The sequence below is a fragment of the Dendronephthya gigantea genome, unplaced genomic scaffold (assembly GCF_004324835.1).
Source record: "Dendronephthya gigantea isolate DGI-Jeju-01 unplaced genomic scaffold, DenGig_1.0 000047F, whole genome shotgun sequence".
NCBI lineage: Eukaryota > Metazoa > Cnidaria > Anthozoa > Malacalcyonacea > Nephtheidae > Dendronephthya > Dendronephthya gigantea.
In genome coordinates this window covers 616007-688095 of record NW_021163057.1, presented here as the reverse complement: position 1 = coordinate 688095, position 72089 = coordinate 616007, and the positions used below count along the sequence as shown (strand labels likewise).

The 72089-nt window shown below is 36.6% G+C and overlaps 3 protein-coding genes and 1 long non-coding RNA gene across 4 annotated transcripts in view; 3 read left to right on the top strand and 1 right to left on the bottom strand.

The window, feature by feature from the left end:
* The window catches only part of LOC114527883, a 12498-nt gene extending 12343 nt beyond the window's left edge, over positions 1–155 (top strand). Inside the window, exon 2 of the mRNA XM_028549595.1 lies at positions 1–155. This exon is cut by the window's left edge and continues 460 nt beyond it. The gene's annotated coding sequence lies outside the window, so the exon portion shown is untranslated.
* A 12646-nt stretch (positions 156–12801) lies between these two features.
* Positions 12802–66052, top strand: LOC114527785. Its single transcript, XM_028549477.1, has 14 exons — positions 12802–13052; positions 41120–41192; positions 41737–41884; positions 41989–42110; positions 43103–43311; positions 46302–46491; positions 46904–46998; positions 48131–48203; positions 51879–52103; positions 52446–52484; positions 60075–60230; positions 61299–61356; positions 63310–63531; positions 65429–66052. Exons 1-14 carry the CDS (start codon positions 12991–12993, stop codon positions 65749–65751), a joined length of 1995 nt encoding a protein of 664 aa, XP_028405278.1. The 5' UTR covers positions 12802–12990; the 3' UTR covers positions 65752–66052.
* LOC114527786 lies at positions 17413–37177 on the bottom strand. The gene is made up of 4 exons (XR_003687445.1): positions 37084–37177; positions 32412–32465; positions 31615–31694; positions 17413–18137 (listed from the first exon to the last, which is right to left on the bottom strand). It is a non-coding gene; the product is annotated as an uncharacterized LOC114527786 (long non-coding RNA).
* A 2953-nt stretch (positions 66053–69005) lies between the features above and the next one.
* LOC114527802 overlaps positions 69006–72089 on the top strand; it is a 15791-nt gene continuing 12707 nt past the window's right edge. Inside the window, exons 1-4 of the mRNA XM_028549495.1 lie at positions 69006–69017; positions 69969–70023; positions 70692–70839; positions 71702–71823. The gene's annotated coding sequence lies outside the window, so the exon portion shown is untranslated. The remainder of the gene's footprint in view (positions 69018–69968; positions 70024–70691; positions 70840–71701; positions 71824–72089) is intronic.

The window sequence follows — 72089 nt, the reverse complement described above, 5'->3', positions numbered from 1 at the left end:
TGTTTGGCAGCGATATTGTTTTTATACACGCTCGTTTATGACTGTAAATACGCGAAAAGTATAAGCAGTATTTTGTTGAGATTTTCATAAAAGTAAAATGTAAAGTATATAACGTTGAAATATTGCATATTGTATAAATATATTCTTCACGATAACACGCACTATCTATAGCTAACAGGTTCCAGTGAAATTGTTTGGAAAAAAACTGACGCAGAAGTTCCCTAATAGCCTATTTTGTAGCGATATGCATTAGTCATTAGTGCGTGCAAAACATATTCTCTGCTGTTTGCAGATGTGAGCATTGATTTATTGATTATATTTGCTGAAAGACTCCAAATTATACTCACGTTTATTTCATTTTTGTACTTCGTTAATTCATCACCAACTTAACTGCGCAAGATCACGAAGTCAGTAATTTAAATTGTAAAATATGTTTAAAAAGTGGCTTAAAATTGCAATAACTGTGCTTGAACGTGCCAAAAAAGGAAATCTCAGCCAGCGGCAACGTTGTGATTTCTGCAGTGAAAACTGATATTTAGGAATGTATAGTTGTTATAATGTAACCTCTAGTAAAACGTTTACAGCTTCCTTTCTTTTAGAATGTTCTTTATACACATACCCTATAATAGTATCACAATTATAGTAATGACTTTTTAGAGGAGTTTTGAGGTTTACCTCAGTGGCGTATTGAAGGCGAAAATGAATTTCGTCTTTCCGCAAATCTGTTAAAACAATAAAGAAACATTTTCGTGCTTCGCTTGTGGGATGTTTTAGTCGGGGTGCTATTTACACAACTGCTATGGTCGCACACATTTTTTCTGGTATCAAACTATTAGACAATGTGCTAAATATATGTACTAGTACGTCTACTAAATGTGTATCAGGCGACAAACAGAGATACATCATTTGTTATATACATCAGTCGTCTCATTCCATGATTAGTCAAGATAATTATATGCTCTTGTGATGTAACTGGTGTCGCCTAGTTTACGCTGTTGGTATTTGCCTATTACACAAGCAAAAATATACCGGCCGCTAACAGCCTGGAAATATGCCTCGGGGAAATCGCAGTAGCAGTGATGTAGTAAAACGCGATAATGGGAGGGGGCACATATTCATATATTCATGTTAACGGATTGTAACAATCGATGTGAAAAGAAATTGATCACGCATGCACAACATAAATATGTGAATATGTGCCCTCCCCCCTAACTATCGTGCTTCCTACGCCACTGCGCAGATGCTGAAGTAAACAAAGCTTGTCCCCTTCTGTAGGAAGTGTTTTTCACTTCAATAGAAAATATTAAAAGCAGAGCGAAAAATGGGACTATGCGAGTAGAAGTATGTTAGAATCATGCTTGCGTTAAAGAATTAATAAAAAGCTGGCTGCATATAATGTTTAATACATCAAACGATAACAAGTAATTATAATCATCGCCCATTAAACTTGACATTGATTTTAAAGTTGAATCGGATTGGTTTGAACTTTTATACGTTTTCCACCAGCCACCGTTTACGTTCGTTACGAATAGATAAATATGAATATCAGCAAGGATGCAGATAGAAGCTGGGGGGGGGATATTCATATATTCGTCTTATGCCCGACTGATTTTTTTTGTACGTTATTGTTCCTACGGTCTATAAACATGAATATATGAATATACACGCCCCCCGATTAAGTGGTCCTGCTACGACCCTGTCAAAGGGCTACGGTCCTTGCCTTTCCTTTAAACACAGGAGGAGCTACCTTTAATACACACCTGACACGACGGGATAATGAACGTGATCTGTAGTTTGTAACCTATGAGTGCCTGTGTTTGTCAGGTTGGTCAGTGCCTTCGGGGTAAATACTTTCAACTAGTGAAGTGAAAGTTTTTTAGAATATATAATTTCATATTCTGCGTTAGTGGATCATATGCCTCAAACATTTCAATTATTTCAGGGAAAAATTTTAAAGTGGGGTTACAATAGTTTCTTGTGTATCGTTCTGCTCGTAACATTGAGAGACATTTTGGGAAACGCGGTGATTTATAAATTGCCAAAAATTTCAATTTCATTACCAGAAATTTGCGACATGATAATTTGCATATATACTAATTTGCATTTAACTTTCAGCATAATGGCCTTCAACTTTTACTATTAAATACATATAGTAAATACACAAAATCTAAAAATGCCGTTGACCTAGATCTTGCCCACTGTTTGCCGACCTCTGGATCAATAAAACAGCCGTTTCCCAACGTTTTAATGATCGAATTACTTACCTTAGGTATTTCTACGTTCGGCCAAATGATTGTGAACAAATGGGTATATAGCCTTCGTATTATTCAAGTTACAGATAAGACTGATAATATTTTTTAAAGTGATTGCAGTAAAAATCCGAGCCGTACAAGAAAGTTTATACAAAAATACGAAAGACAATATCTTCAACAATTTTTTTGGTACATTATACGTCAATTTATTAACTATCTGAATCGAAATATTCGAATCAATGTGAGCGATTTTAAAAGTTCGTGGACAGAACACGGACAAAACTTTGAGCAATATATCTTTAAATTTGGCCGAATGCAGGAATGCCCAAGCTAAAAAATTCTGTCACCAAAACGTTTCTAAACAGCTGCTCTACCGATCTAGAGGTCGGCAAAAAGTGGGCAAGGTCTAGGGCAACGGCATTTTTAAGTTTTGTATAATTACCTAATGTATTTTATAGTAAAAGTTGAAGGCCATTATGCTGAAAGTTAAATGCAAATTAGTATACATGCAAATTATCATGTCGCAAATTTCTGGTAATGCGGACGCCATTTTAAATTTCTTTGAACATAAATTCTGTCTTCACTCATTTTGAAATATAGTGAACAGAAATGGTGTTAAATATTCCGACAGGACAGGATATTTAGGGAAATATAACAGTTCAATATAAAGAATTTTTGTTTTCACTTCGTACTTTTTTAAATACATTGTTCATAATTTATCCACTTCAAAGAAATTTTCCTCCTGAATTACGTTACATAATTTTGTTTGGAAATATAAATCTTAATATAATTATTTAATAATATATTGTAATTCTAATTGTACATGTTTCGTTTCGGTATAAAACTGGAATATTGTTCTTGCCACTTGAACAAACAACAGAGCTTATCTTAGAATACATAACACAAAGAACGTTCTTAAAAAGTCCAGCATCTTTAGGAAATTTCTTTGAAATATGAGAGCTCGAGCGCTGAGGAATTACGACTTGCGCTTTAGACTAATTTCTTACCTCGGCGATAAAAAGGACATTTTCTGAAAGAGCTTACTAAGATTAGTAAAACTGCGAAGTTTGGCCGCGAATTGTTGTAAATTACGGAAAATATAGCCATGCGAAGTTGTCGATTCTTGTATACTTTTGTATTACGGCCGGAAGTGTGTAACTAATTTAGTTACAATTTAGTTACACATTTCCGCACGTAATACAAAAGTATACAAAATTTGCCAACTTCGCATTGCCATGCATATTTTCCGTATTTTACAACATTTCACAGCCAAACTTTGCATTTGCACTAATTTAAGTAAGATTTTTCTAGCTCTGATAATTTATTTTCTACTAGTTACTTCGCTCAAAAATTACTCTAAAGCGCAAGCCGTTCATTGTCTTTGTCTGTATTGTATAGTATCTGCGATTTTGAGCGGCTGATCAGAGGACTGTTCTTCTCCTTTTAAATTGGCACCCAAATTGCTACATATTATATGTTGTATAACATGAAACACGTATATGCACAAGTTACAAACGTGTTTGGTACAGCCGTATAACGTGCAAAGGGCTTGCCATTAGAACAACTATGACTGTCAAAATTCCAGACGTTTCACATACTGATAAAGGCAAATAAAATTTCTTACGAAAGCTTGTCAGGGGAGGTGTGAATTATGTAAACAGGAGAAAAATGCCGTTTGTCAGTGACCGCTGTAATAGCCTGCAGGGATACTGTAGTAGTGGTTGACAGTATAGCCACGTTTAATCACCAGCATATGCAATAGATCGATACGAGCCTGATTTTTGTATTTCAAAGTAAGACTAGAAAGTTTCTTGTGGAAAGATCTTGACAGACGTAAGGGCTAATGGAGGTGCAGGCCACTTGTCTCTGGAGGCTTCTGCGTTGAATGATGCGAACTGCGTGGGCAAAACGAATGTTCTGAGTAATCTGTAGATAATAAAAAAGCTTATGATGCAAGAATGTTCAAGACTAATCATGAAATTCGTGATAGTCTCCGCTGTAGGTCTTGCATGCTTAGCTTTCTCCAAGTGTTCTGGTTGTTCGCCCAATTAATGTTTCGTCAATCTCATGCACGCTGAAACTTTCCAATCAAAACAAATTTTCCGAATTTTTCCTTTGACGTAATTAACATGTAGAAAAACACGGAACAATAAATCATACGTAGACTTTTTTTTTTAAGACATGTTTCCTGTTTCCGATATCACTGTGTCATCATTGATGTACAGTGCCAATTGAATATGTTTTTGATTGATATGCTTTGCTGTGGGAATTGTGTTTAAAGGTGTAAATAACACCGTTTTTCCGAGTGTGTGAATTCCACGAAAGAATGGGGCAGGGGTGTTACCAGTGGCGTACGAGATACGATAATTGCATGGCCGGGGGGGAACATATTCATATATTCATGTTAACAGCCATGTAAAGACAATAGATTTGAAAAGAGATCAATCTTGTCCAACATGAATATATGAATATGTGCCCCCCCCCCAGTTATCGTACCCCAGCTACCACGACAAATGGTAGATAGAAAATAGTCTAAATTCGTTTTTCTTTTGCCTTGGCGTATGCAAATGATCGAACAACGGTCGCAAAGACACATTATAAGGGACATGCGTAACCCGATATTCGTGGGGACGAAAACTTGAAAGATGCCGTCGCAATTTTCCCTTTTCCAAACGGATGTTGCCATTTGAAACAGTTGTTGCTTTTTTTGGAACGCGCTATGCCTTTTAAAATGGTCGTTGCCACGTTTTAAAATGGATGAACGTTCGGATATTGTGTAACATGGCAACGACCATTTCAAAGAGAATCGACCGTCCTAGAAAATAGCAACGACCGTTCAAATGGCAATGACGCCGACATGAACAGTAAGTGGCTGTTCTTTATGGCGAAAAGGATATATGGCGCTCTTACACACGGCACTTGTGCTAGGACCTAATTGAGACTACTGTATCCACCAAATTGCCCAAAGACAAAATGATAAACTGAATTTCATTAATTCGTTGAGTGCATTATTTTTTCCGTTTTGAGCCTTCACGTGGTGAAAATTGGATTCGCACAATAGAACGATTAACCACAAAAAATGCTTATAAGTAATATAAGGGTAATCAGGTGTGATCTTTGGTTAAACCACCCGCTAGATGAAGGTTATTGAGTGAAAATCTTGACGGCTATGTGAATTTTACTTAATGACCATATTCAAGTGGGTGGTACAAAAGTGAGAACGACTTATTACCGTGATATTACTAATTATAACATCACGTCTTGGGAACTTTTCTAATTTGATATCCAATGACGTCAACCGAGTTGCATTAGTTCTAATGCTTCCTCAATTGTAGTGCCTGTATCCGAGATAAAATCAGCACGTGGGAACTGTAGGAAAACTCGTGATCGTGATGTCATATGCATAAAAAGCTTGGAGACAACTGTTGAATTTGTTTGCGTGTGGACAAAAACTAAACAGACTTCTAACAAATATTCATCATGGGCGATAAATGAAAGAGTTGTTTCTTTCAAATAAATTACGGGTCTATATGTTTGTAGAGGAGCGTAAACGCTTCCCGATCAATAGGCGATTCTATGATTTGGGGAAAATTATATACCAACCTTGTTACATTTTATATTATTCTACAGTGTATACACTGACTTGTATAGTCTCTCATTTATTACATAGACCAGGTAGTCAAGATATTGAATTTAGTACGGAAGGTTTAGCAGTTAGTCTTGATAGTTACTCCTGCTTGAGGAGGTAGTGCTAGCAGTGGAGGTTGACTAGGTTAAAATTTAATTCTAATGGTCGAGGTATACATGGTAATTAAGGATAGCATAGTTCATTGACGGTTGACATAATTGTGGAGATGGTTTTGGTAATTGATGGTTGTTTAGGATAGAAAAAGTTGCCTAAGTAGTGATGGTAGTCTAGGTAATGGAAGGCAGATTGGGTACGAGTGGCAGAGCCAGATTTTGTAGTGAATGAAGTCTTAGCTTGGTAAAGAGTAGGTGGTGAAGGCAGTCTTGGTAACAATTTGTAGTCTTGGTAACGGAATGTAGTCTTGGTAGTTGAGGCCGTCTTGAAGGTAATGAATGGTATTTTTTTTACCGTGTAGTGAAGGCGGTGAAGGTAATTAAAGGCAGTTTAGGTATGGGGCTCTTTTTTGTTTTCTCTTAATGCCGGATAGTCTATATAGGCAGCGAAGGCAGTTTTGACGGTAGTCTTGGCAAAGGATCTTGGATTTGATTGTATAGTCTTGGTAGTTTAGACAGTCTTGAAGGTATTCTTAGTGATGAGGATCACTGTTGGTGAAATATCGATGAAACATATTAATTTTGGTGGTGGAGGCAGTTTCGAAGGTAGGCTTGACATGAAAGGTTATCCTGGTAGTAAACGCCATTCTTGGAGTGAACGTAGTCTACGCATTTCAAAGTAGTGGAAGTCGTCTAAATGCATAGGAATGCACAACTTGTTTCGAGCCTTCAAACGAGTTTTTTTTACATGCTGCCCAGTGTCAACTATTTTCCGTTTGCTCTGTTCCTACCAAATTTAAAAAAAGGCTGTTAAGAACTTACACTAGTCGTCCACCAGTCACTAGAATATGGAATAGAGAGAGAAGGAAACTAGAAAGCTAAAAGAGAGAAAAGCAGAAAAATAACAAGGCACGGCAGGTTGAGAAGAAAGAAGATGAGAGAGAAGAGGGATTATATTGTATGATCCCTAAAAAATCCCGAAAATTCAAACAAGTCATACATTCAGTCAGTCAGTTAGTCAGTCATAGTGTAAACTTTCCGGGGGGTAGTTTGATTTATGCTTATAGTAATTTTTTTGGACATGATCAGTAATGTAACGTTTTTAATCCCATTACTGTAAATTACTTTTCCGTGTTGTGGGTTTTGTTTTGAAGGAATTTACCCCCGGAACACCCGATTTGTTACTATACGTCACAACTGCGCATGTGCCGTCGGGCTTGATAAATATTCACGATTTAAAGAAACGAGAAGCGAAGGGTGTTGCTTGAAACATTCCGGGCGCAAAAATCGATTAATTCTTTGTGAATCTATGCAATTCATAAACTTATGAGCATTCAATTAAGCTTGGACGGTATATTCCATAAATAGAGCTAAGAGCTTTGGAAGTAACTACGCTGTGTTGTTTACGTATTGATAGATCTCTTACGTGAATATGGTATATTATGACGATACCTGCATGAGATTCCGCATACAGTACATAAATGATACTATACAAAACGGACATTTTGTGCAGTAATCAGATCATTTTGGCGGTATCCGCATCATAGCCGGATAATTTGTTCCATCATATACATGTGGTCACAGTTGTTTGACGAACAGGAGAGACATGCATGGTGTTTTTTGTCGCACTTTCGATATATTAATATAGCTACATTGTTATTGTGGAGATATTAACGATTATCTAGGCATGTAATAAATACAGGTATATTTCCGTATATTTCTATCAAAATTTTATCTCACCGCGAACACGGGAAGCGTGGGTAAAAGAGCCTGGAGTTGCCAGGTTGGAAAAAATCAACATTTTGACTTTGAGTTCCTCCGAATTATAATCTTATATAATGCCTGCAGTTTGTGATGAAAACTTTGCACTATCCTTGGATCCCTAGTTTAAATTGAATTTCAGCACTTTAGGAAGCAACTAAAGTCATGCATTCAGCACCTCATGGATTTTTCCTATTTTCTTTGTAGGAAACTCTCTTGGGAATTCAACATTTTCTATCTAAAACTCAATTTTTAGAAATGCCCATGCATTTAAGTTTTCAAACTACCCATTTACTAATTAGAACTGGCGGCCATTTTGGAAAATGGGAGTCCTAAGGAAGTCCCAATAGGAATAGTTATTGTTCATACATCATAAGGTATTGGTTTGAAATGCTTTGTGTTAAAAAAGAGTTCCGTTAGGAAATTAAAGTATTTTTTTTATAAAACCTTCATGTCTTTACCCAAAGACGTATTTTGTTGGAATCGTGTTTAGTAAACATTAATTTAGTAAACAGAATTACAACGATTGTCAAACGCTGGATATTTTATACTTACATCAACACGTTTGTGTGGCAGTAACGTAAAGTCCCTTCAATCTGTGCTTAGTCGGAAGAATATCAAGAATATCTCAATCTCATTCCATCGCAGTAATCACAGACGGTCTTGCTTTGCAACTCCTATAAAATACGAACAGAAATAATAACTTAATCAATAAGGCTCTTCGAATTCTTCAATTCTCTATGTTTCTACTCGACCATTAATTTTTGCAAATCTTATTGGCAGTACAGTTGGCATTCGCGTATTACCATTTATTTATCTGTACCGTAAGGTAATTCATAGGGCGCTAAAGAGGCCTAGGGATTGGCACAAAGTGTCATCATACAGGAACATAAAAACGTCCTCACCATTGCCGTCCTGTTATGATGGCAATGTTATCTCAATATAGCCAAAATTTTACCTTTTAACTCATATGGCAAAGCTGGCAAAATGTTCTAAAAGATTCTTTAGACAACAGACATTGATAAACTACTTGAATTATTTAAACGTTTTTTTAATTTCTTATTCTTATTTAAATTTCTGTTAACCAGAAAAATGGCGAGAAAAATGCGTCGAAATTCGGCCATAGTTAAACATATTTGTCACCTTGGTAACACTCATGATGTAATTTTTCCTAATAGTTTTCGACTCTCAGATTGTTATTCAATACATGTGGCATAAAAAACGCATCCTTTATTATTTTCACCTTTAATTGGGTTTTTCTGTAGTAATGAGACGAAGTTTGAAAATTGAGAATCTTAGAATAATGTTCGAGTACACCTACACCTTTCCTAAACACACGCCCAATTTTCTAATCTACCCGCTATTTCTTTCGACTAACGTGAGAGAGTGGTGTTTCGCCTGTGAACATTTTTTTCGTGATTATGCAAGCAGTAAATGCCGAACGGATATGCAAGGGGATTAAATGCAGAATGAGTGAAGATAAAGCGTGGAACGGAAGGGGATAAACGCAGTGAACAGATATAGGGATAAACACGAAATGGATATGGGGATAAAACGCATAATTTCAAACTGTAACTGGGAATGGTTTTTGTCGCCTTTAATAATCCATCCTTGTCTTCACTCTTAATTGATTTACCATAATAATCCATTCTTGTCTTCACTCCGGCTTAATTATTTACAACATGTCATACTGTAACTATTTCAACAACGTCGACACAAAGGTTTAAATAAGACATGAGATGTAGAAAAATATAGGGTGTTTCAGAAACAAACACAGCGAATGATAAGTCATGATGTATCAGAAACAAACACAACCAATGATAAGTCATATAACATAGAGTGTATCAAAGACAAACACAGCCAAAGGTGAGTCGTAAAACATATGGTGTATCATAATAACTGTTATATTCTTGATGTTTCCCAAAATATGTAAAGATTTCCAGTATTCCCTTTTGTGGTATTGCATGGACATTCAGGTAGATTAAAAACAAGATTATTTCTAAAGCTGGTGGTCTATCCGTGTCTAATATTGCGGAAAAAAATAATGCTAAAAATGCTAAAATACTAATTGAAATCGATCAAGAGGATCCGGCAAAATAGGCTCAAATAGTAAAAAATCATAGTGGTGCTTAGGTGTGCGAATTCGCATGTATCTCAAACGAAAATTTTGACAGCATGCTGGAATAAGGTTTTTGTTGGTGCCAAGAACAACAAGGCAATCTTCAGACAAAAAATTAGGTTTAGAAATAGTTTCGTTCCTGCCGGATGTACAATTACCTAACTGACTACTAGGTGATGGCTGAACGGTTTCGCAAACCTCTAAGGGCTTGTTAAGAAATATTTCAAAATGTACACGTTTTACCTTTTACTTTTTATTTATTTGTTTTTCAAATAATATGCATTCAGTCTATATTGCGTAACAGATACGTTGAAATGCACCAAATGTAAACGACGCGGACGTGAGGAAATACTGCTGTTACCGTTCCACATGCAGTTTCACGGCAAAGTCAAGGCCGTATGTAAAACAGATTAAAGCTGGGTACTACAGGCTGTTTTCATGTCACGTTTACGTCGTAGAGAGCATTTGTCAAAAATACTAAAGATACAAGGCGATTGCCTAACAATTCACGTGGGTGCATGACACTACAAGGTGAGGTGTATTAGTTAATGGTTAGTGTGGAGTGTATGAAATAAGATAGTCCCACTTTTATTTTTTCGGTATTGAAATTAGAATGATCTGCATGCAAAATACCCTTTAGGAACCAATAAGATACAAGGAAAACCATACCCCGAAAAATGACCCAAGATATATGAGCTATAGACAACAAGCCAGAATTCTGGTTGTCATGTTTTGGAATATGTGTTTTATCAAATTGTCTGCTGGTAATGATTTTTGAACCAATATGGGATGGTTGGTTTTTATTTTGTCGTAATTGTGGTGAACAAGTAATTTTCACCAATCAATATGAACTAGTCCGAAATAGAAATGTAGAATTTGTCTTCATTCTCTGTATGTATAAATTATCATTGATTCATTGTTCGCTGCATTCTGATTCATCAACCAACTACGACAAAATGAAAACCTGCCTTCCTAATACGTTGGTTTGATGTTTGAAAGACTCCGTGAAACTATCCATTCAAGCTGGAGTCTCTCCGATATTCAAATCTGGAAACTGAGAGGAGTGTTTTAATTATAGACCCATAAGTATTTTATCTACCGTTTCCAAAATATTTGAAAAAATTGTATTTGAACAGTTAAGTCAATATCTTTCTATCAATAACGTTTTAACAGAATTTCAGTCAGGTTTCAGAAAACGTTACCCTACTTGTTCTTCTTTACTAAGAACAGCAAATCAATCGGTTGTTAACATGCATGCATGGATAAAGGTTTAATAAATGGTGTTGTCTTCAGTCTAGATCTAAAGGCTTTTGACACGGTAGATCACAATATATTGATAAAAAAACTGGAATTTTATGGCATTAAAAAATAGTGCCCTTCGCTGGTTCATCTCATATCTAAGTTATAGAAAACAGGTATGCAAAGTGAGGGTGTCTGTTTCAAAAAGTTAAGAGGTAAAAACAGGCGTGCCGCAGGGGTCAAATCTTGGTCCTCTCCTTTCTTACTTTATATAAATGATTTACCAAATTTTCTTGATTCTTTGGTAACAGCACTTTTTGATGATGATACTAATATTACAATTAGTGGCGTTACCCTAAGTGAGATTGAAGATAAGTTAGAAAGGGAACTGAATAAAGTTCATATGTGGCTTTTAGCCAACAAATTGACTTTAAACATTAGCAAAACTGAGTATATGCTTATTGAACCAAGACAAAGGTTGTCCTAAGTTATTGCTCATCCAATCTTATCAATGGGATCTGAGGGTATTAACCGTGTTTCATCCACTAAAACACTACGTGTGGTAGTAGATGAAAGCATCACCTGGAAAGACCATGTTGATAAAGTGACGAAAAAAGCTGCAAAAGGGATAGGAATGTTGCGTAAATCTAAATACTTATTCGATAAAGATACGCTTAAAACCATTTATAATTCTTCAGTTTTACCTCATTTTGATTATTGTACGCTGGTATGGAATAATTGTTCCAAAACCTTGCAAACAAAAACTGCAAAAGCTTCAAAACAAAGCTGGTCGAATAATTACAGGTGATTGCTACAGAACTCCTTCAGGTATTGTTAGAACTAAGCTTTCATGGGACACCCTAGAGGCTAGGAGAAAGAATCAGTTGCAAAATTTAATGACACCAATAATGAAAGGTAATTCAGATAATTACCTCCGTGACCTTTTTACGATCCGTACCAACCAAACGTATGAATTGAGAAGTAGCAAGAATGCTCTCCACTTGCCTAAGTTAAACAGCAATGCTTTAAAACGAAGTTTTACTTATACAGGGGCTGCAACTTGGAACAATATCGGAAAGAGAAAATAGAAATCTTAATGATGTTAAATCTTAAATCTTAATGAGATGCTACCGTGTATAAATATTTGTAAATGAATAAATAAATAAATAAATAATTATAAATAAATATTTTTGACGTTCATATTGACTCCAGTTGTTACGCTAGTTTTCCATTTTTTTCCGACTTATGCTTTCGTGAACTTTTAAAAACGGTTCAATTCCCTCCAACACCCCGTTCTGCATTTGTTCCCATTCGTTCCGCCACTACCCACATCCGTTCCGCAACTTATTTTTGGATAACAAGCGAAGTTACTTATATGATCACAGCTATTTTTGTGAAAAAAACAATTTTTTTTGCGGAAGTGGTTTTGTCTGTAGACTCAATACCCATGGTGAGCTGTAACAAAGCATGCGTTAAATTTCCTAGGATGGTGAAATCAGGAATTCTTTAAAATTCCAAGGAAACTAAATCTCCTGTGCCTAAAGATCAGATGAATAATAGGTGATATTCACGATATTAATAAAGCAATTGAACGGTTAGAGTAATGCATAGCGCAAAAGCCAGTTAAGCGTGTTTAATGGCTTGAAATTTAATGAACATGCCACTTAACTGGCACTGGTGCATGGACAATGACACCTAGTGCATGCGTAATGCATGGTCATAAACTTTAAAAGTTTCTTTACGATATCTATAGGGCTCCTATACATTTATTCGTTGTACTCTGTACACAACCAGCACACTGTATAACGCTAACAAATCGTCAAGGAAAGGAATTTACAATGTGCATGCGATGTAGATTGTTATGCCTTATGGACTCCAATGGTAATACAGACTTGCTCGAAGAATCGCGAGGAAAACAAGCCGTGCTCTGCCAAATTAAAGTAAGTGTGAGACTGAGTTTATTTGCTGTTATATACTTCGTGCTGATTCACAGTCGTTACTTTAACCTTATAAAAGCATAACAAGCTGTATAAAAGACAAGTAACTAGCCTTGAATTTCAAATCAAGTAACTTTAACGTATATAAGCTAGCACACGGCGTGTAGTTCCTTTCTAAAAATAAGTGCACTTAATAAATATAGCCGCTACTTTATAGTCGTTACTTTAACCTTATAAAAGCATAACATGCTGTATAAAGGACAAATGACTAGCCTTGAATTTCAAATCAAGTAACTTTAACGTATACATAGCTAACACACGGCGTGTAGTTCCTTTCTAAAAATAAGTGCACTTAATAAATATAGCCGCTTTATATTTCTACGCCTTGTCGGTACATTCAATAGAACTTGTGCCAGATTATTTTTAGCGTCTCTTTCATCAGGGCGATATCCATTATACCACAACGTGGTTACAACGGATTATTTCAAAAGAACTTTAAACTGTTTGATGAGTGTGCAGAGTACTGAGTACGCTGATGATCATCTCAAATTTAAGCAGTTGGCTGTCGGCAGTATAATTAAAGATAAACTTTTGCCAGCGGATATAAATTTTTATTATAGAGAACAATACGGAGCCACTAAGTTCGCGAAATTTCGCCTCACACGATTACTTAGTTTTCTAATCTATTGAACTTGTCTTGAATGCAACTTTAATATCCTGTTACAGCTCACCTGAAAGGGATTTATAGCTACAGACACTGTAGGCATGCAGGCTTCAAAAGGCTAAGGGGCAAGTAGAAATAAATCATTATAAAAGTAGCTTAAAAAGCAGATTAAACGTGGCATGGGATTTAGTACGAACTATTTCAAAAATACTTAAAGGATATCATAGTTCAGTAATAATAGGAAGGTCGATCGTCGATGTTAGCTGTGATGTTAGTTACCGCGATGCATTAATTGCTATATCAGTACTATTGGCAAATAAGTCCTTTTTTGCAAATACGATTTCACTACAATATTAAAAAACTGCGATCTCTCAAAAAAGTATTTACGAGAGTTGCCGATGATTTATAAATGTTGTAGCATTATAGGCCAATATAGCTAATGTTTGTTGATATATTATACACATTTTACTACCCTGGTTGCTTATACATGCATGCATGCATGCATATAGTTATTCTCGTTCCTTTAAGGTCTGTTCACACGATCCAATGTTTTTTTATAGTGCATGTGTTGACTTGCAATGTATATGGGCAGCAAACCACTAAATCAATGCAGTACTGTTTTTATTAATAACAAACCACATTCCATACGTCAGAAGTGATTTGGATCCTACAAAGTTGGATCGTGTGAACCGGGCCTTAGGTATTATATTATATAGGGCAAAGCAACTGAGCAATTTGAACTATCGAAGTAAACCGAAAACTCTTTAATTCGCATAAGTCTCTGCTTATAAACCATTGTTCAATTCTATATGCTTCCATAAACTGGGACAAAAGTAACTATAGGCACATGAGTGCAATTTTGTGAATCAAACAACGTTGGTCGACCGAAACACGTATATTATGTCTATTCAGATATGTTTCCACTTGGGTCGTAAAATTGGGAAGGAATGATAAAATTACTCACTTTGGTTTCCGCAGACAAGAATACGTGTAGGTCAAAATTTTCAGGGGTGACATGTGTGGGTGGTAAGTGGAACTATAAGAGCACCATGCAGTGTGCGCTAGGTTGTCGAAGCATACACTGAATTAGTCGCACGGGTATTGCAATGCTATTTGATAAAATTATTAAATTGTATTGGGTAGACATTTTTTACACACACAGCATTCCCGTTTGCCTTCTCTTGAATGTTCTACGCGTGAACAAAAAGACATGTCGGTTACACCTGAACCGGAAATGCCTGATTAGAAATTCAACAGTTCACTGACAAAGATGAATCGACGAATTGTCCAACATTGCCTTAAAAGTTTATCGCGGTTTTTGCCTCATAATCATAAATTTTCGCGCATATAGACAGGTAATTTTTTTTACAGCCACCAAACGTCGCCCATTGTGCGTTCCCTATGGACTTAGGTTAACAAGTTCAAGTTTAGATGGCAACCTTGCGTAAGATGGCAACCTCTGTAAGATGGCAACCTCTTCATATTCTCTATCTCTGTTCCGCATACGCATTTGCATCTACGTCAATATCGGTTAAAATGGTTCACGCTAGTTGTCACGTAGCCAGGACTGAAGCTATGAATGCTTTTCTGGCTTGCTGGCAGGGCGTATATTCATATACTCGTGCACATATAAGGTAAAAGCAGGCGCTTTCGAAATAGATCAACCGGGCATACGACGAAGAAGTGCACCCTCCCGATTCCGCATCGATATTTCCCAGCCAGTGGCATATAAAGCTAAGGGAACTCAAAGCAAACTAAAAGCTTTTTTTGGTTAAAGCATTTTGAACTTGAAGCATTAATTGATTCGTTAATTAATATACTCAAGTGCGCGGGAATTCGGTGTTCAAAATGCATTATGCATTCAAGTATGTTTTTAGTTTGGGGTATTTTTAGGTCAAATTGACGTCTGTGCACCCTTTTAACGACAATTTTGTCAGAATGCCCTCAGTATAAGTATACAATTCAATTTTTACTCCTCAACAGTTAATTGCTTTTGATGTTCTGGAAAGCGTCTCAAGCGGTTTCAAACAATGCCTGGTTTCCATAAAGTTGTAAGTGTCGTGAACATGTCAAGGAGGGCGATGTGATGGAATATTTCTATGTGTGTGCAGTCAACAACGACCGATTTCAATACAGAAATAAAAAAAATTACAACCGGACTATTTTAATTTTTCATCAGTGAAAAGGCTCGTTCACGACAATTACGATTTAACTGCATGAAACCAGCCTTCTTTAAGAAGCATTAAAGGATTTGCTTTAGGTGCAAAACACCTAAATATGTTTCCACTATCAAAAAACCTGTTTATTTCATATTCATGCATGTATTTTATTGTCTATTGTCTTATGCATGCAGTATTTTCCTCAGTGCAAGCCCTCGTATGCCCGCGAGTGAGATGTTTCTTTGACAACAGGAAAATAGTTATTGATTTGTCTGGTTTTGGTCCCTGTCTGCTTATTGGTTACTGTGTATCACGTGTTTTGAAGCTGTACAAATTTATATATATATACATATATAAATTTTCAAACGAGCTTTCCAGCCTTTCTCCTATATATTCAGGAGATGAACTAGCTTGTCTGTTTTAAAAAGAAAACAGCTCTATATCTGGGAAGTGTTGTAATAAATTAAAAACGCTGTCATTAACAATTGAAAACAGTTGATTTTTATACTTTTATATATATACATCTACATCAGTTATACGCCTGATTAGTTTAATTCGGTCTGAAGAAAACTAATTATTGAGCGAGCTCAAGTACAAGGGACGCACCTCAAACAATATTATACTAGCAGTAATCACAGATTAGTGATGTGCGTTCGGAATGTGTTGATTTCGGTCAACGATCATTAACAAAATGTTAACATTAAACGTCACAGGCTCACAGCGTATGTGATTCAAAAGGTTACTCGCAAAATGAGCAACATACTGATGAGTAATTAACAACAAAAATGTCAAAGTAGAGCGAGCACATGGTCTCCAGTTGCTATGACGACACATCAGAACGAGGCAAATCTGATATCGCAAATCTCGATACGACACGGCTAGGAAGCGTTCTCCTTCGTCGAACGCAATTAGAAGGACGACCGATTTCTAAATTATTTACATTTGGAAGCGAAGTGTAATCTAGCCTATATTGAAGAGGTAATCTAGCTGTAATCAGTAAAGGCCGATTTCCACTTACAGCGAAATCGTTCGCCAGCGAAATATTTGTATGTTTTCTTTTGAATTTTAACAGCATAAATAAATTAGTTCGACTGGACTGTTCTCAATTCAAAAGAAAATATGCAAATATTTCGCTAGCGAACGATTTCGCTGTAAGTGGAAATCCGCCTTAAAACTACATTTTTCGCGGTTTTTCAGTCATTTGCGACCAACAAATCTTTTCGCCTTTTACTTAGACATCGATTCCTGGGGCAATACAGCAGTTTATGTTGTTGGGTGGGAGAACAGAATTTTACGAAGCGGTACTATGGTTGGCCTTTAAAAAAAAACGTTTGAAGGATATCGTCTCCAGGTCGTTGTGAATGGTATATTTCGAGCTTATAGCGTATCTCTTTTTATGTATTTTAACTGTAGAGCAGACCATGCATGCAATAGTGTAAGTATCCTCCTTGTATTTTGCAACTTCTTGCCCATGGCTGATAAATCGCAGCAGTTTGAATTCATCTTTGTATAAAAAAACGAGGTTTATCATAATTTCGATATATTCAATAGAAATATATTTCTATATAGCCAAACAAGTTAATACATAGTTAAGTATCTCTCCGTGTTCTAAATTCTCTCATTTTATACATGAATTATACAGTAGACAGGGAATTCGTACACAACGTATTCTAATCTACGTTCGATATGGATGCCTGGAATTATTTACAATTATATATGTTCTGGACACTGTGGTTATTGCAAATGTCAATTGGAATGGAATCCTGTCAAATTTGCCTGGCATTTTACTGGCGCCATACGCACTAAAATCCGTCCTATTCAAATCACATTGTTCGCTCGTTTTGCGTGACTCCTTTGGGTTACATTCAAATAGTTTTTTAATTGTGATTGTTTTTAGATTAAACAATCTTCATGTAGTTGTGCCAATCCTCAGGTCGACGAGCAAGGACGACAAGCACACTTTTTCACAGCCTGCAGTGTAACTTCATGCCTGGGTGAGTTGCACAGGACCACTGTGTTTAATTTTAGCTTATATTTGGTTGGTGTGCAACAGGTGCATGTTTTCTTCAAGTTAGTTCCTCTTATGCGCGGCAATGTTTCGGATGGACAGCGCCCTTTGCATCCCTTCGTGGTGACTGACTGTAGTCCACATCCTTTTGTCGGAAACTTTATTATTACATCTGTTGGCTTACACACCTGAATTGATTTGTCAACAGTTAAACACAGGATGATGACCAACGAGGCAACGATATTCTTCATCTTTGACTAGAATTTAAGGAGAAATGGGTAAATCTTTAGCTTTGAGTGAAGGGCATTTAAGTTAAAATTGAATTAAGTGAACTGCAGTGTATACAATTTTGCCAATTTTTTGCCTATTGCGTAAAAATCATAAACTTAATTGTTTAATGCAACGTTGATAAAGAAAGGCTTGCACTTATTTTATTCACGATGGGTTTCAACTCGCTACAATATTACTCAGCGATCTCACAATCAATTCGAGATGAGCAATATTGCTCAATGCTGTTAAAAATAAGTCGAGAGCACAGTTTTGTTGCAGCCTGCTGTACAAGTTCGATATTTTGAGGTGTGCAGTCAGTACAGTTAGTATCATACATTATATAGCTATAATGGATAAATTGGGCCGCGTATATAGTGTGGCATGGTTGGAGCGGCTCGATTCTACCGTTAAGGAGTATAAAAGGTCAATACATGTATGCATGTATATGAAAGTTCGACCCTAATTGTAGTTAGAAGACCATTTACGGCATAACCGCTTTTTTTTCGCAGAAACTTCAAATATATACAGACAGGAATCTTTTACGAACAGCATAGTAATTGTAGTTTTACGCGGCGATATTTACAATATCCACAAATATTCGATTGAGTATGCACCACGTATGGGAATTGTCTGACGAAGAGATCAATAACGGGGAAAAGCCACTGAATTATACGTGGCGTTTTGCACTCTTTGATGTTTATCTCGCCTCCATTTGTATTGCACCCACTTGCTCATGCATCATGCAGATACGACAAAAAATTTTCAACCGAAATGTGTGTTGGTATTATAGCTACGAGTACTAGTGCATGTTGACTGAAAAGTAATTTTCGCACGACTCAGTTTTTCTTACGACGAAACTGAGGAGTGTAAGCTATAGAATGAACTGTTTTAGATGATAATATACAAAACACATTCAATTCTGTATCGCTCAGGGCTACTGTATAATTAGAGTTCAGCGTTCTACATTATCGTATGTTACGTCCGAGAAACGCGCGGACAGGTATGGCGTAGGAGGAAAAGGAGTTTGGAATATGAGTTTTTATTGCTAGACTATTTCAGGCTAACCCCATCTGTTGATGCGTGCTTTTCAAAATTTGTAATATCGATGCAATAAGTGCGAGATATTGATCAGAGGGCCATTAAACTCGGGATGTTTAAAAGCGCCTTGATATTGATGTTCAGAAATGCAAGTATATACATATATATCATATATAAGCATTCATTAGCAAGCGCGTCTCGTAACACATGCAAATACAATTACATTTGGTTTCATATAAAGCGTAGGTTAAACAAATACAAAGTAACAACAGTTATAAACAGCACTGCGTTACACAATTTTATGTATAATTATGTGGGTGTTTGAGGACTATAGAGAGTATACTAATTATACACTTCTGACTTACAACAAATCCAATGACCGCTGGCAATTAGAAGGTTAACTGTCGCAATAAGTAATATTATTCAGCATAAACGTTATATGATTACAACCAGGAGTGCGCTAATCGTTCGTATCAATATCCGCATACATCATAGATGGCTAATTCGACAGTGTTACTTCTCTATTACCGAGACCGACTATAACCTGACCAGAGTTTATTCACTTCGGTGTGTAGCAGCGTGCGCGTACTAAACTTTTCCTAGATTAACGGAGGTAGAACAGATTCTAGATCCTCCCTCCGTTTATAGTTACAAGTTAAGATGAAAGTCATACATTCAAAATCGCACGTAATATTTTATAAACTTGGCTATAACTGGCTACTGAGAAACCATAATTTACAGGCTGTAGTGATATTCACTTCTATCGCTAGCAATGTAATCGTTTAAAAGCATAAGCTTCATATAGTTAGTCGATGTTTACCTTTCTTCAATTGCACGTCGAGATGTACCTTTGTAAAATCTCTTGCAAACTTTGCGGCTGTTGCGATGATATTCACGGTAAGAGGACCAACCCCAACTGATTGTGTTTCTCACAAAACAGCTAGGACAGTGCATTTAAATATCTTAGCGAGTATCAATCAAATTGAATGCTTCGCTTCAATTTGACGTTTTGTATTTGCAGCTAATTAGGCAGAATTATTGTTAAATTATATAATCTCTTATTTCCCAGGCTTTCCCACTCAGGATAAGATAAACTCGTATATCGTCAGACTTATCTCTCTGTCCGCTAAAATTTCGTATTCCCATCCATCATCTGTACTGAGTCGCGATACGATCTAGTTATCATCGACTCAGACAAACACGCGGGGTATATTTAACGCGCTTTCCTATCCAAAAACAGGGCTTAACAAGGCGTTAAACAGCACGAGGTGCGTAGGAGTCTGACAAGCCCTAACTTTTTACAATAGCTCACTAAGAAGTCTTTCCTTTGTTGTTTGTGTGTTTTTGAATAGGAATACAGCCTTGTCCAAATAAGATAAAGAGTTTATACAACAATACGCGTTGGCGACCCCATGCAGTTGGTGTTTGATTTTTTTTTGGTTAGCTATAGAATAGCATTTGAACCAAACGTTTTAAATCTAATGCTGGCAGATTTAAAATGATCCGCGATGATTCAATTTACTCGCTATTTTATAGGCTTACGAAATGATACATGCAGTTACAGTATATTTCGCAGATGCACATACGAGCAAACTGATGTGCACGAGATGCCATAATATGAATACTCGTAGTATAACATCACGTCTATCATATTCATATACATGCAGTAGCTATATATATACTGGTATAAAGTATGAAATGTATACACTATATAGTATAGCTGTGCGCATGTGCAAATTGTGGAAAATAACATTGAAAGATATACGTTCGTGTATTCGTGCCTAAATCCCGTCAGTGTTTTCCAAGTTTTAAACCTCGCTGATAAAACGCGGCAGATAACCATAGTATTATTTATTTATCTACTTATTCGCCAAAGTTACAATAATCGAAATGAGAGTTTGTACAAGCAAAGATATCTAGAACCAAGAACGTTCTGGAAACCATAATGCTTTTGTTCAATTCCTATCAGTTTAATAGGTTTTAAATTGAAGTAATTAACATTTGGTGCCATATGGGCTTAAGCTCCTATCAAGAAAAGTGATAAAGTATTTTTTTTTAAACTTTCAGAATACTAAATAGCCAGATACGATCCAATTAGAACCACTAACCATTCAATCTTGCAAAATTTTGGAAAATCAGTATTCGCGATAGTTTGAAACCGTACAAATATTGCTGTTTAATTTTTTTCAAATTGTTTGCGAACATGCGGTCAGAAACTATATAGCTTTGGTTTCAATTGAACGTCTCCGAAATTCGCGTCTTTTTTATGCAGCGCGGCATAAAATTCTGCTGAATGGGAATTCCAGTTAAATTCCACGACTGAAATTTGACAAAATCTACGAATTCAAAATGTCTTTCCTGATCGATACTATTGAAAGGCAAAGCTACTAAAATATGCTAAACGCCACCAATGCATTAAACCATGCAATGCAGACGAGAGACGTGACTCACGATGCAGCTGAGATAATATATTTTGTCATTCGTCGGTGTCAAACTCCCAAATGGGTTTCAAGTGCTTCACGAATATTCAGCAAAATCGTCTATTGAAATTGCTTGCTAATACATCTATTAATTCATTATAGATTTACTGGAAAATGCTTTAATTCAATTATGTAATTAAAGTGAAAGAGAGAGTTTGTAAGTTATATTGGGCAAAAATCAAATGATATCAATGCCAGATAACATACATTTGATATAGAAATAGTTCATTCCATACCTACTGTCCGTGCAACCTAATGCTCGCACGAAAAAAGAGTGCAGCATTCCCAATATCTTATACACTTCTAGTATCTTAGAAGCCATCACTCTTTTATCGAAATATAGCTGTAGTAAACGTTAATAGGGTAAACAAAACAGTTCAAACATAAAAACGTCATTGCGATGACAGTTTTAGTACATAATTTTTCCTGCAAGTTTTTTCTTGTCCGTCAAGATGGTCCGATAATACCAGGAAGACCTCTAATCGCTGTGCTCTTCCGACATATTTTGCGTGGGTTTGTGTGCTCTACACTTATGTTGAAATATTCTACATGAGTTTTGATCTAGTATTTTATGTGTATGCAATGAATACTGAGTAGGCGGTACAAGGTCATTGAAAATATCACGACCGTGAAAGAAACTTGTACGTTTGTCGCTGGTATACTGATCGGCCATGCTGACATATGCTATCGCAATAATCACTTCCTTAAAGTGTTTATTGTTCGTTTATTAGCGTAGACGCCACGGCAAGTTTTATCTGATCTCAATACTTATATTATCAGAAATTTATAGTGCAATTGACATGCGAGATTCATAAAGGACTCCAAAATCGACGCCGTTTTATGAAAAGTGTGTTTTTCCAAAAGTTACGACACGATACCGATCATCGTTCTTGGTTTTAATAAGACACGCAGACAGGTTGTTAACGTTCGGTCTAGCATCTACAATAGCACTTCGGGTCAGTGACATCCAACTGCTGATATACATGCATAATAAGCTGATAATAACTGAGATTGAGGATTTTCAAAATATCGTTGATATATTCTTGCATCTAATAATCTTCCTTTGTAATGTGCAGATGTAATTTGTCTAGAGTGTAATAATTCTCGAACCATCCACAGACGTTCGTATTAAGACTTCGCGCGTATACCGTCATACATTGCGAAATTTTTCCCGTGATCAGTATTACATTTCGCATTTCAGGCAATTCGTTTGCGAATTGGCTCATGCAACTTTTTTCAGACCGACCAAAAGGTATATCGAAAAACGCGAAATCAAATCCGATTGACAGTAATGTATCTGGTATATCAGGGATGTATGTTGGTAGACCGTAGTCTTTCTCATAATAAATTATATACGGGCTCAATCTGTTTTACAATTGTCACACCCAATCAGATCAATTTTTTATAATGTGATACTCGTGCAAGAAAAAGTGAGATTCGGCTGCCAAAAAGGTAATTGACTATGTAATCATTTTGTCTTACAACGAGATGCCGGAATGTTCTATAATCGGTTAGAATTAAAATCGAACATCTGCAGTGCAAGATTAGAGTGGGTGTGCACTAAGAGTCTAGGCTAGTGCCAAAACGAAAATCTAACAGTTGCAAAAGAAGACCGTTGGAAACCGTTTCATTTGCCAATTCTAATCGATTAAACCATAAGCCGCGTGGCGCTAGAAAATATTCTTGTAATGATAACCAATATTATAGCTATAGGCTACTAGGGTGAATGTGCCCTGATCGGAGAAAGGGAGTTCATATGCAAGGCCGTGAATATATAATATCGTGAATAAGATATGCTGTAACAAGTCATTTTGCTGTGTAAGAATTGTTGCCATTCACTATTCGTGACTGAGAAACATGTAAAGGTGCATTTGTGTGCGACTGTTCGTTTACATGCATGAATGTGTGACAAACTCCTTCTCTCCTTGCACCCGGACACATTTTTAATTACAACGAGAGAACCTGAATATCATTTACGGGCTTTGATTCGAAAATGCTTATGTTTTGTGGCATTAAGGTTTAGGTCTGCGAAAAGATACAAGGATAATTTGCTTATTGTTATGTAATTGTTCTGTTGGGCAAATGTGACTGAAGTGTCTGGCAATAAAGATAACATGTAGCTGTTATACCGACCTTTTGACGTGTAATTTCTGCGGAACTTTTCTGTCTAACCGTCTCGGCTCTCTAGTTTCTGTATATTAGACCGATCAATGGCACAAAATTTGAACGTACAAGTTAACAAGTGAACCACAATTTCGCAATAATATAATGCTGCAGCATTCCCATGGGAAGCCTGGCAGCATGATGAGGTTATGAAATATAGAGTTCTTTTGTTATTTGTGTGTGTTAGGTTTAAGAAGCGTGAGAGCTGATTATTAGCACGCCTACGTAATTTAATGAGGTCGCTATTTATATAGACCTTTTAGCTGGTTCAGGAAGTATGATCTTTACGCATGAAAAATACAATACACGAACCTCGCCTTCGAGCTCTGCCATGTTCCGCGTGCACCACACATTCGCCATTAAAAGGGCGCATATACCTCTCTTTACGGATAACAATTGTGTCCCATGCATGTTCTTCACGTGAAGTATGCATATTTCACGTATAGCTGAGAATATTATGCTGTCAACTTGCCATTAGATAGGGGAACTACAGGCTCCGTTGCCAATCAGGCTCCCTATGCCGAACACTGAATTTTTATTGCTGAAGTTTTATACAGCGCTTTAGTGAACGGTGAACGTGGCCTTAACCTTAACCTTGACCATGTCCATGACAAGGGTAGTAGTTTATTGCCAAGTACGATATCTTGGTTGTGGTTTTATTGTACTGCAGCAGTACAGGAATTATATCACGCTATGTTTTGAATTGCTTAATCTGAGAATGGGATGTGCGCAAATTGCGAAAACTTGGTTGGGGGAACGCCATCTGCCAAAACATTTGGCGTATTACTTTACTTAGGTCACCAGCGATACCCATCTTGCTTTCTCTAGGAGTTGGATAGGCAGAAATCCTAAATAGACTTCACTTGGTGACAATTTGATAAAACATAAGGGAAACACACTCCAGCAATGACTTTGAAATAGGGTTAAAATATGAACAAGACAACCCAAGCCACTATTACACTTATTACCTTGCGATAAACTTAACTGATTTGTTTTGCATCCAGTAATTTTCACAAGCCTACACTGATTTGCGACTTCCCCCATCGCTTAATACAATTAGTGTTTAGTGCTAAAGGCATTTCTTCAAAGTGATATGTAAATGAGGTCGTAAGAAAGGTTAATTATATCCGTGATATCTGGCCATGTATATACATTGCCTATATCCTAAGGTAATTTTACTAACTCACGGTCATCACTCATGCTACTAATTATAAGAAGTCCGCCATATATAGCCGTCGGTGCATGGTTGTTTTCCGCTTAATAATGCCCCAACCCCAACGCATACTTCATGTTACATAACTGTATGTTAATATAGAAAGCGTTTTGAAATAGGAGATGTCTACCTACTCATGTAGGCTACTTTTCTAAACGATTTCCGTGAAATACTTAACGGTAAGGACATCTGCTCCTATGAATTATGCATCATTGCTAGGCAAGGGTATTGATTTAAAACACGAAGCAAATAGTCCATGTTGAAATTTTTAAGGCTAGATTATTTTTAAATTGCGAACGGATCAGTCGACTAATTTCAATCACCCTTATAGGCCGGCTTTATTTCATGTCAAACTCATTTATAACAGGTGTTCTGGTTTCAGATGGCTTGATTTACGTGCACCAAAGGTGAAAGGTGATTTCCAACCTGTAAACCTATGCGCATACAACTCGACATGATTGCAACCGAGGAAATACATGTACAACTTTCAGATCGCGTACACTGAGGTATAGATCGAAGTGGAAATAATGTTATAAATATAGCCGTGCACTCCGCTCGGCCATGATTGGAGCACGATCATTGGCTATTACGCTTCAAGTTGATTTGACGCCATTCGGCGAAATTTCACGATTAAGCGTGATTCTAGAACAATTAAACGTAGACGTGATAATGCATGTTGACATGCGCGTGTCTATATAGATTTTCCGCAAGCCGTCAAAATTTTTCCTTCCATGTGAATTTCTCTTTCAATCCTGCATGCTAATAGAAATGACGAATGGAGCCATGCAACTCGTGGTAAACTTTATAACGCTTATATATCTGGTAGTTGCCAATGTATAACACTCATAAAGGTATGAATGTGATAAATGCCTTGTTTCTAAAAATATATTTCTTACACAATTGTATATAATTTTTCTGGAAAAAAATATCGTAAACTTCTTTTTGCTATTTTATTCTTTTTGCTTCGTCGACCATACATGCTGATTCTGATCCATAATAGTGTTAAACATGCATTCTGATCCAACATGCTGATTTTGATCCATTCTGATCCTGACGCATAATACTACATGTGCTAATAGCTCAGAAGTTGACATGTTATTCGTTCACCGGATAGTAAGTAGGATTCGCGTCATTCAGTGAAGTCATCTCGAGAAGAGATTGCCGTTGAGGAGATTATATGGCTAAAAAATTCCTGCTGAACCTAATCTGGTACCGTGTACTTAAAAAGGCAATGAAAACACAGTGCCACTAATTGACATGTTTTTGTTATGAAAACATCACACATTGGCGATCGACTGTTTGTGCTTGAATATATCAATCTACTTTATACACTGTGAACACACATTTGCCTTGCTCGGTGAGCTTATAGCGGTGCAAACGTAGTTCAAACTTTGTTCAAACTATATATGCAAGATTGCATGCAAGCGAATTCAGTCTTAGGATGTTAAACGATAAAGTTTTCCAAGCTAATTTCTTGTGTAGTTCAAAGTTCAAATCCAGGGCAAGAGAAGGACGATTCAAATTGTAAATTTTGAAGTAAGTTTAGGGAAATGAGTTGGTCGGGCAGCCACGCCCATACGATTATTTGCCCACCCAATACGCATTTTACTACGGTAACGTCATTGTTAACGTTTTAGTGGACGTGCATTACCCTGGCTTGTTAGCCAAGGTGCATATGCATACAGTGGTAAAACACTTTAAAGATCTTCCAATCTGATTGCTCAAGTGAATATTTCTTCATATTTATAGAAAAAAAGCGAACCGCTCAGAGCGCACGCGATATCGTAGATTGTGATCGATGTGGTTGTCCCTGATCGTGACTGATAAAATCAAGTGTGACGTGTAGCAACTAGCATGGCATTTCTTTCATCGAACAATGCATGTGATCGCGAGCACTTTTATAACACTTTCAACCAGTGTGTCTCAACAAATTCCAATACATACATGCGTCCAATAATTCCTGCATATCCTTTCTGGAATTTCTGCTGTGCGTTGTGTTGGCAGGCCAAAATCGTAAGGAATCGAGCCAAATTAGTGTATGACAGCCACGATTATACGAATACGTGAAGTATCACAGCGCATAATAGTTTATCATAACTCGAAAATGAACTCTCAGTAAATACCAAAGTATAATTATAGGGTATTCAATCAGTAATGTTCCTGATTCGCGATGAAAGAATGGTTTTTGTTTGTAACTGCCGTCTTCCCTTAAGCTATATACTTTGAAATAAGTCGTATATTATAGACGTGATAATGCAGGAGATTAACACCCCGAGATTTATATAATAACTGTTTTATGTACGAATACTTCAACTGCTTATTGTCTTGCTATATAGTGTGCTCAATAGCATGCAATGTTCGACACATATGCTTGTCTTCTGAACAGCTCCTTAGTACATATTGTTACATATATTATTTTATTGCAGCCACGTGAAAGAGTTGCTGGTAAACAGACACATACCTACTTATATTATATCGACCTTAAATCAAGACAAAAGTGCTCCTAAAATGACGGCACTGATAAACTACTTACAAAACTATTCTTTTGGAGCCGGTCACTGACTGTTGGCAATTAACGTCGTCTTAAACACTTTGCGAATAAGTAGCTGAAATTCAGTTTCATGAGTGACTGACTGAATTGTTTCTTTCTGTGCTGAAGTTGTATTTATATTATGCAAGTATTTCGGTCTTGCTGACGATAAACATGATAAAATTTATTTTACCCGGCGACATTTATCGAACAAACTGCCTATGATGGCCGTTAAAATTAGATGAAAATCGTATTTTTTACAGTAGCCGCGTCATAGATTGGTAAAAGTTTTACACAAGATTGCTATAGCATATAATTATATATACTCGTGTAAAACGCTGCATGTTTTATATTTCTGTCGCTCAAACAATCCGGCATTTACAATGAAATATAAACCATGAAAGTTTGTGTTTACACGTAGCATACTTACGTATAACAGTAAGGCACGTCCTTTTGCCTCGGATACAACGAATCTGTTATTGCACTGATTGTGTAAATTATCGATGTTAGTAATTAACAATATCAATTTATAGAAAACTCGGGTTTTTATGCTTGGTCTTCCAATGTCTGTTGTCTTGGTAGTGAGCGTAGATTCAGAAAGCCAGGAAACCCTTCTCCAAACAACTTTATATATCAGTGAAGTTAAGGGGTCGACGCTAGCTGTCCCAGAGGGATAAGTTTTAAGTTTCTCATGTAAAGAGTTGACTCACGAATAGATGTGCTGTTTATATGGTTAAGGCTATAAATGATTCAGTTTTAACCACAAACCACCTGTTTAAAACATGTTTTATGATTGTTTTCAATGCACAAACGCGCACGACATCATATTCATGCACGTGTGGAGAGTGCATGTGTGCCCATCATGTTGGCTTTGTGGAGTAGTTGTGTCTAGTGGAGTAGAACTACGGTGCTTTGACTTGAACAGAATTATTGTATAGAACTGTTTACACGCTTAAAACTAGTCTACTCTCCGCCAGGGACTCACGAGAGTCGTGTATAATAGTCGAAAACATGTAATCGGTTCACGCATGTTTATGTACGTTGCTAGGCAACTAACATATATCTCACATGGTTTATACGTCACCACTGTTAGGATAATGCAGCATAGATTGGGTTACCATGGTTACGTCCATCAATAATTTCGAATAGATCATCGATTTAGATGCAATAAGAGTATGAGGAATATCCAACCCACGGTGAACTACCTGCATATAGTCCGTTTCTACAATAATATTGCTTCTTATAGAGATCTTCAAAGAGTCCATTCGATTTCCAATTTTAGATTAAATTTAACATCAAATTACAGTCAGTCTTACTTGTCGTACTTGAAACCACAAAATTGTAGCTAAAACCTTGAACGGAAAGTTAAAAGGTTGGTTATCTCAAGTGTTTTGTGTATGTTGCCTTCGATTTTTGCAAAATTATTTCAAGAATTTTATTGAATTTTGGCTTTGTGAAACGTGGACAGCTGGCGACAGCGTTGGTGTTTGAGCGCTTTTAGCTTTCAAACGACGTTGTGCACGGAATTTGGTTTCTTAAGGTTATGAGAATTGACGAGAACTTGGCACAAAACCTATCTAAACCATAAGATTTCCGCCGTCTATCCTGAGAATGAGAATCTGAATGTTTGATTAACAAAACATTAAGTTTACATTGTTTAGTTGATTTCAGCAGAAAGAATCTTTTAGTTTTTGGTTTTAATTGAACAGAACTTTTAGAAGTGCTTTGAATTCTTACCATCAGCAGACATGTCGATGAGCAGCTGTGAAAGCAAGTATTGAATAAAGCATGAAATAAATATATTTTATATTCGCGCGATAAAATCGACCAATTTTACTGATGTCAATGGGTTACAATGATGTTGACTTTCTCAAAACATGAGATATGGCCGTCCCATGCATGCGTTGGACAGATTGATATCAGGCTCTATCGCGATTTATTTGGGTCTGAATCTATGGCTATAAAAACTGTAGGTCGGAGTTGTACACGATGACAACTAACTCGTCCGGGGACGAAATGATTTGAAAGTGTAAATTGCGAACCAATGCAGGATGGTATTATGTATAAAGGTTCAACCTATATATTGCTTTGGATGCATGGATTTCTATATTTGTAATTACGAAGAATGATATACAAAATTTGCAGAATCTAGCCCTTACTTTAAATGAACAAACCTGAGAAAAATTGAATAACTTTTAAAGTGGGCAACCTTATATGCATGACGACGTTGGACCCTTCCGCGCGACAACAAAGACCAGCATCCCCTGTGGAAATTAATCAGTGCAACGCATGTCATGATAGTTCTTTGCTGGGAGTTCCACCGGTCTTTGGTGACGCAATAGCGTTGACGTCATGATGAATAATAACGCCTATTGGTGGTCGAAATCGCTTAACGGAAATAAAGTAAAACTCAAATAATCAATTTGCAAACTTTCCGTTCAAGAGTATTATTATGGAAACGAAGTATTTGCATTTTTGTTTTATTGTCGATGTAAGCATTGTTAATATTATCGAAGATACGTGGTACTGTTGCTGTGCATTGAGAAAATTTCAAAAGACTTAATTTGTAGCCAGACTCTATTAAAGCAAAATCGACGGCCAAGACGACCGTTGGCACCTTTTATTAGCTATTCTACAATTCTACGGTTGTACGAACATGAATATATGAATATATACACCCCAATTAGCGACGGCCCTGCAACTAATATTGTAGAACTGTGGCTAACATAACACTTTTTTCTGGTTTTGCACAAGAGTTTCAGTGAAAATACCAGGTGATTACTTGCAAACGCTTTACTAGCCCCTCCGGGTCTCGGGTATTTTGTCCTCTTTGTCTTGTCGCCTAATGTACGTCTCGTATGGTTAATGAAACTATAACGTATTTTGAATTTAGACGATTTTAAATTTAAACCGTCCTATGACTGCTGAATAAATCATGCTGTGTCTAAACATTTCAGAATTTAAACATCAAAATTTTTGAAAACCGCATCATCATAGAATTGTAGCAGAACCGATGAATATATCAATTCTATACATAAATATAATTCATTTTTCAGTCTTTTTAATTTGTCTTTTTCGGACCACTGCGGTAGTTTCATATGCAGGCAATCAAACATCTTTTTTTTCAGGATTAATATGTAAAATCTTTTTATCTCTTAATTAAAAGACTGTATCTATCCCATACATCCTAAAAATATTTCAAACTAATTGAAATTTTTAATTTCGAGCATCTGTGCGCAAAACTTCAAATTAAATGACAGCATTTATGACAAAGTGATTGGTTTTAATGAAGAATATCTGCTTTTATGGCACCACGTCTCGCCAAAGAAGCAGGTGTACGTATAATACTGAACCGCCTACTGAACCGTTAAAGTGATCTTTGTTTATAAACATGAAGGTAAAAAAAAGTAAATGTGTTAAGACGCATTTTCTGGACACGATTAATATAGACTCTGTTATACACTGACGTCATAATACCTGAGACTTGTCATCCAGATGCATCCATACTTAACACAAAAATAATTGTTATGCGTGCGGTACAGGTTTATATGCGTGTATGGCTGCCATAACAAAGCAAAGTTTTAAAACTATATTTAGACAATTTCGAATTTCTATATTTTACAACTTTTCTATTTTATGCTACACGAATTTGTCCTCCAAATGCCTGCTGTATGACGTCATGCCCCATACACTCGGGGTATTATACTTTATTGAAAAACTTACAAAATTCTAATACCGTACAAAATTATAACAGACTGCCAACAAGACATCAGTGCATATGATCAAAATGAGTTATATTTCGGTTATTGTTTTGATTCTTGATCCCACGGAAAGTTTCCGTTTTTAGGACAGCTGAAACACAGTTCTCGGATCATTTTTGTAAAACGATTGTTGTTGCAGCGATAGATCGCGTAGTTAGTGGGAAGAATGATGTCATTACTATTTCCATACTTATATCAAGCTATAATATTCCAATTGTTTGTCTTTAAGCACTGTTGCACGTTTATCTCAAACTCAAATAAGCATTAAGTGTCACATACCTTTCAGTATAGTTTTTCTCGTTAGGTCTTGCCACTGCTCGCTAATTGACTTCCAGAAATTTATATTCGTAGTTACAGTCCTACAAAGGTTATGTAAAAATAAATGTAAAAATAGCCCTATATAAACGGCATATACGTGACGTTGATATTTTGGCGATAAGCCAACCCTTACTCTCTATTAGACCGTTTTTGTATTTATACAACCTACATGCATGGCTCCCATCTTTATCGTAATTGGCCTAAAAATATCAGGGTGGTTCATATGATTTGACATTGCTACGTGCTGCAGTCATAGATGACTGATTTTACTACAGAAAATGAGGTAAAATTTATTTAGCTATTTCATAACGGTGATGACATTATCATTATATTCACGACAACTCGTTCACGACAATTACCAGGAAATAGAAACTATATACAGGTTTTCCTGACTGCCGAAAATCAGTGCAGTTAAAATGCTGAGTTTTGGGGGATGATGTGATGTGGGGGTTGGTACATGGCATGATCGCAAAAAACAGAGACAACATCTATTTGTGAGACGACGCAACATCCAATTGTTATTCACTGTGAGCTAATTTATTTCAACTGAAGAGTACAAGTTATAGGTATAGCTAGCCGTGTCATAATGTCATAAATTGCATATAGATCGTGGCCGTAACGTTGAAATGGAGCCCCTCACGTGATCGAAATAATATTACATCTCAAAGTCATAGCTGCGAAGAAGTGCATCATTTTTATACTAAAAATAGAATAAAAATTATATAATTAAAAGTAACATTCGCGAAATTGATATTTACCTTAATGATGGAAAGTGAGATGGCAGTCAATACAGTTCTTTGCCTTGGAAATGTCTACAGCAATTGAATAAATGAAACCTCTTATGTGAGAATATATATACTGTGGGACAAAGAATTGTCTAGACGGCTGTTCAAAATCGCCTACATAATTATAGTTCACATATAGACCGCTTCCAGTGGGCGATTATACTCAAAAATGAAAAACTATTTATTTGTGAGTATATATAGAGACGAATAGACTAGACTGTAAGGTTCCCTATGGGATAATTTTTTCAACTTATGACAACCGCGCTATGACAATATCCGCTGAATATTAGATTGGACATATATACATGTCCATCACGCGATTTTAGGGTAAAACATCATGAAACACCATCAGAGTTTAGCCTTGCGTTGAAAGCCTTGTGATCATTAAATTTGTTATTTGTTTATAAGAAATCATCATAATTAAAATAGCAACTTTATTTCTTCGCCCCCGTTTTTTCGGCAGATGTTTCCATGTAGATATATGTTGTAATTTCTCGATTTTGTAGGAAAAAAAAAGAAATTAAAATCCATGAATGTTGGACACATCTCGAAATCAAACCCATTCAATCTTGCCATATATAATTTGCGCGCAGGTGTTATGCAGCTTGCTTTCAACCAATTAAATACATATACATTGCATGATAATTTTTTAATTTTTAATATATATATACTGATATTATCTCCAGGCTTGAATACTGTTTACTTTTTACAAGGAAAACCGGTCATACCACGAGAAAACCGAAAATAATATGAGGATTAGAAAAACGAGAAACGTAAATTTGTTAGTACGTCTATATATATTATAATAATATCAGTGCAAATAAACGTAGCCAGATGAACAAATTGTGAAGAGAACGGTATATATAATAAACCGAAGCAAGTCTTGTTGGAATAGACGGGCATATTTATATTCACATTACAAAGTATTTCTTCCAATCAGTGTTTGGAAGAACAAATTATACGAAAACTGCACAAATCTGTCACTATGCAAGAATTTGTCGCTAAGCATAGAGTCAAAATATAAACAGTAGATAATTGCACTCCTACGTAATAATTACTGCGTTTCCAGTACGAGCTGACGCCCATTATGACGTCACAAGAAACAATGGGACGGCGAAAACTCAAGTTATCACGCAAAGTTCAGACACACTTCATTAAAATACTATATACATATACCATATTATGTATTCTGCCGGAGGAACGATAGTTGACTCATTTTTCCTTCAACTGTTTCTGGCTTGAATTTGAAGTGTGTATAATTCCACTCGAAATTATGACCCTTTAAACCGCTAAAATAAACCATATATACGTACGTATAGGACCGGATTAACGCACGTGTGAATTAGTAGGGCTGCAGCTCAAGACCCTGACGTAAAGATAGGCCCTACACTTTTAAATAACCATACTTTGCAACCGCCTAGGCCCACACATCTTCCTAAACTCCAGGACCATGCTTTAAAATGTAAACAGACGTGCGGGTTCTGTTCCAGCTTAAGGCCCATGCATGGTTTCTTACGCCTGCATGTATTCCAAAAGCTAACTCACATTCACCCTCCTCGAGTGTGACATAGAAATTTTGTTAGTACTGATCAACGAGAAAGACCTTTCGTAATGAATGGAAAGATTCAAGATAAGTACTAAAAATCAAGCTCTCGTTGGTGTCGGAAATGCCGTAAAGGAATCGAGACGATGTGATTGAGATCTGATTTCAATGAGTTTGAATGTAAATAAGCTTTTAGAATACTGGCGTTAATCTCTCACACAGCCATGAAACCTCTGCTATACATGTACTGATGATTGAATTGCATCCATGATTGCATCTTAATAATAATGTCTTGCCTTAACTAGTTAAATCACAACCGCATTAGTATACGGCTTTTTTACGAATAAGAATTGGCTGAATTGCCGTTTGCTAACAATAAAACTTTGTGTGCCAAATATAATGAAAGCACCGGATTTAAACTGTTTTTGTCTGTTTCAGACGTCGAGCTTTTTATGTGGCAAACGTAATGTTATAATGAGCTAAAGTCTTTGTTTAACTTTGTTTTCATCCGATTCAGCACATGAAGAGTTCCACGTCTGAAACAGCCCTTAGGAAGTTTTACATCAGGCCATTTTTATCGAGACGTGATAAATATCTATCAAATGAGAAAGATTTCTTTGACAGATAATTCTCTCACATGCATGCATCATTCAGTTACCAGTTTTGAAACCTCATTGTTGCTTGGATTTAAGCCTTAGGTTAAGTTTTCGATGGTGATGCCCGTCCCGTCCGAAATTATATCAAACGCTTTGTTTATACCTTTTGAATAATCGAGTACGCAACTTTATTAGGCTACTGAATAAACATGCAACAGCGACTTTATTAGTGTAAGGAAAAGTGTTATTCCACATGCAATTCTTATATGTCTCAACCCAATTTTTTTTAGATCGTGGTTTACAGAAAGTTCGTTCGTTTCCATTTTAACTTCAAGGAAGACAAAATAATAGGAACAATACTGCTTTTCAAAGTCAATGTGTTCCCTTTACAAAAAATGTTATATTCATAATTCTCTTCAAAACACACTTAAACATCCTGTCTCATTCTTATGGAAATCAATTCCTGGTGTTACAAGCGTAGGACTGCAGTCAATGTTGAAGTGCATGCCAATGTGTGTGTCAGTTTGAGTGGCAATGCCTTCCTTTTACGTGAGGGTAATTTTTTGCTAGCAGACTGAAAATATGTACTTCTGCTCTGCAGTAAAATAGTAATTTTCGTTAAATTTCGTTAAATAGGTATAATTAAGAGGGTAGTTATAGACACAACCTTGTAACCATGGAGGGTTTTATCACCCACGTTCCACGGCCCACGTAGCGTGGATTGCAGTTACTAGACGCTGCAACAACAAAAGGATTGCACTTGAACAAACCGTCCCATTTGTGAGATGTGCATGTCAGTAAAAGTACCGGTGGTTTCATCGCGAAGCAATTATAAGACGTTGTGTTATTGGGTTCACTCTCGCTAAACCCTTTTCATAGTGATAATTTCAATATAATTTTATATATAAATGGATATGTGGGAAACACCATTTGACTGTTTAGACTTTAAATTTTTTCTTAGGGATACTCACAATCAATGCGAAATAAAGTATATAGAAAATATTGAAAGTGTATATCGGGTAGAAAGTGTTGGCATCGATAAAAAACCATAAGCTGAAGCTGTTGTATGTGAAGATAAAGTTATATAAGAAGGAGAGAAAGCTCAACGATAAGAATCAACAAAGTTTTGCACCGTCCAAAAATTATAAAAAAAATTTATGTATTTTCGAACTATTTTTTTTGCCTTCCTGCTAAGGCAGGTATACCTGCAACCTCACAAAGAGTGTACAAATTATAACACACGCCCTCTACATGTTTATTTCTTAGTTTTAGGCATTAATATATACTGTATCAGGCGTTCCAAGCATACATCCTGCTGCTTCGAAAAGGCAATGAAGCTGCATGGAAATGCCATGGCATATGAAATTATATCTGTCCACTAGCTACCATGGAAACACTGACTTTTCATGCCCATTGCCTTTGTATGGATATCGAAATAGACCAGCACCCATATGAAATTCCTGCACTGTCCATCACCCAAGCATGATATATAAAGTAAACCTTGCTGTTATATGTATGCATTGCGTCCAATAATAATATATCAACCGGGTAGCTTTGAGCGTATAGTGAAAATAGTCATACACAACTCTTAAACGAGTTATTATAGGTACATGCACACAAACACAGTATCAATTAACTTTCAAGTACGCCACTTTTGTGGCATAATTTATAGCTCTCGAAACGTGATCGATATTGAATTTGTGTAAACTTTTCCGATCGCGTTCAAGTGTAAAATCAAATCATGATTTTATAGCGTGAACATGAAATCTGTACGCAGTAGGAATATATATTGCGATTGTACGATTTTCCTTTTCAAGATTCAAAACTGTGATTTTGAATCATTTTTATCAAAAATTATTGTAATTATATCAAGTTAAGCTCCGCGTTCGTAACGGAGGATATTTCATAAAGGAGGATATTTTGCGATATAAAAAGGGAATCAAAACGTTCATGCAATTTAAAATGTAATGCATATAGTGAGGCAATCTTTTTAAATAAAGTGAAAAAGTTTTGCGAAAATCCTATCAAGGGCGATGGACATTGCCACCGGCACGCCTTTACTTTCAAATGTTATGTTCTTCAAGAAAACACGTATACGCCCTTATCTCATGCATTTTTCTAGAATTACAGCAACAATGTATGACAGAGTTCCGATAAATATCTTCCTAACAAACGTTCCAAAAAGTTTGGAAAGTTACAAAAAAGCAACAACTTAAGGAAATCGCTATATAGTCGATCTGAAGATCCAAGTTAACTTATTCTGGCTTCAAAATTCCATTGCTCAGCCGACGAAGCCTCAATTATCGAATATAGTTTAGCACAAATCGAGGTTCGTTTTTTACACATCGGCGTTGGCATTGGCATTGAATACACTGACGCCATATATATAGCTATATAGATATATTATTGCATGAATTGGCATTGTAACAATTGTATGATTCATGCATATTCGCTTGTCAAAACATGCAAAGACCGATAAACTATATAAATTTGAAGGGTGCCATACCTTTTGTTTATCCTTTTGAGCATTTACACATTGCTTACCAAAAATGTTTCTTAAAAAATGCTAGCGTGACAGGTAAACGGTTGCGTTTGTATCTGCTTGTTCTGTTGTATGTGTGAATATTTACATACAAATTCATATCCGCAGGAAGTCCATTAACTGTTTAACACTTATTATGGCTATTAAGAGAATTATGGACTTGGACTAAAGTGGAATAATTAGCTATATAAATATTAGATTGAGTACAAGGTCGTGAAATATTATCGCGGCGATAATATCCATTACGATAATAGTAGCTTACTATTAGTGGATTTTTGCCCATGCATACGTTGTATTAAATCTATATCCAATTTGACATTAAGTTAATAACATTCCTTACTGTTTTGTGACACGGAGTAGAATTGAACCACATTTTTCTTACCATATTTTATTAAAGTCCTGAAAAATTCGATAATGGTAGGTCTAGAAGTTATAATGCAATTAGTGTTTTAAACAAAACCTACATCAATTCAAATGTGATCACATCGTATTTATCTTTACCGCGTCCTTAATTAAACTGGGCCGGGCGTTCGACTGTTCGGAGTCCCGTAAATATACTACATATAGCTGCGTGCATTTCTCTCACTTACATACCGCGTCTTAGTATACTGCGATGGAAAAGTCATGCATTTTCTTCAGATTATTGGATGTGATATATGAGGAAGTAAGGCATTTTATAATAGTGGGTTTTCGACTATCGTATACTGATGTAGGACAAATCTGAAATCTGTATACTCAGTTTATAGGATATAAGAGTAAATAAACGACTGAGGAGTAACCACAGCCGTGTAAATATGTTCGATCATAAACTGGCTTTCAAAAGTCGTAGACGAAGAGAAGTGTTTACGTTACATTAAAATCCGTGCGGCGTCAAATATGGCCACCGTTTGCGATTCCTATCCATTTAGGGAAACGTTTGTCGTTGGGGGATTTTAGGTGCGGCGGGTTCGTATAGTTTTGGCATTAACTATAGCTTGTATGCATCGGCAAAATGTGTGCATAAAACAATATCGCAGACAGAAAACAAAATTACCTGAGGTCATGCAAACAAGACCCGTTTTATACATCAGGCAACAACATGGTAATAAAATTGATTCCTAAAGCCTTAATTGGGGACTGATTATAACAGAAGCGCAAAGGAATACTTGCTTCTGTAACAAATCAAACCAAATATAGAATCTAGTATATCAAATCTAAATATTTGGAACATCAAATTGAGAAGAGCCATAAACATTTCAATATTACGTTGTGGGAACCAGAATGGCAATACAACCTCGTACCCAGGGTCTTTCGTAGGTTCACAATTTTAGTTTTGCGGGCTCAATTTCATTTTTTTGCCTATGAATTATGATCGGTTCAATAATCTGAGGCGCTTTCTGGTATAATTATACAGTGTGTCCTCCAAAAAGTGACACTATATAAATTACCTCATTGTTTTTAAACCTCTCTTAACCTCTCTGTGAGAGTTGGTATTCTTCCTGAAGACTGGAAAATTGCAAACGTAGTTCCTGTCCATAAACATGGAGAAAAGACTTGTTGAAAACTGTCGACCAATTTCAGGTTCTCGAACGTTGTGTGTTTAGCCACTGATTAATGTTTGTTCATTCAGCACAAGCTCTATCAAGTCTCGTCTTAGCATCGAGTCTCGTCATACAAAATAGTCTGCTATGATGTGATATAATGTATGGGAGTCTCATTTAATTTGTTGAAATTAGATGTAAAGGCCGTTTTCCATTAAATTAAGGCGATCGATCCTCCATTAAGTCTCGTTCAAAACATAGTTCAAAATACATATCGATCCATTGCGTGACCTTGTCATGACTGCTCATATAGTTGACGTTTGAGGGCTATTAAGTTTCAATTTTGCTATATCGGAGCCACCGTGGGAAGGATGAAGAGAACTGCGAAATGCTTTTTATGATTTGTGGTTATCAAAACGTCTCAAGCGCTCCCACAACTAATCAGCACTTCCGTTCGTCATGTTTAATTTATGATTGAAGATACTACTTGCATATATTTCTTGGGCATCATTTTGTTGCGTTTTTCAGTGGACTGCAGACATTTAACATATTTGTCACGTGAGATACGTGCATGTTGGGTCAGTATCTACGTATACGAACAAGCTTTGCTATAGCGACTGACTCGATCATATTATAGGTAGACAATTACTGCACTGGATTACTGGTAGTATTTTTTCAGCGTCGGTGTTTCATACATGTAGCTGTAATATGTGTGGACTCGTGCCCATGCTATGTAACTGTCAACAAATAATTATAAAATCAAGAGTTTAATCACGAGACAGGGTATTTTGTGCATGGATCAGGGATCCAAATTGGAAGTTGAATGTTTATAGCTATGCCGTAGCTATATCAAATGAGAGTAACCACTACTACGAATAGATAGCGCCTTACGTGAGTTTTTTTATACACCCTGTACATATGCTTTTAATACCCTCGTAAACGTATCCGGCTAATCTGTAAATATGTTATCCGGCTTTGAAAAAGCTAAGTAAATAAATTCAAGGAACTTATTTTTTCATTTTGGCCTAGATGTTAAATGAGAAAAATTTACGAGCATTTTGAAAGCATTTTTATACCTACGTATATGAAGAAAAAGTAAGTGGAAAGCAACCATTAGCATGCAGCGAAAATTCGAAAAAATATTTTCGCCTAAAAAGTCACTCACTGATGTTATCGGTTTTACAAGAACATAAACAGATTAAGTCATAACATTCTTACAGGACGTCATATACTGCATGTTCTATAAATTATGCTATTCGTCAAAAGATATTTATTTATCGCGTTTTAGCCTGTGTGTGTTTCCATATACATTGATGTAATTTCGTTTACATTTATGCGAAACCTGATCATGAGCGCAATATCTTTTCGACCGATGCGATTGGTCATCACGAGCCGGTAGCCATTCATGCATGCAATATATACTGCCGTCGAACGCCAGGCAACGTCATATATTTTCGGAAGTCCTGCTAAAGCTAAAGAATCTAAGATTATCGTAAGGTAAGTCAGCAATTCATGCATAAAATAGCGAATGTGTTCTACAAGTTTAAATCATTTAGACCTTACTGAACAACGCTTTCTATGATTGAGTTACGGACAATCAATTGTTTCGATAGGCTGCATGTTAATAATATTATATTTATATCTTGCTCAGCAATTATTTATCGCTCTTTTTAGTGTTTGTTTTCAAGCGCGCGTAGATTTAATTCGAAGATATTTGTAACAAATCATTGTGCCTCAAAATAATGTCTTTGTTTTTCAGCCCTTTCCAAGCAGCCTCTAATCCTATGGGGTAAACCAGGTCATATATGTAAATGTATATAAGACATAGTGTAATTTTTTCCTTTCTTCTCCCGTTAAGTCAATTATATGTATGAAACTTTGGCCATAATTAAGTGGGTTCACCGCAGTATGCATGTTTAAAGGCATGGAAAATTTATGGAAATACCGTATACGAAAGGCTTTTTTCTCAGTCTCCGTACGCTACCAATTATCCATATGGCTCGCCGTGCAAGCAAATTTTTTTTCTGATTGATGAATATAGTATCAAGTAACATAAATGATATCGACGTCTTAAAGTCGCGATAAACACAGCATGCCTGTATCTATAGTATAGATTTCAGCTCATTTATATTTATATGATCTGCTTATTTTAACGGTTACAGCTCAGTAAAGTCAGTTGGGGAAACATCATATAAAATTTTAATATCTGAATCAGTGAACTTAATTAGAAATTACATCATTAGTAATATGAATTACATAGTTGTTGGATCTAAGACTGCAAAACCATTAAAATCTGTATAGAGGAGGATGATTAAAACGCCATCACATTGCATGTCAATGGTTATAAGTAATAAAATCCGAGTGTTGATTGATAAATATGCATTTCAGTAACTATTCATAAAAAAGTTAAAAAACCGGCCTAAGACGTACTCTAATGAACCAATGCTTGTTGTTTACAATCGTTTCTCATTGTCATTTAGACCCAGAATGATGCTGCCATTGAAATTCTTCATTACTAGCGCGTTGTTGCTGCTCCCTTCTATTCACCTAGAGGTAAAAGAGCGCTGGAGCTAAAAAGGTTCCAATCTTGTTTGAAAAAAGACGACAAGCCCATGGTTGACGGATATATACATATTCAGCTAAAGAAAATATATGCCAACTCTCCCATGGATCTATACGCATCAGTGAAAACTTGTAGCCGTTAAGCTTTTGAGATCTTTTGAGTTTCTTCATTAATTTCGTATTCAAAAGGTCAACGACCACGAGTTTCGTCAGAGGGCGTAGGCAAAAGCACTGCATGAGTACCTCCAGAATGCTTAAAAATATAATATCAGCACTAAAGAACATTCGAATGAACTTCGTCTGCATGTATTGCAGGGCGGGGGCAGAAGTGGTAATTTGAAAGGGACCCCAAAATGCTAGGGGAATAAAATCAAACTATTGTTGGAAGTATATAGTCCATGATAACAAGATTTTAATCATGCATTTTTATAACAATTTTTTCTGCTTGTATCACGGTTTCCGTAATTCTGCTTTCCGTAATTCTGCTAGAAATTTGGTTTTGCCATGTCGATTTACCGTAAATTTTCCTATATAGTCTCTGACGGTTCGTGATAGTTATGACCCTGGAACTTGTGCAAGATCCAACCGCGGTGAGCTTGTTCTGGTGAAAGATCGTGAGGATAAGGATGCTATTGTGATGTGTACTGAGGACAAGGGAATATACAGTTGGAAGACAACAGAAGGTAAGAAAAATTTTGCATCTCGAAAATTTAAATGTGTGTAATTATTGGTCATTATCCATTCCATTTTCAGTAATTTTTTTACCCTATACCATTCTAAATTGAAGGCTCAAAACCACTTGGTGAATATTTCAATCCTGGATATGATTGCTTGGAAATCTTAAGTCAAAACACAAAGGCAAAAGACGGTTACTATTGGGTAGACTTTCATCGTTCTGTTCCACATAAGGTACGGTTTAAAAGTGCTACTTATATTAAATATTGCACAATAAACATAATGCCTCCGCTTGTGAGGGGAGTGCGATTTGATGTAAAATCAAGCGTGATTACCAAATCACAGGTTGATGCGTAATCACAAGTAAGATTCCACGCTGAAATTGCACGACATTAAGTGCAATTACTGGCCACTTTATTCATTCATTTTGTGGAATCTTATATACATAAATTTAGGAACAATGCAAAAGCGTAGCTTTCGTCTCAATCAAAGAAAGCGTTATTTATTTTGTTTTTTTTATGTAATTCTTTATACGTTGATCTATTTAATCTTAATTTTATAGTATACGTTGATATATAACTATCTTAATATGCCGACCTGAGCTTGTGGCGAATGATTTCAAAATAAATTTATAATAATTTAAAAAGCATTTTAAGGTAATTCGTAGTCTGGGTTAGAAGTTAATTACCATAACAATGTTCTTATTTTGAGACTTCATGCTCCGTTATTGACGCCCCACAAAGCTATTATATTATAGTACACTGCATGTTTTCATGGAAAAAGATTGTCCTAGAAAAGTACGGGAAACTAACACTGATGAAAACTCAATAAATGAATTCCTCACCCACACCTCGCTCACACTTAAACCCACACCTAAACCACACCCAACTTTTCTACTATTGACGATCGAGGAACAAATCCAACTTTTCTACTATTGATGATCGAGGAACAAACCACATACGCCGACTTATTAATATTCTGTTATGAACGAAAAAATGATCGTTTATATATTGCATGCGCATAATAGTTGTATGCAGCGTGACATAGTTATGCCTTTACGAGCTGCATTGGGACCATCACAATTTACAAAAACTGCGATAGCTCACGCCGTTTACACCTTTATTTCGACAAGTGTTGTGCCAGAAAGGAAATGCCTTGTTGTTGAAGTAAACATGCAGAGTGACTGTCTCGTTATTCAGTTTCTCTATTCTTTCAATCCTTCACAGGTATGGTGCGACATGAACACAGATGGTGGGGGGTATATCTTAATCGGGAATATGAACAATACCGTGACATGGAATGTTCCGTCAAGCAACTCTACAGTAGAGCCATTTGGTACTCCTCATTTTTCCAGTGCATTTGGTGACATCTCTATACTGGACTTCAGAATACAAGTTGCAACAGATGTGCAATATAAGCATATCGTAGCACACTGGTATGTCTTCACGTATATATATTATCTAATAATAGTACGTATTGACATAAATATAAATATAGCTATTCACTGTATATGAGTTATTCCGCAATCTGATTGGTCGAGCTACCCACCGTCCATCAGCTCATATACGACTCGAGCTCGTGGTATAATTGTTAAATATTATCTAATAGTGCATGGATGTAGGTATTTATATACTTCTTCTGCAAACGTAAAACTAGCAAAAACTTACAAACTTTAACTTATATAGAAATGCGTTTTAATTTAACCAGGGAGCAGCGTGGCAGCGCTTTCAAACAACTCAAGCATAAAAATGTGGTATAATATACAAATAATGAATGTTTATGAGTGCAATGGTAAAAATATTTTCACGAGGTGATGGCGATAGCCGAGTTGAATGGAACATTCCATCTTTCACCAAGTGAAAATATTTTTACCATTGCACGAATGAAAACATTCATTATTTGTTTTATATAATACCAAAATAGACTGTCTAGTTTCAAAAATATAATTTATTAAAAAAAATACTGTATGGATCAACAACCATATGTGCGAGAAGCATTTTGATGGATGGTATTTACTGAAAGCATTAAGAGTCCAATAGAACAAAATGTATAGTACAATTGCACTCTGGAGAGTGCAATGGAACGCTTTCCATTGCACTCTTGGGAAATAGGACTTTCTATTCAATATCACGTGATCGTCATCGACCAATTAAACGCTCTAAATTTAATGGGGTATTATATAATAACTAATTGCATGATAACAGTCAAAAATAGGCAAAAGACCTTCTCGACGTGCCTCAGTCAGGAGAGTTTGTATGAAAATAAATAAAGAGAGTATATGTTGTGTATAAGGGCACAACGCGTGATATAGAAATTTACTAATGGAAAACAAAATTAAAACAAATTGGAATATCATTACGTTGTCAAAGAGGCGCCTGACTGCAGGCTAAAAATAGCTAGTCATTGAGGAAGCCTAACAAAGGAACTACATTACTACCTATAGTGATTTTCCTGATATTTTGCTGAGTAAATTAGTAGCCCAATAATCATAAATACACGTAGTGTTTTCTAAACAAAATATATAAATATAACAAATACACGTGTCTTCTATGTGCATGGTTAGGATGGACGAAAAAATATAAGAGGGATGGTGGCCTGTAGACCACTAAAGTGGCGAGCCTATTGACATTGATGGAAACTAGGATATCCAGGAACATATTTGCACTGGTCTCACCGATGTGTGTCTTGTCGACGTTCCGACACTGTTATTTCAAATTCACAGTTTTTTATCAGGCTACAATTAATTCACGTGCCTATATCGGTGAAACTGTAGAATCGTTAAGGATAAGGTTTTGTGAATACCGTAGGTCGGTCAACAGTCACGATACCACCAAGTCTATTGCCGGATGCAGATATTTGAGCCCTCTGTCCCATCTCTGGTACCGATAGCCGCAAACGACAAAAAATGCGACACATCCACATACTTCGCACCCTTATAGCCTCATAAATGACAGTCTGACTCTGACTTTCATTCAAGCCTTAATTTGGAAAACGACGTACTATATTATTATATAAGTTCATTTACAAAAAATGCATGTATCCTTTTATAATACAGCGGAACACGGAATATATAACTATAGACACGTATCTCTTTAAAAAATTTCAAAGCTTATAACACTATACTACACTTATAACACGGTGGTTTGCAGTTAGAATTAACGCTGGTGTACATTTTTAACTTTTGCTAATTCCAAGCTATTGACCTTATCCCTGAGCATGCGCAGAGCGCCGTGTGAGGGCACTAATTCCGTCCGGATATTAGGAATTACACCCGGGTTTTGTGACAGAACATAGCGGAATGCACAAATTTATTTTGGGATCACTTTTGCTGGGAGCTTAAATTCTGCGTTCGGAGTTTAAATATAGTGCTTAAATTCTGAAACTTAAATAAAAAATAAAAACCTGTCCCACACATAAACCCTGAAACTAACCAAATGGTATTGTAGACGTTCAATTTCAAAAAAAAATTAGAAAAAAAAGGAAAAATGAAGTAAAATAATAGTGCTTTACCAAGATTTGAACCGGGATATTTCGCACGCAGTACGACCTCTCGATCGACTAACAAGTTGTTGCTGAAGCGCTGAAGCATAGCGTAGTTTAGGTATATTTATAGTGCTCAATGTAGAAAATAACTTAAACAGGCACGGTTACAAAGCTCCCATCGAAAGTGATCCCAAAATAAATTTGTGCTAGCGGAATCCAAAGTCACAGAATAGACATTATACCAGAAGCCTCATTCTTTGCATTTGGCCAGAGGTTTGGCGTCCGAAATTTTTTTTTGGGGGTGTGACGCCATCTAACGCAAGCCAAATATGCGAGCACACGAAAGCATAATGGCGCTTGGTATCCAATTTGTGTTTGTGTCTTGTTCGCACAATCCTGGTGTGCGCAGGAACTTTTTCATGGGGGTGCAAAGTTCCTGCACACACCAGGATGGCGTAAGAATTGCGTAGAATAACGCGTGCGCTTCTGAAAAAATTCGGACACGAAAACATTAGCAAAATGCAGAGTGAGACTTCTGGTCCCCGAGCGGCCGAGCCGGTGTGGAGCACCGTGCGAAGGCACGAATTTTCCCGGAGATTAGGAATTACACCCGGGTATTGTGACAGAACATAGCGGAATCCAAAGTTGTCCAAATTCTATGTCATGGACAGTCATTGACTGTGGACCACTGAGCTGTATTATCACAGAGGTATATTGATAATTCCTGGAGGACTTGCTCCATTATATCAGAATGGCGGACAACTTCAAAGTACATTTACATTCCTGGGTGTAATTCCTAATCTCCCGGCGAATTAGTACCCGTCGCACGGCATTCAGCACTGGCTCGGGAATCGCATAATGTAAACATTTTAAGCCTTTTTGCAACATCATCAAATACCGCAGCAGTGATAGTTCAAACTTTAAGAAATTTCAATGTTTCAGGTCTTATCGGTTCAGAAAGAAACGTCCTATGAAAGAATTATTGATGGTGAATGATGGTGGATGTCCGTATAATTTACCTGGCATAGGCGACATTTTATACGTGAAGAATTTGATAACTGAAAAAATTTCCAAACAATTCTCATGTTCAGTATTTGGTCGTTACGGCTATCCTTCACATAGGATTGGTTGGGTGAGCTCATAAAATAGAAACATGCATTTACCTTGTAATATATATATATATATATACCTCTTGTTTCTTTATTATTATCAATATTGTCCACCTTACTATGACATTTAAGAAATTATCAACATAGTCATAGATTTCTAACGATTTCCCATAAAATTAACGTATGCAGTACAATCACGTGATTGATATTTAGGTATTTATATATATTTCCAGGTGACAACCTTAATGATAACGACTGTATATAAATATATATATATATAATTATATATATATATATATATATATATATATAATTTTTTTCTTTTTTTTCTTTAATAATATAACTCTTGTACAAATATCATAATAATATAATATAATTATATAGTATACGTACAAGTGAAGTCAAAAATTATATATTACTTTTACGTTTATATAGGCCATGATGAATTATTGTTTGGAAAAGCAATGTTTCTATGGATTTGCCTATCACCATTTCTATCCTATCCAGGTTGACTGGTACGGTGGATTCAGGTAGCAATACTGTAAACTATATATAACTTTCCATATCTTTATTCAATTTATATTTAAGCTGGTATATATAGCTAAATCATTTCTTCGCGTCCTAATTCCGTATTTATTGTTGTTGCCACTCCGCATATCTCTTGTTTTTGCTGGGTTTGGCTCTTCATGGTGTCAGCTTTACTTGCATTTTCCGCCATTCTGATGTCTGACTTTTTCGGCCGTGTTCATGCACGTGTTGTTTTTTTAAATTTAATTGAGACGCGTAAAAAAGTAAGAACAGGTAAAATCTCTGTTCTTATGTAAGTCGCGACTTACATCGGACGCGTTTTATCTAATTAAGACGTGAACAAGCATTTTGTATCGTTCATACGACGAAGTTGCGTCTTATATTTAGTCACGTCTTAAATCAACCTCGCAGGCCCGGCTCTTCTACCTACGCTCCACTGCCCACGCTGCGGCGAAGACCCTGGTTAAGGCTGGTCATGTGATCTTTTGTTATACGCTTCTCCCGTGTGCATGCATGGGGATGAGTAGGACACAAATTAAGTAGCGCATAAATCACATCCGTTAAAACAGCGTGTTTCTAAGGACTGATTATCTAGCGCTGTAGTACTGCAAAGCAAAATAACCTGTGTCGTTATTGTTATTTGACCTCTAAATTCCCTCATCAACGCCTAAATTTAGAAGACAGGTTATCGAGTGTCTATTAATTGAATGTCAACAGAACTTGTGAGAAACTAAAACCGATTCTATCGACGATGATACAGTTTACACACACACTTTGAATCTAAATTCGATTTAATTTAATTTGGAGTTTTCTGCTGCGCCATACTAGCTATATTTATTTAGTTTATCGCGCTATTTTAGTTGCGGCAGTGCAAAGCCATCTGGGTTAGATACGAACCAGGCGCTAATTAAAAATGTCCCATATTTTGGGAGATTTTGCGCTGTCACATAATCAGCCTTAACCAGGGTCTTCGCCACAGTGTGGGCCGTGGAGCGTAGGTAGAAGAGCCTGGCCTGCGAGGTTGGTCTTATAAATACGTCGCGACTTATTTTTCCTCGTATAAGTGGCCCTATTGTATCTAATTTCTGGTAATAAGAATTAACTGATCACAGTTTTGAACCGCTCTTTCTATAGTTTTCTTGCTGGTAATAATTCTGGAACCGCAAGTGATGGTTCTACAGCATTTTTTGGCTGCGACAATGGAAAGGTGACAAAACTTTTGAGAATATATTACTGTATTTTTAAAGGTCTGTTCACTCGATCCAATTTTGTTGGATCCAATTCACTTCTGACGCATGGAATATAGTCGGTTATTAATGAAGCAGTAGTGCATAATTGGCTTCAGTGGAATTGCTGCTCGTATACACATAAGACAACAGACCAGAAAAACTTCCATCAGAAAGTGAATTGGATCCAACAAAATTGGATCGTGAGAACAGACCTTTAGCCTTTTTTAGAACAGAGTTTGCAAAAAAGCTGCAGGTACGCAGGTACCACCCGGAGGAAGTTTGCTTTGAATGAGGTTTGTGAGGAAGGTTCAAAGTTGAAAGCTCTAATTTATCACATGCATGTACCAAAAAACTAAATATTTCTTCATGCTGGTTTCCACTTGACTCAGGGACGTAACGTTATTTTGAGGAAGGTTATTAAAACTTAGTTGAAATCCTACCGGAGGAAGGTTGAATAACTCTTTTCCTTTTTGCAAATTTGTCCTAGAAAGTTCCCGCTGTAACACATATAAAAAAAGGCACACTGTATGTGCAAATGTGCGCTGACTATATGAGGCATAGGAATAATAGACACAGAATGCGTACTTATCACGAATACGTGTTCCACATTTTTTTCAAGATGTGCCCTTATAAATGCGCCATTTTGAATCTCGCGAGGAGTGAGAAATCTTAAAACTTAAATTTTGGGTTAAGGCATATTTTACAGTCAATTATTTTACAGTCACACAGAGGCCAAAAATGCCATACCCAGCTCGGCATTAAGTTGCAGAACAGAAAACAAAAACAGAAAAAGAGAAAAAGCGACAAGCGATAATCGAGAAAGAGTGATTTTCACCGTTGAGCACACAAAAACAAACCACCGGCCTATCGCCATATATATTCATTGTTATGTAGGAAATATAGTTAGTAGAGAATAATGTTTATTGTAATAGGTTGTCAATTACTATTGTCTAGCAAACTTTTTAACTGTGCTTTGTTTTTTGAAGATTTTCGGGTTTTTTACATGCAACCATTTGTTTACATAAATTGTTATTTGGCTTGAACTTGATCATTTGTCCCATCACCTTGCTTTGATATTTGCCTATCTACGAAAAATATGATATCACTCTTTGTAGATTTTTAACAGGTTTCCACGTAAAAACGAGCGATTTCTGCATAAATCGTTGAAGCCGTGGGAAGAGAAATGACTATATTTTACTTCGCTTCTCGTGCATTTTGTGTATAAATAAGAACACATAAAACGTGTTTAATACAATCAAAAACATCATTTAGCGTACCTCAGTACCAGAAGAGATCAAGTGTTAATTATGTACTCCACACTTAAAAGTTATGCCTTGTCTTTGTGCAGGGAGTTTTCATTTTTAACACCATGCATGAATAGTGCGTTATAATGTCGACAGCGAAGCAGGATTCCATTTTTCCGTATTATGACTTATGTACGCTTGAAAAAAGATTGATCGAAAGCTAGGAACAGCTACCAGACTCCATCAGTCAAATCATTAAACAATGTAGTAAAAACTAAAACTAATCAATTTTCCCGTGCGTGACAAAAACAAAAACAAGCTTTCTCTCAAACTCATACATATCTCGCTCCTCGCGACCTTGAACAAAAAACTCCTCGCGGGAGTCTGAGACGAGGAAAAATGCCTTATAAATCTGCCATTTTTGGAGACAAATTTTTTAAGGGAAGAGGTATCAGTGCGCATTCTATGTCCATTATTTCTATGCTATGAGGTCGGTAAGTTGTTCTTTTGATGACTAATCATGTTCCACAGGCACAAGCGCTTGAAAGGGTTAAACAACCACGAAGGCTTGTCTAGTTTAAACAAGCACCATATATAAAAGCGCATGATTCTAATCATAAACAAACACCGCTAAGGCGCTTGAGCCTGATACATTACGTGTGCCAGACACAAAAGACAACACAACGAAAAATCACATCGAAAAATTAAAGGTTATAACAATCGATATGCAATAGATCAAGTCGTGGCCATACTAGCGCGCAAAATTAGAAGATCTTCGTATTATGGTGTCGCCCGGTCGGGTAGCTTCGGAGAATTTCGGTGAACATGAAAGTCACACAAAATCTCTGCACGATAGCAATATGGCTGCTGACGGTCCTGCGGGTCAGCGAACATAAAAAATCAATGCATCATTGCAAACAGAGGAGACATTTGTCTGGGCATGCGCTAGTAGGAAAGTTAAATTATTTTGTAGGTAAACAAACAGCTTACTGCGATTTAAAAAGGCAATAAAACTTTCAACAGGTATTTTAACATTCATAAACAAATACGTGCACGGAGAGCAGTTTTGCTATGCTAGCTGAAAGTCAAAGGCCAAATGACTGCATTTTAATAGTATTGTGACATCTTCGAATATTTTTCCAGTGAAATGTGCAAGTGGAATTTAATTCTCTTTAATGTCGTTCTTTCCGAATTTTTGATTGTATAAAAACTAGTTTTATGAAGAGACAAAATATTCATGTTAAGCTCGCTATACTTACGGTAAAACTTTTTTAATATTTTAAATATAAAGATGATGCCCTACAAATAGTTGCATGTATTGCATTTATCCAGTTAACTGCAGATGGACTACTTTCAATAGACCTTTCTTAAAATGACGTCAAACGCGGAAAGTCCAATGTTACGTTAAATTTGATTGGCTCCTCAAAACTATCGAGCCAATCAAACTTCGTGCAACAGGAGACTATCTGCGTTTGACGTCATTATGAAAAAGGTCTATTGCAGCCACCATGCAGATAAAAGGACACACTTTTCTAAACCTTGACACTCTCCTTAGTTTCCTAAGTGTTTTTTATGCGCGGTTTTCGCCTTAATCTGCGATTAGTATGCAAATCAGATTCAAATCGGTTACATCTAATCATAGGACTTCAGAGACTTTATCACTAAAGTTATCGTTCCAGTTCTAGACTTCGTTTACGAGTCACCCGTAAATCATAAGTTGTATTTACGCTCACGTAGAACAGACTGAACGAATCACAGAATCATAGCCAATCACGTTTCACGGGTAAGAAAATTACCCCAATCACGCTTTATGCGAAAAATATTGGGAACCTTTGAAAGCCAGGAAATTGCACAAATTCTGTTGAAATTGATTGCCAAATGCCAATGTTATATCAATGTTGCTCAATAATTCTCGGTGACCATTTTGAAAGCCCTAATTAAACTCACATCCAAAACGCACTATGGGCTCGAAAGAAACGCTTACATGCTCGGAACCAGTCAGAAGGTTACATTTACCCATAGCGTAATTTAAAGTGTATCACTCGTGAAATCTTTATGCATTTGAAAAGAATGTAAAAAGTTACTTAATATATTAAAACAAGTTTTTTTATTTAGTGCAATAATTTTAAAGATACTAGCCTATAAACTACCTGCAGTTCCTGAGTCCCAGGCTCCTGTAAACAATGAGCAGTTTCAAATTAAATAGCCGTGTTTAAACCCAGGAGGTTGGAACTCAGAAACCGCAGGCAGCTTAGAGGCTTGTATCTTCGAAATTATTGCACTAAATCAAAAAACGTTTTTTAATATATTAACTAACTTTTTACGTTCTTTTCAAATGCATAAAGATTCCACGAATGATATAGGCCCTATAAGTGAATGAACATCTTAATTTTAATCAAAATCCATTAGTGCTGTGCTTGTTATGGTCCAGCTGGAGGCGATGGTGTTTACTGTGGGGAGCAATGCAAGGTCAAGAACGGTGGCAAAATTTCAAGAAATGCTCATGCCAGGTTTTGGGTAAGATTGAATCCTCCTCGGAAGGTTTGGGAAAGGTGCATGGAGTACAAGACTGAAGAAGAGAATGGTGATGCAGCTTGGTATAAATTGGTCGGAGATAGAAATATCCCTGTGAAGGTACAGACCTTAATTAGAAATATGGATTTCGTATCACCGAAAATGACCGTGATTTTAAAGTGTTCCAAAGGTTCAATATATGAGAGAGTTTGGAATGCGAGGTCAATGAAAGAAAGATAGCAAACTATACTAGATACAGACCCATTGAACTGCATGACGTCACACTAGTAAATATTTCTGTATTTTGCCTAAAATTTACGTTTTTGGAAATTTATGCTACGTTAATTTGTCCTCCAGATGTCTTCCAGATGATGCATGTGACGTCAAATGGTCTATATATGTGTACGTGTACCTGAAATCTCAATTTTAAATTTATTTTGGTTCAATCTACTACACATCTAGGGTCGCTGTGGAAGAGATGAAGCAAATCTAAATCCTGGGGTAAGATTTTGGTAACTTAAGATTTAGTACTATTAATACCAGAAGGTTTTCATTGTGAATTACTTAGAAAAGTAATGAATGTTTATTCACAAAATCAGAAATGCATATTAGGGAAATGTACAATATGTATAATATGATATAAAGGCCCTCAAAGGCCCACATAGAACGGACGCGATTTGACAACGCGGCGCGATCTTATTTTCTAAAAGCAAATAAATTTTAAACTATCTTCTCAAACTCATTAATAATTCATGAGCAAATACACCAATCGCAAACACACATTTCATCACGTGCATGAGTTGTGAAACCCCGGTAATAAACCAAAAATTGAATTAATAATTAAGAACTTAGATAATAAACGCTTATACAGAAAAAAAGAGTGCATTACAACATTTCTTAATTATGAAAACAGCCAGGGGCCGGTTGTTCGAAAGATGGATAACGTTTTGTAATATAGTTATTTATAGACATGATTGACATTATCTTAATTAGGGGACTTCGAGAGAGAACAATAGAAAAGTGCGAGTATAACATTATTGTATGATATTCGGTTGAACAAAGAAATAAAAATATAAGCAAACATTACAATGGCGACGAGTGAAAATACACCGGCAACAACAATAAACGTCCCGAGAAGTGGTCTACCACCATTTCCACCGTTCGATCCACATGGCGATCAAGCAACACTCAGTACTAGATGGCGAAAATGGCAGCGAAGATTTGACAATCTTCTGGTTAGTCTTCGAGAGGAAGACCCAAATGTTAAACGAGCTCTACTCCTTACGTACATTGGTGAAGATGCCAACGATATTTTCGACATATTACCGAATACAGGAGAGGATTATGACACAGCAATCCAACGCTTAACTGAACATTTTGCGCCAACCGAAAACAAAGACATGGCTATATTTGATTTCCGGCAAATAACGCAGCAAAGTGGCGAATCCATCGACGAATTCTACCGTAGGCTGAAAGAAAAGTCAAGTTTGTGTGCATTCCATGACGAAGATAATGAGATAAAAACGCAAATCATACACAAAACGACCGATAGCCGTTTGCGTCGCAAAGCCCTTTGCGAAATACTCAGCTTGAAGGATACTATCAAATACGCAAAAACTTTGGAGCAATCAGATGTCGGTGCTCGGAAGTTAGAGAAAAATGAACAGCCACAAAATGATGTGGCAAATCAAATCAACAAAAGAAACAGACAACGACAAAACGACCGAGGAAATCGACATAACCAGGAATTTCACAACGGGAACAAGAGTAAACAAACATGCAGAAATTGTGGAGGAGCGTATCCCCATCGTAACGGCAAAACAAGCTGTCCCGCTCACGGAAAGGAATGCCATAAATGTGGCAAAATCGGACATTTTGCGAAAATCGGACATTTTGCGAAACACTGCCTCTCTAAGTCACAGCCATTAACGAGAAACAAAGTAAACAGGAACCAGGCAAATAACATCGTTTCGGATCCATTTCTGGAAACAAGCGACACGGACGATGAGTTCACATTTAACGTTTATGACAAGAAGCAGCCACAAGTCACAGTCTCCATCGCTAATATTCCTATTCGGGTCCTTATCGATTCAGGATCAACTGTAAATATCATCAATGAAGGAACATTTGAAGTTCTCAAGCAACATCGCAACATAAAACTGGTGAAATCAAATGCTAAAATTTACCCATACGGCACAAACAAACCACTGCCGGTCATAGGGCAATTCACGGCTACCATAGTCCATGATTCAACGTCAGTGACGGCAACATTTCAAGTCATCAGGGGATCAACGAAATGTTTACTGAGCCATAATACATCAACTATTCTTGGACTATTGAAAACATTTGTTAACAACGTAAACGCTCAACACCCCGACCCAAAGATACAACAAATCCTCAGCAATCACAAATCATTGTTCCAAGGCATCGGAAAGCTCAAAGGCAAAGAAGTAAAGTTAGAAATCGATGAAACGGTTGTCCCAGTAGCTCAGCGTGCGCGGAGAATACCCCATAGCATGAAATCGAAAGTGAATGAGAAGCTTAAAGAAATGCTTGAGCAGGACATTATCGAGAAAGCACAAGGTGCAACGCCGTGGCTTTCACCGCTCGTTGCAGTTCCAAAAAAATCAGGCGATGTTCGTCTAGTTTTGGACATGCGAGTCCCAAGTCAAGCTTTAAAACGACGACGTGTACAAATGCCAACAGTTGATGATATTCTAAATAAAATGCAAGGAGCAAAGGTCTTCACCGAAGTCGACCTTTCTCAGGGATATTTGCAAATTCCATTGGCCCCTGAATCCCGATATATCACAGCCTTCCCAACCCCAGACAATGGACCACATCGGTTTAAAAGGCTAATCATGGGAGCGTGTCCATCCGGGGAATATTTTCACGAGGAAATACACAATATCATTAGAGACGTACCGAAGTGTGCAAATATATCTGATAATATCTGGCTATGGTCTGAAAACGAGACCCAACACTTGAAAGATCTCGACAACCTGTTAACAACCCTTGAAACAAGTGGCCTCACCCTACGTAAAGAAAAATGTTCGTTCGCTGTCCCACGAATCAATGTTTTTGGACACATCGTATCAAGCAAAGGCATACAACCAGACGACGCCAAGGTCAACGCCGTCCTCACAGCACCACGTCCAAAGTGCGCAGCAGAATTTCGGTCCTTTCTTGGACTTACTAACTATTGTTCTCGTTACATCGACAGCTACAGCAGTATAACGTACCCCCTACGTCAGCTAACAAAAGCAAATTCCCAGTTTCAGTGGACTAAACATCATCAAAACGCCTTCGACAAGTTGAAGACATCACTCAGCAGCTCTTCCGTTCTGGCCCATTACAATCTAGCATCACCTACCCGAGTAGTAACTGATGCATCGCCTTGGGCTGTTGGAGCAGTACTCCTCCAGCAACAGTCTGACATGTCTTACCGCCCAGTAGCTTACGCCAGCAGATCACTAACCGACACAGAAATGAAATATGCCCAAATCGAGCGCGAAGCTCTCGCAATAGTTTTTGGTTGCGAGCACTTTCACACCTATTTATATGGACGAACGTTCGAATTAGAGACAGATCATCGACCTTTAGAGTATCTATTCCAACCCAAAGTCCATCCCACTGGTAAACCACCCCCAGCTAGAATTGAACGCTGGATTCTTCGCCTTCAAGAATACGATTTTACAGTCGTTTATCGACCAGGAGTGACAAACCTGGCGGATTCATTGTCAAGACTCCCACTACTAACTACAACACGCAGTAATATGGAATCATGCGCTGACCGATATGTCTGCAACCTGCTGAAACAAATGACACCATGTGCTATGAACACAGAAGAAATTAGACAAGTTTCCCTAGAGGACCAAGAAATATGCCAAATCAACCAGGCATTGGCAACCAACCAACTCCAGCTACTACCCAAACCATTCCAAAACATATCGGACGAGTTATCCGCTACAAATGGTGTACTACTTCGTGGAAATCGAATTGTACTTCCCAGGAGCCTCCGAAAACAAGCAATCCTCCTAGCCCATGAAGACCACGCTGGAATAACACGCACAAAACAACGCCTTCGCTCCAAGCTGTGGTGGCCAAAAATGGACGCGGAAGTGGAAGAACACATCAACAAATGTCACGCATGCCAAGTCACGGGTAGTCCCTCTCGTCCGGAACCGGTCAAGCCTACAGAGCTCCCCAGCGAAAGATGGTCGTCTTTAGCCATAGACGTCTGTGGACCCTTCCCATCTGGTGAATACGTAGTCACACTCATCGATTACTATTCTCGTTGGCCAGAAGCCAAAGTCATGAAGTCCATAACATCACGAAACATCCTGGCGTGGCTCGACGACGTTTTCGCAACCCACGGATACCCCAAGCAGATCAAATCCGACAACGCTTCTTATTTTAAATCATGCGAATTCTACACAACATTGAAATCGTGGGGTGTTACCGTCAAGTATGTTACAGAATACTGGCCTCAAGCAAACGGACTCATAGAACGTTTCAACAGAGTTCTCTTGAAACACGTCCAAACGGCGCTAGTCGAAGGGAAAGATTGGAAAGCAACACTTCCAACATTACTTAGAAACTACCGTGCCACTCCTCACGGATGCACTGGAGAAACACCATCACAACTGCTAATGCAGCGAGAGTTAAAAACTAAACTACCATCGGAACCCCAAGTGATAAATTTACCACAATTTAACGACTTGGAAGTTCGACGCACGGATGCACAGTCGAAGAAAAAGGGGAAGGAATACGCGAATGCTCGGCGAAATGCCAAGGAGAAGAAGATTAAATCTGGAGACTATGTTCTAGTTCAGCAGAAACATTGAGACAAATTCACAACCAACTTTCAAACAGAGCCAGTAAAAGTCATCAAGGTTAACGGATCGCAGATCGTGTTCAAAGACAAAGACGGAATAGTTCGCCGAAGAAACTCAGCACATGTAAAGAAAGTCCAACACGAAGATCAAACTGATGAAGAAATTGACGACGACATGGTACAACCATCAGCACAACATCAACGCGAACCAGTAGAAGAAATACCACCACCTATCCCACCGAGAAGATCAACTCGTAATCGAAAAGCGCCGGAGTTTTACCAATCTGGCTACAGTTAAGAAAAACACTAAACGATTGAACAACAAACGTTAATGCAACAACTAGAAAGGGAGGAATGTAATATAGTTATTTATAGACATGATTGACATTATCTTAATTAGGGGACTTCGAGAGAGAACAATAGAAAAGTGCGAGTATAACATTATTGTATGATATTCGGTTGAACAAAGAAATAAAAATATAAGCAAGCATTACACTTATCCAACGGATAAGTCCTATCCAACGGATAAATCTTCTATCCAGTGGATAGTTATCCATTGGATAGTTATCCATTGGATAAAAACGCGTTGCACGAAGCGTGGATAGTGAAGTGGATAGCTATCCAATAGATAAGTTAAAATTTACCGGAAGAAAACAGGATTATCCTGAAATTTCGCACCACAACGTCAGCTGTTGCTAAGCATTTACAACATTGAATTCATAATCATTACGAATTCTCGAGTATAGTTACTGAGTGGAAAAGACTTGAACAAGTGATTTGCTCGAACTTTGCACTTCACATCATAGTGATTTTATTAATTAAACATATTGCAATTTTATTCCTTGACCTTGCAACGCTTTGCCTTTCGGTTCCATAGCAAATTTAGGAACACTATTTTAATGTTCGTAAATGAAATTACTTAGATATTAGCAAGTTTCCTTGGAATAGGTTGAATCTTTCTTTGCATATATTCGCGTTTATAAACTGATTAGAAGCGTATAATAAATTTACCGCCTGTTATAAATGCGAAGATCTCCAAAAAATCGCCGCTCGGAACGGAATGTGTAGGCAACGTGAAACGCTGCTCCGACAAATTGCACTTCGAAAACATTTCTAATAGTGACAATCATGATGTGTATTACTTTGTTGAAACACAGTAACAAGAATATGGCATTTTTGTCCTATCTTATATAAATGTTTACGGTGTTACCTTGTATCTTTGAATTTATCCACTGGATAGTGGATTTACACCACCTCCGGTCCTTGGATAAGTTTATCCGGTAGATAGCGATTTTTATCCGCTGGATAAAGTTATCCAAGCTTCGTGCAACGCAAATCACACGCTGGATAAAACTTATCCGTTGGATAGCGAGTTATCTGTTGGATATAGCGACTTATCCACCTTTCAAACAACCGGCCCCAGAACAATGAAAGCTGTATTATTACCACAATTCTTAATTAACTATGCAAAAGTCAACACGGAGACCATTAGACTCGTTTATGAAATATTACATAATGTTCTTGTGTATTACTTAACGATAATACATTTTGACTGCTCTGGCGTCTATAGACTCCATGCATATTTTGCTGCAAGAAATTAGTTTATGTGCTTCTGAAAACTGAAAATTCGCGTCGCTTTGCCGCATCGCGTCCGGTCTGTGTCGACCTTAACTTATAAGAATATATGGCACAAATCGCATATTTAATGAGGTGCCAATGAAATTTTACATGATTAAACAGAAAGTTGTGCATGGGACAGATAACAAGGTAATTGGCGAGATGTTTCGAGATTCGACTGGCATGGATCGAACCAATTTCAAGAAAACATAAACATAAGTATAATATAAACGGTTATATATATATTTATAGTGTTGTGTGGATTAGGAGTTGTATTAAAAAAATATATATATTAATAATTGAAAAGATTAAAGCCCTCGGGAAATATCATTACTGAGGGACTGAATATTTCGCCGAGTCTCTCGAGCGAAAGGTTACATTTTTTGGCTCTGCCCAGCAGAAGAAAAATCTTTTTCCCAATTTTCTTTATGTACAGAGGCTCGCGTGGCCGCCACGCAAACTTCCGCGTTTTTCACGCGATTTTCAGATTTACCGGAGAAAATGAGTAAAGGAATACCAAAACGTTTTCCGAGCAGCATAGCGTGATACTGCACTTGGGATCTTGCTCGACTTTCGAAAAGCGTAAAAAAATACTCGCCTACGGCTCGTGCTTTTTCACGCCTCTGTCTGAATATCCCAAGTACTGTATCACGCTATCCTCAGTTGGTTTGAGGAAAAGCAAATAACTAAACACAGAGAGAAAATGATTTCATCATTTAGAAATAAATTTTTAGAAGTGGAAAGAGTGAATGGTTCCCTGTCCTCTTGTGCCGTGAATTTTTTACCTTCTCATTTTTATCGTCTTGTGCGGCCATAAAAGTGTTATTTGTTGTTTGCGCTGTGAAATTAATTGTTGTTTGCGCCGTGAGATTGCTGTTTGCGCTGTGAGATTGTTATTTGCGCTGTGAAATTGTTATTTGCCCGTGAGATTGTTGTTTGCGCCGTAAGATTGTTACTTGCGCCGTGAGATTGTTATTTGCGCCGTGAGGTTGTTATTTGCGCCCGTCAAATTGTTGATTGCGCCTTGAGACGTTTGTGCCCTCTGAGTTGAGGTATGAGTTAAAAAGATTAATAGTGGATCAGACCAAATCAGACAAAATTAACTTGTATATACATGCACTTAGCATGTTTCTAAAATGTCATGTATGTATCATCATGCTATATCATGCAATCCTATATACATATTTATTAGATAAATTTCTCAGTAGCTATATTGAGTCATTTCGTCAAAAATAAGGGTAATACAGCTGAGTAAATAAAACTCTTCCATGTAATTTGTTTAAGGTTTTTCATAGTTGTTTTTGTCACTTCTATATATGCATGGTTGAAATAACAACGAAGACGTCAGATAAAATTGAAAAGAAATTTCCTACAGTGTGATCAAGCGAATTTAAACTGATTTGCTTTCGTCATGCTTATATGCGTCACACCAGGAGTAGTGGACTATAGTTATGGGACCCACATTCAGATTTCTGGTTTGGCTATAATTGCTAAATCGTTAGCAATTTTGACTACTTTTATACCGGTCAGATAAATTTGTTCCCCCGCCACTGGCATGAACTGCAGATAACCCAACAGTGCCTTGATTTGCAAAGACGAGATCAGAAGATCAATTCCTAATAATGCTGTTTTTTAAGATTGTTGCTGTTCCTGATGATGCCGCTTATGATAGAGTACCAAAAATTAGTGGTTTGCTGGCATACCAGAAGGACATTGAGAAGCTTCACTTAAGAAAAAATGATACATGGAAAGTTGTGGCGGAAGAGGAGATGGTCAAAAACTTAACAAGACAGGTAAAATATATGTGTGCGTAATTTTAAAACATTAGAAATCATGAATATATAACGATACAATGATTCGAGCAAGTGGACGATGGCGTTCGACATGGTATTGCACTCGCAATGCGCGAAAATGACGTTCCACCATAGGAAACGTCAAAAAAGCTGCGCGCGTGTAACATATATATTAAATGTGTACATTATATTAAGATTAAGTTGAATAAGAGTATAATACTTGGGGGCGTATTTTAGCGATAGCTGCACAAATAATTAGTCTTTAGAAGTACTCGGTCGCGAAAAATGTTCAGTATGTTACTACCACGAGTAGTGCCTCGTCAATCTCTCGTAAAATATTGGTGCAGGTAGAATCGTTGCCTCCTAAATTTTTGAAACGAAAAATTAAAGTTCAGCACAACGAGCTTAATTACTGGAAGTTATTCAATTATGACCTATAAATAAGGGGAACATTCAATATCCTATTAAAATTGAAAGTCAAACAGACGACACTGCATGCCTGCATTCAGACCAAACATTAGGGTCTTTTTAGTGAAGTCTAATCATCTTAAATACTTACAATAATAGAAGTAACTAATAGAATTATTAAAAATTTAAAAGCTTTCGAAAACACACTCTGCCTTTACACTATCTAATTAATAGCGATTGGTTGATTCGTGGTCACGTGTCCTTGGAAAAATGCAACGTTTCCCCCGAGATAAATGTGGAAAATTGTTTGCTCTTTTCAAACAATAATATCGCGTTGAAACCCTATGAACAATTTGAATGCTTTCCAGTTTGTTCGAATATTATTTAATTGAGAGAAAAATACATGAAAGAGGAATTCTCGTAGAGACTTTACAACAAGTTTCACGATTGTTTAAATTTATTACTAAAGAAATTTGTTCGTGAACTTACGAAGTTATATTATGTGGCATACTCTGACAGGATTGTTCTGGCTGCGATGATGTGTTAAACGTGAGCCATGAGGGTTTCATTACTATTGAATCACTCAACGCAGTTTGAAATGATAATTAGGTACGTGAGCTATATAAGGGTGTTTATGAATTATAGGTACTGTGTTTATAGGTATTTATGATGAATAATGCTATAATTGGAAGACTGGAGGTCCTGGAACAGATGATGCGTAAGTTGCGTAAAAGTGTTGAGTCGTTTCAATCAAGTCACTTTAAAATTCTCTCATGACCTCCCCCCCCCCTCCAATATGCCACATCTTCCGCCGCCATGCATGCACTAAAGAAAAAACCAGTTGAAATTTCTTGCACACACCATGTCCGTGTAAAAATGGAAGACCGAGTTATTAATTTTCTTGCGCCGGGTTTAAAATAACTAGTGACTTTCGTCCGTTATCGGGCTTTATGATACACGGAAGAAAGGAAATCAACACATTTTTTTGGAGATACTGCTCACTTTTAAAAATCTTCCTTAGTTTAAAGTGGAAGTCAAGTCCGTTGACTCCGTTCTGCGCATAGGTTCTGCTCATAACAAGTGAGGGCCCTCTGTTGTGAAAATTGCCTAAATTTCGCATGTTTCTTTTTTTTCTTAACATAAATAAACTCTAGTTCATATTAATTTAGAAGCGTAACGAACCTAAACAGTGTTAGATATTCAGACAGCACATCGTATTTTAAAAAATAGGGAAGTTCAAAATGTAAACAAACCGTTTGTTTACATATGGACTTGACTTACACTTTATATTCTAAATTGAAAACGATGTGTTCAATCGTTTCATTCGTTTGTTTGCCCAAGGTGGTTCGATATTCGAATGTTCTGCTTTTCCAATTTTGGCACATATTGCATGAATAGAAATAATTTTGTGACCTTTATTTCAGCGGTCCAACAAGTATTGAAAAGCCTAATGACATAGTCAAAATACCCTTTCATAAATTATATTTTCGAAGCCCTCCGTGTTGTTATAGCTGAAACATTTAACATTTTTCGTAATACATTATTCCCCCGCTAACTTGAACTCCCAAGGGGAAAGAAGAAATGTTTGAGTCACCGGGGGTTTCAGTTAACCAGGGATGGTGTTAGATTACGTTTATATATTTACGTATATTAGATTGCCGCAGTTCATGCGTTTATTTGCTAAAAAATCCTACTTGATATAATAATGAAATACTGATTCTTTAATCAGCGACACCATAAAAGTTAACTGGACATTAAAGTTAACTGAAATTAATGTGTAGAGATGTTACAAAGAGAACTAAAAAAGATAGATTAATAACGATCGTGGCACTACAGATAATATTTTAAAATTTATAATCATTTATGCAATTATAAATTGATTAAATTGTTATCTCGATAGTTTCCGCTTGTTAAAATGCTATCTTCTCGCATTTTAAAGTTTGCTGATCTATGTATGATTTGAAACCAAAGTAACCAGATACGTTCGACCAAGGAAACCGAAAATTTTTTCGAATTAGGGAGGAGTTCGAGTTAAACGATTTCGAGTTAGCGGGGGTTTACTGTCTATTTATTGCTCTTAAACAGTCATTCCTCTAAATATTCCTAACTTTAACTTTGCTGCGAGTTTTTCGGTCTCCCACGAAACACACGCAGCCTTTTATAGAACAAAAACACTGGTAATAGACTGGTAATTACGTCACAACATTATCGTTTTAAATTTAGAACCACCTTAAAAGAGATGGATTTCAAGTTTTACTCTGACGAGTTATGTGCGAAGATGCAAAACATCCTTCTTCAACGCATGCATGAAAAAGAATTTTTCATTTTGACAAATAAGTATGGAAATAAGCCATAAAGCGGAAACGAGACTCGCGGTCTTAGCCTCTGAGCCTCGTTCTCGTGTTATGGCTTACTTCCACATTTATTGGGCAAACTAAAATAATCTTTTTCATGCATGTGTTGAAAGAGGACGTTTTGCATCTTTTCACGTGGCTCGTGAGAGTAAAAATTGAAATCCATTTAATTTAAGGTGGTTCTAATTTAAAACGCTGTGACTTTAAAATGTTGTGACGTAATTACCGAAGAGGTATATTAACGCAGTGATTATATACAAATAGATATCACAAGTATTTAAAATAGAAAAAACTATTTGATTTTCGATGCCCTCTAGACTTCCCCAGCAAAATTCTTTTCGGACAGCCAAGTTTAATAGCTCAACTGAAACAATGGTTGCCACAACTTCACACTGGTTTGGTGGTATGTTACCGAAGTTCGGAGGACGGCTGGGGAAGCATGAGGTTCCACAGCGGTTGCGATAACAAAGGACCGACCGTTACCCTAATCAGAGTTCATTCCTACATCTTCGGAGGATACACAGATGTTTCGTGGGGAGGTAAGCAACCCGAGGTGAATACCCCCAAGTCCCCATAATCTAGCGACATCATCTATATATATATATATATATATATATTATATATATATAATATATATATATATATATATATATATATATATATACGCAAATTTGGATCTGTGCGTAGTAAATCAGAGTGCTCAATACCAATACAATAGTAGAGCAAATAAATCAACAAATTACAATCTTAAAATTTTTAAAATTTTATTTCGCTACACTGTGTTTCACGTACTTCTACCGTGCACGATCATCAGGCGATTACTGATTAGTAATCGCCTCATGATCGTACACGGTAGAAGTACGTGAAACACAGTGTAGCGAAATAAAATTTTAAAAATTTTAAGATTGTAATTTGTTGATATATATATATAAATATATATATATATATATATATATATATATATATATATATATATATTTATATATATATATATATATATATATATATATATATATATATATACACCCATTTACAAAAACGTTGGCCGCAGATAGATAGATAGATAGATACCCGAAGTCTAATTAGAAACGTTTTTGCAAATGGGTGTATATATATATATATAAATATATATATATATATATATATATATATATATATATATATCAAACACATATATATATATCAAACACAAAGTCTACTACGAATCAAAGTATATTTGAATATAAATATTAAAGCTTATATATTAAATTTTCGATAGACTTCGATACTCGAAGTCTAATTAGAATTGCATATGATTACATCTGGAGAGAGCTTCTGAAAGCACTGAGTATAGTAAAGAGACTGATGTTACAGCAAAGAAATTGAAGGTATAAGATTATAAGTTCTCTTTTGTGTTATGGGTAATTGTGTGTAAAATACAGTATTTTTTACAATATCTCGATCTGTGATTTCATGTTTTATGAGCAGAAATATTTTCAATTGATAGCATGGGATCTCAATCATATTACACAACATATGCAATTCTAATTAGATCTCGAGTATCTATCTATATATCTTTCTGCGGCCAACGTTTTTGCAAACGGGTGTATATATATACACCCGTTTATATATATATATATATATAAGGTGTATATATATATATACATATATATAGTGTATGTACATACAGTCGTTATCAAAAAGGTTGTCCCTATCAATATATATACAAATATATAAATATCAATCACGTGAGCATTAAACATTCTTTATTTCGCTCATTTTTGTCTTGTGTCTTTATTATTATCAATATTGCTCACCTTACTATTATATTTCTGAAATTTTTAATAAAGATTTTCATGGATTTCCCATAAAATTAAGGTATGCAGTAAAATCACGTGACTGATATTTACGTATTTATATATATTTCAATATGACAACCTTTTTGATAACGACTGTATATATATATATATATATATATATATATATATATATATATATAGTGTATTGCAGAGAATTTTAAGGATGTTTTGTCGGATTCTTTGTCAACTGCCATAAACATTATTAATTGCTTTAGACTTAAAACTCACGTGCACAGTTTAAAAACACTCTAGCGAATGCCAGTTTTCAAACAGGATGTTGTATATGCTACGAAAATCAGTAAATTACGTAAAACGTTACGTAAATTTTAGTGCAATGAAACGGAAAAGCTGAATTATTTTTAAAAACCACCGTAGTACAACAACATTGCACTGAAGAAACCAGCGGAAAATTTCTTTATGGTTGCACTAAAGTATGGGGTTTTGCCATTAGCTGCCCAAATTTGCGTGGTTTTTGCGTTGTCCATACGGCCTCATGCCCTCATCCACTCTCGCGGTCAGTTAGATTGTGGAGAAGCCTTGAATGGATGATTTCGTACCGGAAAAAATTCTTATACTTATCTACGTAATCTCTTTACAGGAACGATTGGGTACAAAAGAAGTACAAAGTCTTTCATATTTTCGTTCAGAAATGCGGACCGCATAGGTCCATTTTCAGCTGATGTCTACCGCCACAGCGAAAAGGCTATTTTTTCAAGCCCAGCATATGGGCCAATATTTGGAGGTGGCAGTGATTTCTCTGTCGTAAACAATGCAGATCAATCAACAGCTTCGTACACAAATCTTGGTTACACATACCGCCCACCGCCTGGCTACAGGTATCAAGCCAGCAATACCAGAGCCTTACTAGCTGGCAGTTTTCACTACACTCCATCTGAGGTTGAAGTTTTCTACTTTGAATAGCTCGTTACCTTCGATCAATTAACTATAATATTTCTCTTAAAGCTAGGTTTACACTATAAAAGCTTCTATATAATTATGGTCTAAGGGATTATTGACCGAGCGTGAAGTTTATGACTGTGAAATATTAGACCGAACAAGTGAGGTCAATAATCGGTTTATTATATAGCTGAACTGCATGAGACATCCGGGATACTGGTCCAGATACGCAATAGACGGACCATGGTCCGGATATGGGTTTTACAGACCGCTCGTCAACGAATCAGAATAGAGGATTTTAAAAAACCATATAAAAAATAAATATACATAACAAAAAATATAATTATATAGCATTGGACGCTGTAAGGTTATTTCATTAAAATTGCGCTGGAAGCTCGTTCAAGTTTAAAATATAACTTTTGACAATTGACTGAAAATGATTAAGGCATACTAATGTAGAATGTATAAGAGGATTCTTAATTCTGATTTGGATTTGAAATTTTATATAAATCATGCAGTTTCAATAATAAATAAATCATGCAGGCACAGTAATTGCATAATACTAAACGTGTATAATTATCATAGCTAATCATAGTTTATATGATAATTATCATAGCTAAAAACATAAGCTCATAAAGTATGCACTTTTTTATCAGTAATAGTTCGTTATACTATACACTCGTAACTCGACTCCTTTATCTTCTTTGGGAGAAATTAGTTTTAGTATTTTCCGTACAGTATCTCGTAGTTTTCAGTCATCGAAACTGATATAAGTAGAAAAGGATTTCTATGGCCAAGTAAAAAAAGCATTGGTCAGAATTTTGATGAAAATGCCGCTTGAGAAAATACGTCGAGTTAATACCTATATAGGGGGCTTATACAGTAGGTGTACGTACTGGACCTAATGTAGAAATAATACCCCGGCGGGAGACATGCCTCAATGTAATTAGCCATTTCCCAATCGATCAGCGTATACTAGGTCTAGTTGCGAACCGCAAAGCATCTATGGACTATTTGGAGGCCTGCCTGATCAATTTTCTAAACCCACGGGGTGCACAAACATGCACCGGCGTTGTTCAAGGTTGTGCTTTTCACTGGCAGATTTCGATTTCAAAACGTGTTTTCCGTCTCAAAACGTGTTTTGTGCGTACGTATTTTTTACGTCTGGATATAAGTCTGGACGATAAAAACTTTTCTTTGCCGTGCATTATTGTGCAGAATTTTGCTTATAGAAGTAATGTCAAATTCCCAGGAGCAGAAAGGCTTTTGTGCTTGTGACAAAGATATCTAAAATATGCACAAAGCTGACAATATTTTACGCATCCAAGGGCTTAGCGTAGTGACGGGGCATTTAAATTATAACAATAGTTTAACTTCTAAAGGTCCTCTTTTTTTACACCCTGCAGAACGATACAATTACCGTTCACAATTATCGTACATATTGTGAATATTCATATTATTTAGTTCTGCTGAACGGGTTTCTATTGTGAGCTATTGCACTTACAAATGCCTAAATCCGTTAGGTAGAATTGAAAATAAATTATATGAATATATTCGCCCCCCCCCCAAAAAAGACAAACATTATTTCAGAAATAAAAAGGTAAGGCGAAATGTACCAAAATTGAACACAGACAATTTTAGAGCGATTGAAAAATTCACTATCAGGGGCCTAGCTGATGTATCAAGCCAGTTTAGCTCAAAATTTTATACCACTCGTACAATTCTCCGAGGGGCCATGTACCCGGGAAGCGTGAGATGGTTTCGAGGTACTGAAAATGAGCAGACTAATATGATATTGGCAGTCGTATAATCACTACAACAATAGCATGTGCTTGTTTGGTGTATTTATGAGTTTATATATATATATATATATATATATATATTTATATATATATATATATATATTTATATATATATATAAACTCATAAATACACCAAACAAGCACATGACCGTGGGAAGGATGAAGAGAAATTGAGTACGCCCCAGCGATAACACAAAAGTCTCTCCGGAAGAATGCTTTTCAAGTTGAATGAGTCTGAAACAAGTCTGCAAAAAGAGTAAGGACATAATTAAGTAGTGATTGAGAAATAGCATTTCTGCGGTTGGTGTAGATTACGTGAAGAATTCGAGACAAAAGATTTAGGTTATTTTAGGTATACTGTAGCTATATCAAATGAGATTAACCTGGCACTATATACGGCTTCTTTATTTTTTTTTATGTTCATTAATCCATTGAATTAATACAATATCACATAGCAATATGCATCAGTGTTTTTTTATACAAGTACGATCGTACTATAGGGACCAGGAACTGCGTAACCGAGTTTAATTTCTGAACTGCATTGTATTTATAACAAGGACAATGTATTTCTAATCGTTTCCGTTTACTTATACAGGGTGTCCCAAAAAAAACGAAAACTATTGAAATCACCCATAACAATGCCATTGTTAGAGTTTGAATGCCTAAGCACTCTGTTGGGCCCACAAGTGTATAAATCGGGGTTGCCATAAGCATTTTTATGCATGCATATGATGCAGTCAAATTTGCTTGTTCGCAAAAATGATATTTATTAACAATATTTACAATTTACAAATATGGATAACATTATTTAAATGTGCATCTCAAGGACCATGACCTTCGACATGTCCCCTTTCTCTAGCAACACAAAGCATTTAGCATTTTATAAGTTGTATTAAATCCTCACGGGCTGAAATTCGTGAACACGGCATTCAAATTTTAACAATGAGTGATTTCAATAGTTTTCGTTTTTTTTGGGACACCCTGTATATAGGCTGAATATTAATGATATGTATATATTATTTGCTGCAAATATATCAAGAATTGCTTGTAACTTGCTTCAAAGGTCAAAAGTAAAAATTCGAACTCCGTCAATCGATGCGGAATTATGCTTAGAATATTGTGCCAAGTTTCATTCCGATCAAACAAGTAATGAAAGAGCCTTAGGGTTTTTTTAAAGAGCGTCGGCCCCTAACAACAACAACAAGATTAGCAGCGGTTAGGGACCAGTTCCTGGTCCAATAATTATATCATTCCCCCAATGGCGAGTGTTGATTAGTTTAGTATAGTATGAAGCCTGAAACCCGAGCGCAGTATATCCCGTTACTATTGGTCACTATGCAGCTGTTCTCAAAGGCCCGACAACGTCGTTTACATTGAACTCTGTTTGGTTTGGTTATATCAGGGAAGGCATTGCACAAAAATATTGTGCGTATGTTTCAGGACGTTTTCAAAGCGAAAATCACCTTAAACTGTAGGATTGCTATTTAGGTAAGTAAAAGCTGTGGTAAGCAAGCGATGCATCGTATAGACATTTTGTGTTGGCGATGAACACAGAGTTCGAGAATCGCTGGTATCCTTATGTATTGGTATATAGTTAAAGGAAAGGGTAGGGCAAAAGCTTAGAAGCGATGCATCCTGAGTTATCTCGCTCTGCGTCTTCACCTAATCTGAACCATAATAAACATGCGTTGAAGAAAATTTCATGCATTACTGAGAATGAACCAAAAATTGCGTCATAAAATTGAGTATCATTCTTTCACGCATGGTAACATCGACAACTCGGTCACATATGAAATTAAAATTGATTTTCTTTGCGAAATTTGAAATTAAAATTCTTTGTGAAATTGAAACCGGAGACTGTGAAATTCTGTGCATATTTTTGTTTTCTAAAAGATCTAAGCTTAGGTAAGGAAAATTGAAACACGCTGGAACGTGCAGGTCAGCTAATGATTAGTAAACGAATGATGTGTTGATTGATCAATAACCAATTGCACTTCTGTTTGTGTTCAGTTGTGGGTATTGCATGCTGGTTCAATTGAGCGCGTATATATACGTAATCGATACTCTCTGTCGTGAAAATGAGTTGTCATGTTCGTCTGTAAAATTGTGGCTATCATACATATATACAAATGTGTGTTAATAGTTAGTTAAATTTAGCATTTGTAAACTTGGAAAATAACGAGTAAGCAGGCACTTACGTTACGTACGTTTAAAGTATAGATAATTAGCAACCGCCTGTCCCATCACTCCCATGCACGCAAAGAGATGTACGAATGAAAACATCGCAATAGCTAAAACGCGAAACAACTATCCATGCTTTTAGGCTTCATTTCTTTTCAATTCACTTCTTCACTTCGGCTGAAAACAATAGCGTTGCCAGCCTGTCCCGCTATTTTGGTGTTCATTGACTGTGAAAACTATCACTTTATCTATTTATAGACGTTTCAAAATTAGAAGGCATTTTCTTCGACATCTGGGGCCGGTTTTTCGAAAGGTTGGTAAAGTTATCCTCTGGATAGTGATTATTTAAAACGTTAAAAATTCCTCACCACATGGCATGGCCAAGACTGAACTTCACAATTTTGAGGTTAAAATGTCTTTTAACGATTATAAATTTTAACATAAATAGCTTCATCGGTTTTCAAGGTTTTCGAACAACTCGCCCCAGCTGGCTTGTACCTAAATAACTTTTTTTATGGTATAGTTTACATTTAATGCACTACACCAAGTGCCATAGCGATTTTGTCCCGCTATGTCAGGCTGCATGCTACGCTACTGACACCCACCAGTGCATGGCTAGCAGCCTAAAGATTTGAGAGAATAGATTTCCAGTTACTAATGCACTTTATCTATCCCTTGCACTTTAGGCACATTGAGATGCTCCCATTAAAGTTCTACATTACCGCGTTGGTGCTTTCCCCCGCAATTCCCTTGAAGGTACGATAGTTGAAGTTGTGCATGTGTGCAGATCTTCATGCACCTTGCAATTATTCTTAATACATGCAGATCAACGTTTAAGCATGTTTTATAGGTATAGCTACTACAAAAAGGCAGGCATGCATATAAAGCAAGCTGCCATCTTTTTCGATTTGATCAATGGCAACACGCACTAGCTCTTCTGATTCTTATTAGATTGGGCTCACTGATTTTTTTTTCAAACAGTCACTGACAGTTCGTGATAGTTACAATCCTGGAACCTGCGCAAAAGCCAACCGTGGTGAGCTCGTCCTGGTGAAAGATCGTCAGAATAAGGATACTATCCTGGTTTGCACTGAAGATGAAGGAGTGTACACTTGGAAAACAACTGATGGTAATGTTATATAGTAGCAAACTAAAACTAATTATGTTTATGCTTTGTCAGTTCTAATTCCACAATTTTCAGTACCTTACATGCCTGCAGTAAACAGACATTCAAGTTGAAGTCTGAAGTTAACCATGAGGAAATGATTTAAATTTTAAAATCTTTCTTCCCCGGGAACTGTGTTTAAATGGAAGGCCGGCCGCATTTTAGGAACAAGTATACTATTTTCCTAGCTAGGGCCTGCTAGGCTACCTATAGTGTACGGAAGAGCTTAGTAATCCCAAACTTATAGCTATCCATCTCGTTTCTCCAACACTAACAACATTTACCAATAAATAAATACAGACTAGATTACATGCTAAGGCGTAGCTACATGAAATATTACTATTTGGTCGACCCTCCTTACACCGGCGTGGCATATACTTTCTGTTAAGGTGGTAATCTTAGTTAAAGCAAATTCTTTACAGCAACCCATAAACCATGTGGCGCTTTGTGAATTAATTCATCTCTTGTAACCCCTTGACATTGTCCCACAGATTTTCAATAGGGTTAAGGTCTTTTGACTGTGCAGGCCAATGCATTTCTATCACTCCCTCTTTTTGAAACTAGACTATCAATGCCTATGAAGCCCTAGCTATCCTGCATTTGCCTCTTTTTCATGAATTTGTGTCTAAGCAGTTCTTTTTGACCACTAGTGTATTATATTAAAAGATTGATTGTCACGATTCCTGTTACATACATAATAGCAACATTTGAGCTAAAACTATAGCTAGTGCAGTATCTCGAAGACGGCAGGTAAATACATGCAGGACGCAGTTTTATTTTTTGTTTTCAACATTACTGGGTACATTTTCGTGTTTTTAACATTAAGGTTCGAAACCTTCTGGTGAATATTTCAATCCTGGATATGACTGTTTGGAAATCCTAAATCAAAACACGAAGGCAAAAGACGGCTTTTATTGGGTAAACTTTCGTCGTCCCATTCCGATAAAGGTTAGTTAGAACTTTGAAATACCACTAATAATATTGACAATCAAACAAAAAATTCACATGATGTTTTCGCAGTTTGCTATGTAACAATATTTGCGTTTCCAACTCCCGCGCTGCATGTCGAGTAATAATTGGCATAATCGTCGCAATGTTACATTTTTGTTATTGTTACTTTTGGTTTACTGGCTATTTTGGCTAAGTTTACTCAAAACGCAATCAGTTAGCTGAGCCTGGAATCAATATTCCAGTTGTAAACCAAGTGACCGAGA

Excerpts from the sequence above, each read along its gene's own strand:
- LOC114527785 (XM_028549477.1), top strand. The coding sequence starts at position 12,991 with ATGGTAATACAGACTTGCTCGAAGAATCGCGAGGAAAACAAGCCGTGC. Across the intron at positions 41,193-41,736 it reads TCCCTTCTATTCACCTAGAG|TCTCTGACGGTTCGTGATAG; the intron begins GTAAAAGAGCGC and ends TTTCCTATATAG. Across the intron at positions 52,485-60,074 it reads AAGCAAATCTAAATCCTGGG|ATTGTTGCTGTTCCTGATGA; the intron begins GTAAGATTTTGG and ends CTGTTTTTTAAG.